The 72,089-nt window shown below is 38.5% G+C and overlaps 1 long non-coding RNA gene across 1 annotated transcript; it reads left to right on the top strand.

Annotated features, from left to right (window-relative positions):
- Positions 1-20,100: 20,100 nt before the first annotated feature.
- LOC132346856 (uncharacterized) lies at positions 20,101-33,399 on the top strand. Its single transcript, XR_009496821.1, has 3 exons — positions 20,101-20,222; positions 31,186-31,251; positions 33,014-33,399. It is a non-coding gene; the product is annotated as an uncharacterized lncRNA (long non-coding RNA).
- The last annotated feature ends 38,690 nt before the right edge of the window (positions 33,400-72,089 follow it).

Here is a 72,089-nt window from a genome sequence, read left to right as displayed (position 1 = left end):
ATAATATATTTCATTTAAGACAGTATGTAAAATATATTTTTCAGTATGTAATATAGACATAAAATTTTTTAAATAAATATTTTGCATTTCTTTCTTTATACTAAGCTTTTGAGATTTGGTTTGTATTATATATATATATGTGTGTGTGTGTGTGTGTGTGTGTGTGTGTGTGTATAACATATATCAATTTGAGCAGCTGTGTTTCAATAACTGCAAGTTGCTTATAGTTAACATACCGGACAAGCCAGAGCTTATCTTTTTATTCAATAAAGTATGTGTTGAACATCTTTATTTTTCTATACCTACAGTGCTGTAAAGAAGTCTGCTTTTAAAATGCTTGTTGTTAAAATCTAGGCATGATAGGATACAATATAAACTAAAAAGGAAAATCAAAAGTTCACATTCAATTAAGTTGAAAACTCTAACTTCTGGGATTTCTCGAGCAGGGATTAGAGGGAGATCCCTAATTTCTAAAGCTACTTATCAGCTGTTTGATCAACTATCTGAGTAGCAGGTGATTATGTTAGTGAGAGCCTTTTTATCCCTGTTGAGCTTAGGATAGAGATAAAATATCCAACAGCGTCGAGCAAGCATTTCTGAAATTCCAATTTACCTCTCATAATCTGACAGGAGAAAACTTGTCCTTCAGTGCTCAGATCAAGGTATGAAAGCTAATCAACTAATATAACCCAGTTAGGAAAAGAAATAGTGTGTACAACAATCATAATTTTGCAGCAAAAATAAAGACTATTAAAATTAGTGATCAGAAGTTTGAAGAACAGGATATTGGCAAGCTCTCAATATTCCTTCAATATATTTATCGATTACAAATGGAAAAATAGTAACTGCACAGAGAAACTATCATGTAATCAAGGCTGTTATGATTAGTAATGACACATCTCAACTTCATGTATGCTGCTGCTGCTGCTGCTAAGTTGCTTCAGTCCTGTCTGACTCTGTGCGACCCCATAGACGGCAGCCCACCAGGCAGCCCCGTCCCTGGGATTCTCCAGGCAAGAACACTGGAGTGGGTTGCCATTTCCTTCTCCAGTGCATGAAAGTGAAAAGTGAAAGTGAAGTCGCTCAGTCCAGTCTGACTCTTAGCGACCCCATGGACTGCAGCCCACCAGGCTCCTCCGTCCATGGGATTTTCCAGGAAGGAGTACTGGAGTGGGGTGCCAGTGCCTTCTCCAACTTCATGTATAAGTTCAACCTAATCAGGAAAACACTTAAGACAAATTTCATCAAGAGTCATAGGACCAAATAACTAATAACTGCTCTTCAAAAGTATCAAGGTCATGAGAGCCAAGGAAAAACTATGGAATTGCCACAGATGGAAGAGACTACAGAAATATGAAAACTAAATGCAATGTGGTATCCTAAACCAGGAAAAGCATATTAATGGGAAAACTAGTGAAATGAAGTCTGATATTTTATCTATTTTTGTTACACCAATGTTATTTTAAATTAATCTCTATTGTATTATAGTTAATGCAAGGTGCTAAATTAGAAAAATTTGGATGGCCAGGAGAATATGTGAACTCTGTATTATTTTTGCAACTTTTCTGTAAATACAAAACAATATCAAAATTAAAAAAAATAAGGCAAAGATTTGAACAACTCATTGTTTGGTGCTCTTTCCATACAATTGTTCTACTCTTTGTCAATGCTTACCTACCACTGGAATAAATTATTCAGCTGTATTTTAAAAGCACAGTTAATTATGCTATATTGTACAGGCAAAATAATCCACTAACTGAACCTTTCACTTTTCAACTAATTATTTACGGTTGCTTAGCCTCAATCCAAGAGAGTATTCTTAGAAAGTTGATGATAATTCTACTTTCAAATATTTGTAGACTCATACAACTGTTATCAACCAAATTCTCTTTGTTATGCCATACATCATACATGATGATGATATTTGGAGTTTAAAATATGTCATCACGTCATCATAATATTTATTACATTTTCTTGAGCTTCCCATGGAGGAAGGACTTTTCTAAATATATCATAAAACATTATGCATTCCAAGTAAAGAGCAATTTCTACAATGTATTAGAAAAAATGAATACTGTTCAATACAGGTAGAAGTTAGGACAAAAATTTACTTAATGCTTTCTTCTTACTTTGTATACTAGATAAACCGTTCTCCAATTTAAAAGGAAGAATTATATTTTCACACAATGTTATTCCTGTTCCTGTAAGCATTTTAGTACCCTAGAAGAGGCAGATTTCAAAGACCTATTAACAATATCAGTGTTGCTCACTGATAAATGAGTATGAAGCACAAAAATCCACCAAAGGAGTAGAGGCAGCTTAGCTTTTCTCTCAAAAGGACTTTTAAGAATGAGCAGAAGGCTAAAACAGGTGTTTCTCCAAAAAAGAAATACAGATGACCAATAAGGACACAAATAGGTGCTCAACATCCCTAATTATTAGAGAAATGCAAATCAAGACTACAGTGAGATACCATACCAGGCAGAATCACTATCTTTAAAAAGTTTACAAATAACAAATGCTAGAGACAAAGTGGAGAAAAGGGAACCTTCCTACACTGTTGGTGGGAAAGTATATGGAGAAGAGCATGGAGGTTCATCAAAAAAGTAAAAATAGAGTTGCCATATTATCCTGCAATCTCAGTCCTGGGCATATATCTGGACAAAATTATAATTCCAAAAGATATGTGCACCCCTGTGTTCATAGCAACACTATTCAGAATAGCCAAGACATGGAAACATCATAAACATCCATTGACAGGTGAATGAATAGACAAGAGGTGGTGCATGTATGCAGTGGAGTATTACTCAGCCATAAAATAGAATGAATAATGCCATTTGTAGCTGCATGAGTGGACCTAGAGATTATCATACTAAGCAAAGTAGGTCAGAAAAAGACCAATACCATGTGATATAACTTATTTGTGGAATCTAAAATATATCACAAATAAACCTGTCTACGAAAAAGAAACAAACTGAGAGACATAGAGAACAGATTTGTGATAGCTAGTGGTGAGTGGATTGGGGAGGGAAGGAGTGGAAAGGTGGGATTAGCAGATATAAGCCTTTAAATATAGAATGGATATACAACAAAGTCCTACTATATAGCATGGAGAACTGTGTTCAATATCCTACTATAAACTATAATGGAAAAGACCACACACACACACATATATATGTATATAAAACTGAATCACTTTGCTGTACAGCATAAATTAATACATTATTGTAAATCAACTATTCAGTTCAGTTCAGTTCAGTTCAGTCACTCAGTCGTGTCCAACTCTTTGCGACCCCATGAATCGCAGCACGCTATACTTCAGTGAAAAAGAAGGAAGAAAAGAGCTTCTCAGGATGAAATTGTGCTGCTTAGTTCTACAAATGCTTATCTTTCTGCAGTACCAGGAATGTTTTCAGTAGGCTATGTGGTGTGAACAGTGGGAAATATAAATCAACTCCATCTTGGGTGTGTTTAGTATCCAAAAGGATTCCCAGCACATTCTGGAAATCCTTTGTAATTTACTACAAGCTTAACAGTCTCACCTCAATTTATAATCTACCCACAAAATACCTGATCAGAAAGGGAGTATCTGGGGTTTGAACCTGGAGATTGAATTTGAGTGAAAATAAAGTTTAAATGGTCCTTTGTTCTATTTGATTTTTCCATATACATGTAAATGAGTCTTTTATAGAAGTCATGGTAAATGCAGCATTTTAGAATTTATAGAGAATGCTTATTTAAAATATTTAACCTGGTCCACAGGGTTGGCCTTCCCTCACAAAATAAACAGCCACCCATCAGATAATCCTTAGCACATGCAGGGAATTAAAGAGCAAGGATTCCCACTGAGTAGATTGAAACACATATTTTTATTTTATTTTATTTTTAAACTTTACAATATTGTATTAGTTTTTCCAAATATCGAAATGAATCCGCCACAAGTATACCCACATTCCCCATCCTGAACCCTCCTCCCTCCTCCCTCCCCATACCCTCCCTCTGGGTCGTCCCAGTGCACCAGCCCCAAGCATCCAGTACAGTGCATCGAACCTGGACTGGCGACTCGTTTCATACATGATATTATACATGTTTCAATGCTATTCTCCCAAATCTCCCCACCTTCTCCCTCTCCCACAGAGTCCATAAGACTGATCTATACATCGGTGTCTGTTTTGCTGTCTCGTACACAGGGTTATTGTTACCATCTTTCTGAATTCCATATATATGCGTTAGTATACTGTATTGGTGTTTTTCTTTCTGGCTTACTTCACTCTGTATAATAGGTTCCAGTTTCACCCATCTCATTACGACTGATTCAAATGTAGTCTTTTTAATGGCTGAGTAATACTCCATTGTGTATATGTACCACAGCTTTCTTATCCATTCATCTGCTGATGGGCATCTAGGTTGCTTCCATGTCCTGGCTATTATAAACAGTGTTGTGATGAACATTGGTGTACACGTGTCTCTTTCCCTTCTGGTTTCCTCAGTGTGTATGCCCAGCAGTGGGATTGCTGGATCATAAGGCAGTTCTAGTTTCAGTTTTTTAAGGAATCTCCACACTGTTCTCCATAGTGGCTGTACTAGTTTGCATTCCCACCAACAGTGTAAGAGAGTTCCCTTTTCTCCATAACCTCTCCAGCATTTATTGCTTGTAGACTTATGGATCGCAGCCATTCTGACTGGTGTGAAATGGTACCTCATAGTGGTTTTGATTTGCATTTCTCTGATAATGAGTGATGTTGAGCATCTTTTCATGTGTGAAACACATATTTTTGATTATGAAGTCTGAATGATGAAGTGGGTGGAATTCAGTATTTAATCATTAAGACTGTCTTGTGCCCTTTTTAAAAAATTGTTTGAATGAGTAAATATGATGCCTCTAAATTGTTGATTTTTTTTTGTTTTGATAAATTAGTTTTAAGGATATAAGAGATATAGGTTCCTCCCCCCCCATTATGGTTTATTGAAGGATATTTAATATAGTTTCCTATGCTATACAATATGATCTTGTTGCTTATCCATTTTATGTATGATCGTTTGCACCTGCTAGTCCCACACTCCCAATTCATCCCTTCCCCAGCCCCATACTTGGCAATGATAAGTCTGTTCTTAATATCTGTGAGATTGTTTCATAGATAAGTTCATCTCTGTCATATTTTATATTTCACATAAAAGTGATAAATGGTATATGTCTTTCTCTTTCTGGCTTACTTTGCTTAGTCTGATAACCGCTAGGTCCATTCATTTAGCTGTGGATAGCATTATTTGTCTTTTTAAAAGGATGAGTAATATCCCATTTTATACACATACAATATTTTCTTTATCCATTCATCTGTTGCTGGACACTTAAGTTGTTTTTATATCTTGGCTACTGTCAATATTGCTGCTATGAACATAGGGGTGCGTGTTACTTTTTGAATTATAGTTTTGCCCAGGATCCCTCTTCATGGATCACAGCCTTGTCATGGTAAAGGGGCTCGCATAAGTCAATTAAGCTATGAGCCATGCTGTGCAGGGCCACCTAAGATGGATGGTCCTAGTGGAGAGTTCTGAAAAAAAATGTGGATCATTGGAGGAGGGAATAGCAAACTACTCCTGTATTCTTGCCACAAGAACCTCATGAATAGTATGAAAAGACAAAAAGATATGACGCTGGAAAATGAGCCCCACCCCACCCCCAGGTCAGAAGATGTCCAATATACTACCAGGGGAGAGAGGAGGGCAATTACTAATAGCATTAGAGATAATGAAGCAAGTGGACCAGAGCAGAAATGAGGCTCAGTTGTGGATGTGTCTGGTGATGGAAGTAAAGTCTGATGCTGTGAGTAATATTGCTTAGGAACCTGGAGTGTTAGGCCCATGAATCAAGGTAAATTGGATGTGGTTAAGCAGAATATTTCAAGTGAACATCAACATCTTAGGAATTAGTGAACTAAAATGGATGAAAATCGGTGAATTTAATTCAGATGACCATAATATCATGGGCTTCCCTGATACCTCAGTTGGTAAAAATCTGCCTGTAATTCAGGAGACCCAAGTTTGATTCCTGGGTTGGAAAGATCCCTTGGAGAAGGGAAAGGCTACCCACTCCAGTATTCTGACCTGGAAAATTCCATGGACTCTATAGCTCATGGGGTTGCAAAGAGTTGGACACGGCTGAGTGATTTTACTTTCATGATGTGTCCCAATCTGTGGAAGAGCCCAAAATGCAGTAATTGGAGGCAATCTCAAAAAGGAGAGAATGACCTCAGTTCATTTCCACAGCAAACCATTCAATATCATAGTAATCCAAGTCTATGCCCCAACTACTGATGCCAAAGAAGCTGAAGTTGAATGGTTCTATGAAGACCTACAAGACCTTCTAGAACTCATCCCCCCCCCCAAAAAAAAAATACTTTCTTTGCATCATAGGGTATTAGAATGCAAAAGTAGAAAGTCAGGAGGAACCTGGAGTAATAGGCGAGTTTGGCCTTGAAGTACAAAATGAAGTAGGGCAAAGTCTAATAGAGTTTTGTCACTGGTCATAGCAAGCATCCTTTTCCAACAGCACAAGAGGTGACTCTACACATGGACATCATCAAATGGTCAATACTAAAATCAGATTGATTATATTCTTTGCAGCTGAAATGGAGAAGATTTGTGTGTGTGTGTGTGTGTGTGTGTGTGTGTGTGTGCTAGTAACTTCAGTCGTATCTGACTCTTTGTGATTCTACAGACTGCAGCCTGCCAGGCTCCTCTGTCCATGGTACTCTTCAGGCAAGAAAATTGGAGTGGGTTGACATGCCTTCCTCCAGGGTAATTTCTTGACCTAGGGATCAAATTCACATCTCTTATGTCATCTGCATTGTCAGGTGGGTTCTTTACCACTAGCACCACCTGGGAACCTCAGAGAAAATCTACGCAGTCAGTAAAAGCCAGATGATTGTGGATAAGACAGTTAGCTCCTTATTGCAAAATTCAGTCTAGGAAAAGAAGGGAAAACCACTAGGCCATTCAGGTATGACCTAAGTCGAATCCCTTATGATTATACAGTTCAGTTCAGATGGTCAGTTGTGTCCAACTCTTTGTGACCCCATGAACCGCAGCATGCCAGGCCTCCCTGTCCATCACCAGCTCCTGGAGTTTACCCAAAATCATGTCCATTGAGTCGGTGATGCCATCTAACCATCTCATCCTCTGTTGTCCCATTCTCCTCCTGCGCTCAATCTATCCCAACACCAGGGTCTTTTCAAATGAGTCAGCTCTTCATCTCAGGTGGCCAAAGTATTGGAGTTTTAGCTTGAACATCAGTCCTCCCAATGAACACCCAGGACTGATCTCCTTGCAGTCCAAGGGACTCTCAAGAGTCTTCTCCAACACCACAATTCAAAAGCATCAATTCTTTGGTGCTCAGCTTTCTTTATAGACCAACTCTCACATCCATACATGACTACTGGAAAAACTATAGCCTTGACTAGACAGACCTTTGTTGACAAAGTAATGTCTCTGCTTTTCAACATGCTATCTAGGTTGGTCATAACTTTCCTTCCAAGGAGTAAGCGTCTTTTAATTTCATGGCTGCAATCATCAACTGCAGTGATTTTGGAGCCCAGAAAAATAAAGTCAGCCACTGTCTCCACTGTTTCCCTATCTACTTGCCATAAAGTGATGGGACTGGATACCATGATCTTAGTTTTTTGAATGTTGAGCTTTAAGCCAAATTTCAGAATTTTCCAGTTTATTGTGATCCACACAGTCAAAGGCTTTGTCATAGTCAATAAACCAGAAATAGATGTTTTTCTGGAACTCTCTTGCTTTTTCAATGATCCAGCAAATGTTGGCAATTTGATCTCTGCCTTTTCTAAAACCAGCTTGAACATCTGGAGGTCAGGAAGGAACAGTTAGAACTGGATATGGAACAACAGACTGGTTCCAAATAGGAAAAGGAGTACGTCAAGGCTGTATATTGTCACCCTGCTTATTTAACTTATATGCAGAGCACATCATGAGAAACACTCGGCTGGAAGAAGCACAAGCTGGAATCAAGATTGCTGGGAGAAATATCAATAACTTCAGATATGCAGATGACACCACCTTTATGGCAGAAAGTGAAGAGGAACTAAAAAGCCTCTTGATGAAAGTGAAAAAGGAGAGTGAAAAAGTTGGCTTAAAGCTCAACATTCAGAAAACGAAGATCATGGCATCTGGTCTCATCACTTCATGGGAAATAGATGGGGAAACAGTGGAAACAGTGTCAGACTTTATTTTTGGGGGCTCCAAAATCACTGCAGGTGGTGATTGCAGTCCTGAAATTAAAAGATGCTTACACCTTGGAAGGAAAGTTATGACCAACCAAGATCGCATATTGAAAAGCAGAGATATTACTTTGCCAACAAAGGTTCATCTAGTCAAGTTTTTCCTGTGGTCATACATGGATGTGAGAATTGAACTGTGAAGAAAGCTGAGAGCTGAAGAATTGATGCTTTTGAACTGTGATGTTGGAGAAGACTCTTGAGAGTCCCTTGGACTGCAAGGAGATCCAACCAGTCCATTCTAAAGGAGATCAGTCCTGGGTGTTCATTGGAAAGACTGATGCTGAAGTTGAAACTCCAATATTTGGCCACCTCATGTGAGGAGTTGACTCATTGGAAAAGACCCTGATGCTGGGAGGGATTGGGGGAAGGAGGAGAAGGGGATGGCAGAGGATGATATGGCTGGATGACATCACCGACTTGATGGGCATGAGTTTGAGTGAACTCTGGGAGTTGGTGATGGACAGGGAGGCCTGGTGTGCTGTGATTCATGGGGTTGCAAAGAGTTGGACACAACTGAGTGACAACTGAACTGAACTGAAGCCAAATTTTTCACTCTTCTCTTTCACTTTCGTCAAGTGGCTCTTTAGTTCTTCCTCACTTTCTGCCATAAGGGTGGTATCATCTGCATATCTGAGGTCCACTGGAGAAGGGAATGGCAAACACTTCAGTATTCTTGCCTTGAGACCCCCATAAACAGTATAATTATACAATGGAAGTAACTAATACAGTCAAGAGAGTAGATCTGATAGGCAGATTGCCTGAAGAACTATGGGTGGGGTTTTGTAACATTGTACATGAGGTGGAGATAAAAATCATTCCCAAGAAAAAGAAATGCAAAATGGTAGTCTCAGGAGGCCTTACAAATAGCTGAGAAAAAGAGAAAAGCGAAAAGCACAGGAGTATAGAAAAGATAAATCTGAATGCAGAGTTCCAAAGAACATCAAGGAGAGATAAGAAAGCCTTCTTAAGTGAACAATGCAAAGACATAGAGAAAAACAATAGAATGGGAACAACTAGAGATCTCTTCAAGAAAATTAGAGATACCAAGGGAATATTTCATGCAAAGATGGGTATAAGAAAGGACAGAAGTGATATGGACTTAACAGAAGCAAAAGATATTAAGAAGAGGTGGCAAGAATACACAGAACAACTATACAAAAAGGAACTTAATGACCCAGATAATCAGGATGGTGTGGTCACTCAACTAGAGCCAGACATCATGGAGTGTGAAGTCAAGTGGCCCTCAGGAAGCATCACTATGAACAAAGCTAGTAGAGGTGATGTAATTCCAGTTGAGCTATTTCAAATCCTAAAAGATGATGCTGTGAGAGTGCTTCACTCAATATGTTAGTAAATTTGGAAAACTCAACAGTGACCACAGGACTGGAAAAGTCAGTTTTCATTCCAAATCAAAGAAGGATAATGCCAAAGAAGGTTCAAACTACTGCACAATTGCACTCATTTCGATTGCCAGCAAAGTAATGCTCAAAATCCTCCAAGATAGGCTTCAACAGTATATGAATCAAGAACTTCCAGATGTACAAGATGGATTTGGAAAAGGCAGAAGAATCAGAGATCAAATTGCCAACAAAAGTTGGATCATAGAAAAAGCAAGAGAATTACAGATAAACATCTAATTCTGCTTCATTAACCACACCAAAGCCTTTGACTGTGTGGATCACAATAAACTGGAAAATTTTCAAAGAGATGAAAATACCATACCATCTTATCAGGCTTCTGAGAAACCTGTATGCAAGTCCAAAGCCACAGTTAGAACTAGACATGGAACAACAGACTGGTTCCAAACTGGGAAAGGAATACGTCAAGGCTGTATATTGTTTATTTAAGTTATATGCAATGTATGTTATGTGAAAAGCCAGTTTGGATGAAGCACAAGCTCGAATCAAGATTGCAGGGAGAAATAATAATCTCAGATATGCAGATGACACCATCCTCATGGCAGAAAGCAAAGAGGAACTAAAGAGCCTCTTAAAGGTGAAAGAGGGGTGTGAAAAAGCTGGCTTACAACTCAACTTTCCAAAAACCAACATCATAGCATCCAGTCCCATCACTTCATGGCAAATAGGTGGGGAAACAATGGGAATAGTGATAAACTTTGTTTTCTTGGGCTCCAAAATCCCTGCAGATTGTGACTGAAGCCATGAAATTAAAAGATACTTGCTCCTTGGAACAAAGCTATGACAAACCTAGACAGCATATTAAAAAGCAGAGGGAGGAGCTAAGATGGTGGGGGAGTAGGATGGGGAGAACACTTTCTCCCAGACAAATTCATCAAAAGAACATTTAAACTCCGAGTAAATTCCACAAAACAACTTCTGAATGCTGGCAGAGGACATCAGGCACCCAGAAAAGGGACCAAATTTTCGAAAGGAGGTAGGAAAAAATATAAAAGACAAAAAAAGAGACAAAAGAGGGAGGGACAGAGTTCCATCCCAGGAAGGGAGTCTTAAAAAGAGAGACATTTCCAAACACCAGGAAACCTTCTCACTGCCGAATCTGTGCTGAGCCTTTGAAGCACAGAGGGCAACATAACAGGGAGGAAAAAATAAATAAACAATTAAAACCTGCAGATTGCAAGCCCTATGGTAACTCCCCCAGTGGAGAAGCAGTGCAGACGCCTGCACACGCCACTAGCAAGCGGGGGCTAGGCAGGGAGGCACGGTGCGGGCTGCACTGCTTAGAGTAAGGATCTGGCCTGAATACCCCAAGCGCTATCTGAGCAAAATAATTTGGGCTAGCAAGCCAGACTGTGGGATATCTACCACGCGAAAAGCCAGCCCTAACCTAAGACACCGCCAGGCCTGTGCACAGAACAAAGGACTAAACAGAGATAGCTGGTTGCAGACCATTCCCCTCCGGTGACAGGCAGCCAGAGCTGGAAGGGGGCAATCGCAGCCCCAGAGAGACATTATCTATAAAACTGTAAGCAGGCTTTTTTGCTAACTAAAACTTCTTGGGGGTCTGGACCGTCAACATCCGCCTGAGAAGGTGTGCTGGTTGTACACCTAGATAACCAAGCCGCAGGGAGGCGATAAGTCGCAGCAATCGCGCTCGCCAAACACCTCATCACCTGAGTTGCTCGGACCTGGGAAGGGCACAAAACGCAGGCCCAACTGATCCTGCGCCTCTGAGGACTACCCGAGTGCCGGAACCTGAGCGGCTTGGACCCGGGAGGTGCAAGCAGCCCAGGGCCGGCCACTGATGGTTCCCTGCGGAGCAACCTAGAGCCTGAGCAGTGTGGGCAGGAAGGCTACATGCGCCGTGAGCAGAGGCAGACCCAGTGTGGCTGAGGCACTGCGAGCACACGCCAGTGTTATTTGTTTGCAGCGTCCCTCCCTCCCCACAGCACAACTGAACAAGTGAGCCTAAAAAAAAAAAAAAAAAAAAAGTGTCCCCTTTGTGTCAGGGCAGAAACCAGACACTGAAGAGACCAGCAAACAGAAGAAGTTATAACAGAGGGAACCGCCTTGGAAGCTACAGGCAATAGATTAAACCCTGTGGTTAGTACCGACTACATAGGAAGGGGCCTATAGATCTTGAGAAATGTAAGTCGGACCAAAGAACTAGCCAAAAATGAACTGACCCCACAATACTCACAACAAAACCAGAGAAAGTCCTAGATATAATTTTACTATTTTTACGATCATTCTTTCTTTCTTTTTTTTTTTAATTTTTAAAAAAATTTAAGTCCTCTATTATTCCTTTAATTTTCACTTTTATAACCCACTATTACTTTGCAAAAAAAAAAAAAAAAAAAAGACCCTACTTTTTTAAAACAAACTTCATATATATATATATTTTATAATTTTTGTGACCTTTTTTTTTCTTCTTCTTCTTTTCTTTAACATTGTATTTTTAAAATTCCAAGCTCTACTCTAGATTTTTAATTTTAGCTTTTTGGTATTTGTTATCAATTTTGTACCTATATTTTCTTTTATAATTTTTGTGACTTTTTTTCTCTTCTTCTTTTATATAACATTGTATATTTGAAATTCCAAACTCTACTCTAGATTTTTAATTTATGCTTTTTGGTATTTGTTATCAATTTTGTACCTATATTTTCTTTAAAATTTTTGCGACTTTGTTTTTTTCTCTCTCTCTCTCTCTCTTTCTTTTTCTTCTTCTTTTTTTTAACATTGTATTTTTGAAATTCCAAACTCTACTTTAGATGTTTAACTTTTGCTTTTTGGCATTTGTTATCACTTTTGTACCTATATTTTCTTTATAATTTTTGCGACTTTGTTTGTTTGTTTGTTTTCTTTCTCTTTCCCTTTTCTTTTCCTTCTCTTTTCTGTAACATTGTATTTTTGAAATTCCAAACTCTACTCTAGATTTTTAACTTTTGCTTTTATGTATTTGTTACCAATTTTGTACCTTTAAAAACCCAATCATCAGTACCCATTTTTCACTAGGGAGCGAGATTACTGGCTTGACTGCTCTCTCTCCCTTTGGACTGTCCTTTTTCTCCACCGGGTGGCCTCTGTCTCGTCCCTAACCCCTCTGTACTCTACCCAACTCTGTGAATTTCTGTGTGTTCCAGATGGTGGAAAACACTTAGGGAACTGATTACTGGCTGGATCTGTCTCCCTCCTTTTCATTCCCCCCTTTTATCCTCCTGGCCACTTCCATCTCCTTTCTCCTTCTTCTCTTCTCTGTATAACTCCGTGAACATCTCTGAGCAGTCCAGTTGTGGAGTGCACATAAGGAAGTAATTACTGGCTAGCCCACTCTCTCCTCTATTGATTCCACCTCATCTCATTCGGGTCATCTCTAACTCCCTCCTCCCTCTTCTCTTCATGTAACGCTGTGAACCTCTCTGGGTGACCCTCACGGTAGAGAAACTCTTCATCTTTAATGTAGATGTTTTATCAGTGGTGCTGTATAGAAGGAGAAGTTTTGAAACTACTGTAAAAATAAGACCGATAACTGGATGCAGGAGGCTTAAATCCAAACCCTGACTCCAGGGAACTCCTGACTCCAAGGAACATTAATTGACAGGAGCTCATCAAATGCCTCCATACATACACTGAAACCAAGCACCACACAAGAGCCAACAAGTTCCAGGGCAAGACATACCAAGCAAATTCTCCAGCAACAGAGGAACACAGCCCTGAGCTTCAAGATACAGGCTGCCCCAAATCACCCCAAAACCATAGACATCCCATAACTCATTACTGGATACTTCATTGCACTCCAGAGAGAAGAAATCCAGCTCCACCCACCAGAACACGGACACAAGCTTCCCTAAACAAGAAACTTTGACAAGCCACCTGTACAAACCCACACACAGCGAGGAAACGCCACAATAAAGAGAACTCCACAAACTGCCAGAATACAGAAAGGACACCCCAAACTCAGCAATTTAAACAAGATGAAGAGACAGAGGAATATCCAGCAGATAAAGGAACAGGATAAATGCCCACCAAACCAAACAAAAGAGGAAGAGATAGGGAATCTATCTGATAAAGAATTACAAATAATGATAGTGAAATTGATCAAAAATCTTGAAATCAAAATGGAATCACAGATAAATAGCCTGGAGACAAGGATTGAGAAGATGCAAGAAGGGTTTAACAAGGACATAGAAAATAAAAGAGAGTCAATATATAATGAATAATGCAATAAATGAAATAAAAAACACTCTGGAGGCAACAAATAGTGGAATAACAGAGGCAGAAGATAGGATTAGTGAATTAGAAGATAGAATGGTAGAAATAAATGAATCAGAGAGGAAAAAAGAAAAATGAATTAAAAGAAATAAGGGCAATCTCAGAGACCTCCAGGACAATATTAAATGCTACAACTTTCGAATCATAGGGGTCCCAGAAGAAGAAGACAAAAAGAAAGACCATGAGAAAATACTTGAGGAGATAATGGTTGAAAAATTCCATAAAATGGGGAAGGAAATAATCACTCAAGTCCAAGAAACCCAGAGAGTCCCAAACAGGATAAACCCAAGGCGAAGCACCCCAAGACACATATTAATCAAATTAACAAAGATCAAACACAAAGAACAAATATTAAAAGCAGCATGGGAAAAACAACAAATAACACACAATGGAATTCCCATAAGGATAACAGCTGATCTTTCAATAGAAACTCTTCAAGCCAGGAAGGAATGGCAAGACATACTTAAGATGATGAAAGAAAATAACCTACAGCCCAGATTATTGTACCCAGCAAGGATCTCATTCAAATATGAAGGAGAAATCAAAAGCTTTTCAGACAAGCAAAAGCTGAGAGAATTCAGCACCACCAAACCAGCTCTCCAACAAATACTAAAGGATATTCTCTAGACAGGAAACACAAAAACGGGGTATAAATTTGAACCCAAAACAATAAAGTAAATGGCAACGGGATCATACTTAACAATAATTACCTTAAACGTAAATGGGTTGAATGCCCCAACCAAAAGACAAAGACTGGGTGAATGGATACAAAAACAAGACCCCTACATATGCTGTCTACAAGAGACCCACCTCAAAACAGGGGACACGTACAGACTGAAAGTGAAGGGCTGAAAAAAGATTTTCCATGCAAATAGGGACCAAAAGAAATCAGGAGTAGCAATACTCGTATCAGATAAAATAGACTTTAAAACAAAGGCTGTGAAAAGAGACAAAGATGGTCACTACATAATGATCAAATGATCAATCCAAGAAGAAGGTATAACAATTATAAATATATATGCACCCAACACGGGAGCACCACAATATGTAAGACAAATGCTAACAAGTATGAAAGGAGAAATTAACAATAACACAATAATAGTGGGAGACTTTAATACCCCACTCACACCTATGGATAGATCAATTAAATAGAAAATTAACAGGGAAACACAAACTTTAAACGATACAATAGATCAGTTAGACCTAATTGATATCTATAGGACATTTCATCCCCAAACAATGAATTTCACCTTTTTCTCAAGCGCACATGGAACCTTCTCCAGGATAGATCACATCCTGGGCCATAAATCTAGCCTTGGTAAATTCAAAAAAATAGAAATCATTCCAAGCATCTTTTCTGACCACAATGCAGTAAGATTAGATCTCAATTACAGGAGAAAAACTATTAAAAATTCCAACATATGGAGACTGAACAACACGCTGCTGAATAACCAACAAATCACAGAAGAAATCAAAAAAAGAAGTCAAAATTTGCATAGAAATGAATGAAAATGAAAACACAACAACCCGAAACCTGTGGGACACTATAAAAGCAGTCCTAAGGGGAAAGTTCATAGCAATCCAGGCATACCTCAAGAAACAAGAAAAAAGTCAAATAAATAACCTAACCCTACACCTAAAGCAACTAGAAAAGGAAGAAATGAAGAACCCCAGGGTTAGTAGAAGGAAAGAAATCTTAAAAATTGGGGCAGAAATAAATGCAAAAGAAACAAAAGAGACCATAGCAAAAATCAACAAAGCCAAAAGCTGGTTCTTTGAAAGGATAAATAAAATTGACAAACCATTAGCCAGACTTACCAAGAAACAAAGGGAGAAAAATCAAATCAATAAAATTAGAAATGAAAATGGAGAGATCACAACAGACAACACAGAAATACAAAGGATCATAGGAGACTACTATCAACAATTATATGCCAATAAAATGGACAACGTGGAAGAAATGGACAAATTCTTAGAAAAGTACAACTTTCCAAAACTCGACCAGGAAGAAATAGAAAATCTTAATAGACCCATCACAAGCACGGAAATTGAAACTGTAATCAAAAATCTTCCAGCAAACAAAAGCCCAGGTCCAGACGGCTTCACAGCTGAATTCTACCAAAAATTTAGAGAAGAGCTAACACCTATCCTGCTCAAACTCTTCCAGAAAATTGCAGAGGAAGGTGAACTTCCAAACTCATTCTATGAGGCCAACATCACCCTAATACCAAAACCTGACAAAGATCCCACAAAAAAAGAAAACTACAGGCCAATATCACTGATGAACATAGATGCAAAAATCCTTAACAAAATTCTAGCAATCCGAATCCAACACCACATTAAAAAGATCATACACCATGATCAAGTGGGTTTTAACCCAAGGATGCAAGGATTCTTCAAAATCCGCAAATCAATCAATGTAATACACCACATTAACAAATTGAAAAATAAAATCCATATGATTATTTCAATAGATGCAGAGAAAGCCTTTGACAAAATTCAACATCCATTTATGATAAAAATTCTGCAGAAAGCAGGAATAGAAGGAACATACCTCAACATAATAAAAGCTATATATGACAAACCCATAGCAAACATTATCCTCAGTGGTGAAAAATTGAAAGCATTTCCTCTAAAGTCAGGAACAAGACAAGGGTGCTCACTTTCACCATTACTATTCAACATAGTTTTGGAAGTTTTGGCCACAGCAATAAGAGCAGAAAAAGAAATAAAAGGAATCCAAATTGAAAAAGAAGAAGTAAAACTCTCACTGTTTGCAGATGACATGATCCTCTACATAGAAAACCCTAAAGACTCCACCAGAAAATTACTAGAACTAATTAATGATTATAGTAAAGTTGCAGGATATAAAATCAACACACAGAAATCCCTTGCATTCCTATACACTAATAATGAGAAATTAAGACAGAGAGATTAAGGAAACAATTCCATTCACAATTATAATGGAAAGAATAAAATACTTAGGAATATATCTACCTAAAGAAACTAAAGACCTATATATAGAAAACTATAAAACACTGGTGAAAGAAATCAAAGAGGACACTAATAGATGGAGAACTATACCATGTTCATGGATTGGAAGAATCAATATAGTGAAAATGAGTATACTACCCAAAGCAATTTATAGATTCAATGAAATCCCTATCAAACTACCAACGATATTCTTCACAGAGCTAGAACAAATAATTCCACAATTTGTATGGAAATACAAAAAACCTCGAATAGCCAAAGCTATTATGAGAAAGAAGAATGGAACAGGAGGAATCAACCTACCCGACTTCAGCCTCTACTACAAAGCCACAGTTATCAAGACAGTATGGTACTGGCACAAAGACAGAAATATAGATCAATGGAACAAAATAGAAAGCCCAGAGATAAATCCACGCACCTATGGACACCTTATCTTTGACAAAGGAGGCAAGACAATCTCTTTAACAAGTGGTGCTGGGAAATCTGGTCAACCACTTGTAAAAGAATGAAACTAGAACACTTTCTAACACCATACACAAAAATAAACTCAAAATGGATTAAAGATCTAAATGTAAGACCAGAAACTATAAACCTCCTAGAGGAGAACATAGGCAAAACACTCTCCGACATACATCACAGCAGGATCCTCTATGACCCACCTCCCAGAATATTGGAAATAAAAGCAAAAATAAACAAATGGGACCTAATTAAACTTAAAAGCTTCTGCAAAACAAAGGAAACTATAAGCAAGGTGAAAAGACAGCCTTTCGAATGGGAGAAAATAATAGCAAATGAAGCAACTGACAAACAACTAATCTCAAAAATATACAAGCAACTCCTTCTGGCTTACTTCACTCTGTATAATAGGCTCCAGTTTCATCCACCTCATTATAACTGATTCAAATGTATTCTTTTTAATGGCTGAGTAATACTCCATTGTGTATATGTACCACAGCTTTCTTCAGCTCAAGTCCAGAAAAATAAATGACCCAATCAAAAAAATGGGCTAAAGAACTAAATAGACATTTCTCGTAAGAAGACATACAGATGGCTAACAAACACATGAAAAGATGCTCAACATCACTCATTATCAGAGAAATGCAAATCAAAACCACTATGAGGTATGATTTCACGCCAGTCAGAATGGCTGCGATACAAAAGTCTACAAGCAATAAATGCTGGAGAGGGTGTGGAGAAAAGGGAACCCTCTTACGCTGAAAGGGAACCCTCTTACACTGTTGGTGGGAATGCAAACTAGTACAGCCACTATGGAGAACAGTGTGGAGATTCCTTAAAAAACTGGAACTAGAACTGCCTTATGATCCAGCAATCCCACTGCTGGGCATACATACTGAGGAAACCAGAAGGGAAAGAGACACGTGTACCCCAATGTTCATCGCAACACTGTTTATAATAGCCAGGACATGGAAGCAACCTAGATGTCCATCAGCAGGTGAGTGGATAAGAAAGCAGTGGTACATATACACAATGGAGTATTACTCAGCCATTAAAAAGAATACACTTGAATCAGTCGTAATGAGGTGGATGAAACTGGAGCCTATTATACAGAGTGAAGTAAGCCAGAAAGAAAAACACCAATACAGTATACTAACGCATATATATGGAATTTAGAAAGATGGTAACAATAACCCTGTATACAAGACAGCAAAAGAGACACTGATGTATAGAACAGTCTTTTGGACTCTGTGGGAGAGGGAGAGGGTGGGATGATTTGGGAGAATGGCACTGAAATATGTATAATATCATATATGGAACGAGTCGCCAGTCCAGGTTCGATGCTCGATACTGGATGCTTGGGCTGGTGCACTGGGACGACCCAGAGGGATGGTATGGGGAGGGAGGAGGGAGGAGGGTTCAGGATGGGGACCACATGTATACCTGTGGTGGATTCTTTTTGATATTTGGCAAAACCAATACAATATTGTAAAGTTTAAAGGTAAAATAAAATTAAAAAAAAAAAAAGCAGAGGTTTTACTTTGTTGATAAAGGGCCTTATAGTCCAACCTATGGTTTTTCCAGTATTCATGTATGGATGTGAGAATTTGACCATAAAGAATGCTGAGTGCAGAAGAATTGATGCTTTCAAACTTCAGTATTAGAGAAGACTCTTGAGAGTCCCTTGGACAGCAAGGAGATCAAACCAGTCAATCCTAAAGGAAATCAGTCTTGAATATTCATTGGAAGGACTAATGCTGAAGCTTCAGTACTTTGGCCACGTTATGGGAAGAGCCGACTCACTGGAAAAGACCCTGATGCTGGAAAGGCAGAAGGTATGAAGAGAAGGGGACGATAGAGGATGAGATGGTTGGATGGAATCACTGATTCAATGGACATGAGTTTGAGTAAGCTCTGGGAGATGGTAAGAACAGGGATTCCTGGTATGCTGCAGTCCATGGGGTCACAAAGAGTTGGACACGACTGAGCAATTGAACAATGAACTTACTCCATTATTCTTGCCTGGATAATTCCATGGATAGAGGATCTGGCAGTCTACAGTCCATGGGGTTATGCAGAGTGTGACATGACTGTGTGACTAACACTAGTACTATACAGTAGAGATGACAAAAGGATTCAAGGACTTAAATCTGATAGACACAGTACCTGAAGAACTAAGGACAGAGGTGCATAACATTTTACAGGAAGAGGGACCAAAACCATCCCACCAAAAATAGAAGTGCAAGAAGACAAAGTGTTTGTCTGAGGAGTCTTTCCCAATAGCTGATGAATGAAGAGAAGTGAGAAGCAAGGGAGAAAGGGAAAGATATACCCAACTGAATGCAGAGTTCCACAGAATAGCAATAGAGATAAGAAGGGCTTCTTTAATAAATAATGCAAAGAAATAGAGGAAAACAACAGAATGAGTAAAGCTAGAGATCTTGTCAAGAAAATTGGAGAATTTAAGGGAACATTTCATGCAAGGGAGGAATGATAAAGAACAGAAATGGTAAGAACCTAACAGAGGCAGATGAGATTAAGAAGCATGCTTGTTTGCTAAGTCTCTTCAGTGGTGTCTGATTCTTTGTGATGCTATAAACTGTAGCTCACCAGGCTCCTCTTCTCATGGAATTCTCTAGGCAAGAATATTGGAGTAGGTTGCCATGGCATCCTCTAGGGGGTCTTTCCAACCCAGGGGTTGAACCGCTGTCTCTTACATCTCTTCCATTGGCAGTTGGTTTCTTTTCCCACTAGTGCTATCTGGGAAGCCCAAGATTAAGAAGAGGTGGTAAGTAGAACTATACAAAAAAGGTCTTAATGACCCAGATAACCATGACGCTGTGGCCACTCACCTAGAGCCAGATACTCTGGGGTGTGAAGCCTTACTAAGAACAAAGCTAGTGGAGGTGATGAAATTCCAGATGAGGTATTTCAAATCCTAAAAGATGATGCTGTTAAAATGTCACACTTAATATGTTAGCAAATTTGGAAAACTCAGTAGTGGCCACAAGACTGGAAAATGTCAGTTTTTAATTCCAGTCCCAAAGAAGGACAATGCCAAAGAACGTTCCTTCCTAGGAAGCAGTGACAGACTTTATTTTCTTGGTCTCCAAAATCACTGTGGATAGTGACTGAAGTCTTGAACTTAGACACTTTCTCCTAGGAAAGAAAATTATGATAAACCTGCTTTTGTTCAGTCACCAAAACATGTCCAAGTTTTTATGACTCCATGGACTGAAGCACACCAGGCTTCCCTGTCTTTCACTATCTCTTGGAGTTTGCCAAAGTTCATGTCTATTGTATCAGTAAAGCCATACAGTCATCTCATTCAAAACTACACAGCTTATTATAAAGCAAAGACATCGCTTTGCTGACAAGGCCTGTATATTCAAAGCTGTGTTTTTTCCAGTCACAAATGACTATGACAGTTGGACCATAAAGAAGACTAAGTGCCAGAGAATTGATGCTTTTGCATTCTGGTGCTGGAGCATGCTCTTGAGATTCTCTTGGACTTTAAGAAGATCAAACCAATCAATCCTAAAGGAAATCAGTCCTGAATATTCATTGGAAGGACTGATGCTGAAGCTGAAGCTCCAATACTTTGGCCACCTACTGTGAAGAACCGACTCCTTGGAAAAGATCCTGATGCTGGGAAACATTGAAGGCAAGAGGAGAAGAAGAAGGCAGAAGATAAGATGGCTAGATAGCATCACTGACTCAGTGAACACAAATTTAAGAAAACTCCAGGAGATAGTGAAGGACAGGGACATCTTGTGTGCTATTGTCTCTGTGGTTGCTAAGAGTCGGACACCACTTAGCAAGTGAACAATAATGCTTAGGAATGAGATGGCAGGATCATATAACAACTCCATTTTGACTTTTCTGAGGAAGCTCCATGCTGTTCTCCCTAGTGGCTGCACACATATACATTCCCACCAACAGTGTAGGATGGTTCCCTTTTTTCCACACCCTCTCTAGTATTTATTTGTATACTCTTTAAACACAGCTATTCTGACCAGTGTGAAGTGGTACTTCATTATAGTTTTGATTTGTTTTCTCCAATAATTAGCAATGTTAGGCATCTTTTCATGTACCTATTGGCCATCTGTATGTCTTCTTTGGGGAAATTCAGCTGTCTCCTCCTCATATATAGTATTTCTTTTAAGTATTATTTCCCACTCAGTTATCTTCTTCTCTGGACAATCATCTCAGTGTCAGCTGCTTCAGAGTTGGTAGGTTCCTTATTTTTAGAGCTGAATAATATTCCATTTTCTGACTGTGCCATAGTTTATTCATTCACCTACTGAAAGACATTTTGGTTTGTTTCAAATTTTGGCAATTATAAATAAAGCTGCTATAACAATGTATATGCAATTTTTTGTGTGAACTCCTTTAGGTAAATACCAAGGAGCACAATTGATGGATCACATAGAAAGAGCAAGCTTAGTTTTGTAAGAAATTACCAAACTGTTTTCCAAAGTGGCTGTACCATTTTGATTGTCCATCAGAAATGAATGAACATTCTTGTTCATATCTTTTTTAAAATATAAATTTATTTATTTTAATTGGAGGCTAATTACTTTACAATATTGTAGTGGTTTTGCCATACAGTCACATGATCCACCAGGGGTGTACATGTGTTCCCCATCCTGAACCCCCCTCCCACCTCCCTCCCCATCCCACCCCTCTGGGTCATCCCAGTGCACCAGCCCTGAGCACCCTGTCTCATGCATCAAACCTGGGCTGGCGATCCTTTTCACATATGATAATATACATGTTTCAATGCCATTTGATGTTCTTGGTGTTCTGGATTTTAGCCATAGAAATAGGTGTGTAGTAGTATCTCATTGTTTTGTTTGTTTGTTTGTTTCTCCTGAAGGTGCTTGATGTGAAGTGTCTCTTCATATGCTTATTAACTATCTGCATATCTTCTTTGGTGAGAGGTCTGTTCTGATAAAGTGTCTTTTAAGGTCTTTGGTCCATTTTAAAATTAGGTTTTATTTTAGAAATATATTGGCCTTGCATGTTTTATTTGGGTATTAAAATATTGAATTATTAAACGTGGGCTATGAGCTACCTGTGTTTCTTTGAGCTTCTACCTCCTTAAAAGCAGGGTTCCACATATATAAAGCTAATACTTCAGGTACCAGTTTCATGTTCTTCTCAACAGACATTGTTAAATAATAATAACAAAAATTCTGGTGTTTTCTGGTGTTTTTTTTTTTTTAACAATATGTACTTAAATTCACCTTCTAAATTTTAAGATGAATTCATTTTAAATCATTTTGTTAGTATACTATTAATTCACCATTTCCTGGGATTGCTTGTTTATAACCCTTGGGTCACTAGAGAAACAACTTTTGGCATACATTTTTTCATCTTTCACACATGACAACAAGAATTGTCATTCATTCTGAGTGGCAAATTAGTTCTAGTTAATCGTCCTCTCATGGTTATGGCCATATTTTAGGACCAAAATGATCTTACTTGGTACTGAATATAATTAATAGAATTTCAGTTTCTCTACCCAGACAGAAAAGGATGTTCACCTCATTAGGATCATCATCTGGACATAATATCAATCAGAAAACAAGAGAAGCAGAAGAATCATTTTTTACTGTATAACCAAGGATATACCTTCTCTCAATACAGACTGACTTCACTAACAATTACTCAGGTAATCACTTTTCACCATCAGTTCAGTTCAGTTGCTCAGTCACATCTGACTCTTTGCTACCCCATGAATCACAGCACGCCAGGCCTCCCTGTCCATCACCAACTCCCGGAGTTCACTCAGACTCATGTCCATCAAGACAGTGAAGCCATCCAGCCATCTCATCCTCTGTCGTCCCCTTCTCATCCTGCCCCCAATCCCTCCCAGCATCAGGGTATTTTCCAATGAGTCAACTCTTCGCATGAGGTAGCCAAAGTATTGGAGTTTCAGCTTCAGCATCAGTCCTTCCAATGAACACCCAGGACTGATCTCCTTTAGAATGGACTGGTTGGATCTCCTTGCAGTTCAAGGGACTCTCAACAGTCTTCTGCAACACCACAGTTCAAAAGCATCAATTCTTCGGCACTCATCTTTCTTCACAGTCCAACTCTCACATCCATACATGACCACTGGAAAAACCATAGCCTTGACTAGACGGACCTTTGTTGGCAAAGTAGTATCTCTGCTTTTCAATATGCTATCTAGATTGGTCATAACTTTCCTTCCAAGGAGTAAGCGTCTTTTAATTTCATGACTGCAATCACCATCTACAGTGATTTTGCAGCCCCCCAAAATAAAGTCTGACACTGTTTCCCCATGTATTTCCCATGAAGTGATGGGACCAGATGCCATGATCTTCGTTTTCTGAATGTTGAGCTTTAAGCTAAACTTTTCACTCTCCTCTTTCATTTTCATAGAGGCTTTTTAGTTCCTCTTCACTTTCTGCCATAAGGGTGGTGTCATCTGCATATCTGAGTTTATTGATATTTCTCCTAGCAATCTTGATTCAATCTTGTGCTTCTTCCAGCCCAGTGTTTCTCATGATGTACTCTGCATATAAGTTAAATAAGCAGGGTGACAATATACAGCCTTGACGTATTCCTTTTCCTATTTGGAACCAGTCTGTTGTTCCATGTCCAGTTCTAACTGTCACAGAAACGCTCCAGCTTTGATGGACCACGCAGAAGCATGCTGGCTGCAACAGACCACACAGAAGCACGGCCAAAAGGAGCTACCCCATGTCCGAGGTCAGGGCGGCTACCGAGAGAAGCAATCCGACGTCCAAGGAGCGGCGGCTGCGTGGGCACAGAAAGGCCGAGAGGAGCTACTCCATGTTCAAGGTCAGGAGGGGTGGCCATGAGGAGATACCCCTCGTCCAAGGTAAAAGATATCCAAGTAAGATGGTAGGTGTTGCGAGAGGGCAGACACACTGAAACCATAATCACAGAAAACTAGCCAATCTGATCACATGGACCACAGCCTTGTCTAACTCAATGAAACTAAGCATGCCGTGTGGGGCCACCAAAGATGGATGGGTCATGGTGGAGAGGTCTGACAGAATGCGGTCCACTGGAGAAGGGAATGGCTAACCACTTCAGTATTCTTGCCTTGAGAACCCCATGAACAGTGTGAAAAGGCAAAATGATAGGTTACTGAAAGGGGAACTTCCTGGGTCGGTAGGTGCCCAATATGCTACTGGAGATCAGTGGAGAAATAACTCCAGAACGAATGAAGGGATGGAGCCAAAGCAAAAACAATACACAGTTGTGGATGCAACTGGTGATAGAAGCAAGGTCCAATGCTTTAAAGAGCAAAATTCATAGGAACCTGGAATGTCAGGTCCATGAATCAAGGAGAATTGGAAGTGGTCAAACAGGAGATGGTAAGAGTGAACATTGACATTCTAGGAATCAGTGAATTAAGATAGCCTGGAATGGGTGAATTTAACTCAGATGACCATTATATCTACTACTGTGGGCAGAAATCCCTTAGAAGAAATGGAGTAGCCATCATGGTCAGTAAAATAGTCCGAAATGCAGTACTTGGATGCAATCTAAAAAATGACAGAATGATATCTGTTCATTTCCAAGGCAAACCATTCAATATCATGGTAATCCAAGCCTATGCCCCAACCAGTAATGCTGAAGAAGCTGAATGGTTCTATGAAGACCTACAAGACCTTTTAGAACTAACACCCAAAAAAGATGTCCTTTTCATTACAGGGAACTGGAATGCAAAAGTAGGAAGTCAAGAAACACCTGGAGTAACAGGCAAATTTGGCCTTGGAGTACGGAATGAAGCAGTGAAAAGGCTAATAGAGTTTTGCCAAGAGAACACACTGGTCATAGCAAACACTCTCTTCCAACAACACAAGAGAAAACTCTACACATGGACATCACCAGATGGTCAATACTGAAATCAGATTGATTACAATGTTTGCAGCCAAAGATGGAGAACTCTATACAGTCAGCAAAAACAAGACTGGAATCTGACTGTGGCTCAGATCATGAACTCCTTATTGCCATATTCAGACTTAAATTGAAGAAAGTGGGGAAAACCACTAGACCATTCAGGTATGACCTAAATCAAATCCTTTATGATTATACTGTGGAAGTGAGAAATAGATTTAAGGGATTAGATGTGATAGACAGAGTGCCTGATGAACTATGGACTGAGGTTCCTGACATTGTACAGGAGACAGGGATCAAGACCATCCCCATGGAAAAGAAATGCAAAAAAGCAAAATGGCTGTCTGGGGAGGCCTTACAAATAGCTGTGAAAAGAAGGGAAGTGAAAAGCAAAGGAGAAAAGGAAAGATATAAGCATCTGAATGCAGAGTTTCAAAGAATAGCAAGGAGAGATAAGAAAGATTTCCTCAGTGATCAATGCACAGAAATAGAGGAAAACAACAGAATGGGGAAGACTAGAGATCTCTTCAAGAAAATTAAAGATACCAAGGGAACATTTCATGCAAAGATGGGTTCGATAAAGGACAGAAATGATATGGACCTAAAAGAAGCAGAAGATATTAAAAAGAGGTGACAAGAATACACAGAAGAACTGTACAAAAAAGATCTTCATGACTAAGATAATCACGATGGTATGATCACTCACTTAGAGCCAGACATCCTGGAATGTGAAGTCAAGTAGGCCTTTTCACCATAATGGCTCTTTAAAAATGATATGTTGATGTTACAATTTCAGGCAAAATTACTTTCACTTATTTGACACAATGAGTTTCCCAGTTGGCACAGTGGTAAAGAATCCACCTTCCGATGCAGGAGATGCAAGAGATGAGTGTTTGACTCTTAGGTCGGAAAGATCCCTTGGATAAGGAAATGGCAACCCACTCCAATATTCTTGTCTGGAAAATTCCATGGACAGAGGAGCCTGATGGATTATATAGTCCATGGAGTCTCAAAGAGTCAGAAATGACTGAGCATGCATTCATGGTTTGACACAATAAATAGAGTATATCACATGGAATACATTAGATAAATATGCTGTATTTAGATCAACACCAAGAGTAGTGTTTTGCATACATACATTAACAACAACAACAAAAAAAAACAATGAAGAGGAATCATCCTCTACAACTTTTCAGAAGGTTGTGTGTGTGTCCTATTTCTATATGTTTTGAGCCCTTTGATGAAAGTTTTAGCACTTCATTAAATCAAGTTAAACCGAAAATCTTCTGTGCTTCAATTATATTTAAATATGTTTCAAATTGATCCTCTCAATTTGTGAGAAGAATATGAGATTTGGAAAGATTCAAATATAGTGAAAATAATGGTACAGAAAGAATGGGCCTTCCAAATGGTTGCTCCCCGGAACTCACTTGCAACTGTTAACATCCATGCTCAAATCTTCATTTCATATTTTAACAAGTACAATAAATCTTTATTTCATTAAATTTTATGTATGTACTATTTGTGTACTTTCAAATTGTTGTTTATTACTTTTGTCATTCATTTTTATTGGTCATTTGATATATTTTTATCTGTGATATACTTAAGCATATTTTTGGCTGGGATTTTATTGATCCTAAAAAATCACTGAAAAAGTACTGTTTCCATTTTCTTATTTGTACTTAATATTGGGGTCAGGAAGAGACAAAATTCAGTGAAAAGAGGATTGGTAAACTAAGCAGGAGAGAAAGATAGGAAAAATATACGTGAAATACCATCCCATTTCCTATAAATGGCTCCTACTTTCCTTAGGGTCTCAGTACCTCTCATTCTGCTGAATGCTAAAAAATTAAGTTTGAGTTGTGGAAAACCCAACTTTTAATGTTTGTGTGGTGCCTGCATTCTGGAAGTGTATTATTGATGCCCCTAGAAAGCACAACCACCTGACGTTAAATATAGCATAGAGGTGATGAAGATTAAATTTGTGCAGAAGCTGATGATTTTGTCGATAGGTTCCTGAGTCTCAAACCCATGTTGTATGCCTAAAATTACATTTGTTGTAGGTGATATTACTACTAAGTTGTTCTGAGAGGTGTCACTTACTCCATATAATTGAAACAGAGTGTATTTCTACAAACATTAGCATGTCATAAATCATATGGGTTTTGGAAAACTACTGGCTTTCAACAGTTTTACTTAATGAAAATTAACACAATAAAATGTCTTCATTGCAGGAATCATGCTGCAATGGAATCCATTTAAAACAGATGGCTTTCTTTTTTTTTTTTTTTCTTGAAAGACTAAAATATCTTGCCAAAATAAGATAGGCAAAAAGAAAAAAAAGTTTGATTATTTAACAGCGCATGATTTGTAATGGATGGGGTATTAGAGAATAACAGTGATGAATACCAGAATTGATCTCATGTCACCAACTTAAGATTTTATTTTTGGTAGCATTTTACAGTGACATATGGTAAAGGTAGCTAAAGTGTTAGACCAGAAATGAGGGTTGTGGGAAAAAAATCCGATTTTGTTCCATAAAAATTGTGAATTGGAGCAGTCTTTTAAAATATTAGTTCAGCTGAGACTTTCTGATGAGTAGGAAGGTCTGAGTAATTTGCTTTGGAAAGTAGTCATTTGAAATTGCTGGCTGTTTGTTTGAGAGCTAATGAGAGTGGGTAATGTGTAGCATACTTTTAAAAGAATCACTTAAAGCTAAATGTTCCTTTTAAAATGACATCTTTGCTCAACCAAACTCCCAGCAGAGAATTACTACAATTGTGTACATTTATATTAGACAAGTTTAGGCTAAAAGCGTATTAAATGAGACATTTGCAAGATCTTCAGAAAATTAATTTATACTAAATTTGGCAAAATAACAAGAGAGGGGATATTCTCATAGATTTTTGGCATGCTCAAACATTAGGCATAACATTTGTGGAAATGTAATTAAGTGCATAAAATATACTTCATAATAGTGCAGTTGGCCATAAAAGGGAGAAAAGCCTCTATTATAAAAATGAAAACATCTAAGGCAAGAGTAGCTATCCAATGTGAGCATCTGGAGCTTTACTGTTGATTATTATCGATGGGATATTTTCTTTCTAACGTGGGGAAGGTAAGGAAGAATTTTAGAACCTAACAATGCATATATTCTTTAGCTTGTGACAATACATTTTTTTTTTGCTTTGAAATGTTTAATAAGTACTTAAATACAAGAATTATATGTGCAAGAAATAAGACTTCTCATTACCATTTCCTCTATGAATACTTTTGGTATTTGTGATTTTTTCACTTTATATAAAATTACTTTACATTTTATGCATTATATAATATAAGAACAATGGGAGAGTTTGACAAAGACTATTACTATAACAAGAATTTTTAAAATTAGCTGACCAAAAACTGGTCTATATTTAAATGCTATCCATACTATTTGATAGGCAGACACTAGATTAGAAACTATACCTTCTAGACTCAATTATCCATCTCCCTCAGCTACTTATCACAGTTGTCTTCTAGAATCCCAGATGGATTTAATGTGTGTAGAGGGAACAAACACTTTCCATTACTCCCAATTCCAAAATCTAACTCCAGTCTAAGAAGATGGAAGTCCAAATGGGGAAACCTTTATCAGTCTAGAGCAGCCGCCATGGATCCAGGGAAGAAGAAAACTGTGCCTACTTTAAAATCCAGAGTTCAACTTGCCTTAGAGAAAGAGTTTAATTGTACCTGGGTAAAGGATAGATCATCCATCTTTGAGATGGGATTATCACTGGAAACTATTAAGTAAGCTTATATTTACTGCAAACTTCTTATTTGGCTTAATTTTGAGTTCCTGTAGTTATGTGAATCAAATTCTTGGAATAGAGTGTTTGCCTGACAATTTTGATCCCAGTTTTGAAGATGTGTTACTTCTGTCATTGTTTGGGACAGTCTAGCATCACACTTGAAATTGAGGAGGGATAAAGCTTCAATGAGAGGTATCGTTGGAGGAATCTCTCTTAGCCTGTTCCCTAAATGTTCCCTAAATGTCTCTCTATCTTGTAGCTTACAGACTCAGCTTTAAGAACAAATGGGACTGTAAAATCTGTAATCCAACACTAGAAAACAGATTTATTGTCATGCTTATGGTCAAACTAAGGCCTTATTCTCTAATTTGAATTACCAGGTTGTTATCTTGCTATTGAGATGTTTTATATAATAGCCCTCGTGGGTCAGATGGTAACGCGTCTGCCTGCAGTGCTGGAGACCTGGGTTCAGTCCCTGGGTCAGGAAGATCTGCTGGAGAAGGAAATGGCAACCCACTCCAGTACTCTTGCCTGGAAAATTCCATGGATGGAGGAGCCTGGTGGGCTACAGTCCATGGGGTCGCAAAGAGTCGGACATGACTGAGCGACTTTACTTTCACTTTCATATAATAGCCCACATGTATTATTTTGATATTGTAAACTGCATTACTTCAAAATTCAGTGATGTTAAAAACAAAATTCAACTAAGTAAATTTTAAAGATCTTATTGGCTTTGTTCATAAATTAGCATGCAATCTAGTAGACAGAAGGAGCTCTCAGGTGCTGTACAAAAATGAAAGACTTATAGATGGAAGGGAGTAGGAATAAGGAAGTTACACTAGACAGAAAAGCAAATTGGTTATGGTAAGGTCACTTTCCTTTAGATTGCATGGATATAACAGGCAGAGTAGATAACTCGTGCTGATTAAGCAATTCTTGATTGATTGACTTAAAATTCTATTTTTGGGTGAGTGGTGACTGTAAGTCTTGGTTTGATGACATGGAGTTTACAATAAACAACTCCATTTTGGGCCTGTTGTCTTATTTTTAACAGTGACTTAAGCATTTTTGGTGATTCCAGAGTGTTTGTGTCAGCCAGCTGGCTCTTCTGGTACAGGCTGAGTCGTGTCTGAGGAAGGCTGCAGTATTGGTTGGTCTAGGCTGTCCTCAGCCAAGATGGCTCATGCCCCATGTTACCCCTTACCTTCCAACAAGTCATGTGGAAATGAAATTTTTATAGGCTTTTGCATCAGCAACCTAGCAATTTCTATTAAAATTAAATATGTACAAACACTTAAAATGAGCAATGGCATTATTAGAATATTGTCATGTAGAAATAAGAGAAATGCGAGGACACCAAGCTATGAAGAAAAATTAAGAACTTTCTGAAAGCAAAAAAGTTGAGTTTACCATTCACACTTTCAATAAAGAAACTACTAAAGGATATGCTCAGGAAAGAAGAAACTGGAAATAGAGGGGGAAAGGAGAGCAGAGGAAAGAATTGTGATAAAAGACATTTATTAAATGAATTTAAAAATTGGCTATTAGAAAGCAGCATGAAGTAATGACATATTTGATGAGTATCAAAACAAGATGGAGCTAAAATACTAGAAGAACATGTTCTCAAACAATTTATTTTAAAGTATTCTTTAAAAAATGCTGCAGTGTGCCCCAACACAAAAAGACCTTAGATTGTATTTTTAAAGAAAGGCATGGTATTCAAGAAAGATGAGATGCAACCACAAAGCTGAAAGAAATTTTTGGTAATAAGAAGGGATCTTAGGGTGACAGCTTTATATATGTACAACATGTTCACAATACCATGTAAAACATAAGGGTGATAGGAATTAAATAATTGTAGAATTTTGACAATATTGAGAAGACAGAGACTTATTATTTTGAAATTTAGAAAAAATTGTGTTAAGAATTAAGGTGAGTTAAGGGTGAATGATGTCAGTGAAAATGGCAAATTAAGGACCTCCCGAAATTCCACCCTTCATAAAAGCAATGATACACTGGCAAAGTTGTCAAAATCTTTTTCTTTTCTTTTTTTTTTAGAACTTTGGAAATTAACTAAAGACCTGTATCATCCAGAGAGCCTTTAAGAAAAACAACTGAATCTAGGTAAGAACAGAGAGTTCTGTGGTATTCTCACTTACCCCAGTTCCATTTCACACTCTTCAACTTAACAGTAACCTTGAAAATACAAGTTAACATTTCCAATATTGAAGGGAAAGAGCTGTTGTCCTTCAGTCACTAAGTTGTGTCTGACTCTTTACAACCGCATGGACTGTAGCATGCCAGGCTTCCCTGTCCTTGGCTATCTCCCAGAGTTTGCTCATACTCCTTGTTGTCCAAGGGAACCTTCAAGGGTCTTTTTCAGTATCACAATTCGAAAGCATCAATTCTTTAGCAGTCGGCCTTCTTTACGGTCCAAATCTCACATCTGTACATGACCATTGGAAAAACCATAGCTCTGACTATACAGACCTTTGTTAAAGTGGTGTCTTTGCTTTTTAATATGCTGTCCAGGTTTGTCATAGATTTTCTTCCAAGGAGCAAGTGTCTTTTAATTTTGTGGCTACAGTCACCATCCACAATTATTTTAGAGCCCAATAAAATTTCTAAGGAATTATCATTATTTTGATCCATCTACTGGTCTCCTGAAATACTTCACTTGAAAAGATCATCTTTAACCTAAGTGTTCACCTCATGCTAAAAGCCTCTTTGGAAGACATTTATCAAAAATATTTATAAATAAATATTCCCAAGGCAATAGATAACATTTGGGGTAAACCATAGACTAATGAAAAGCTTAAAAGGGAAAACTGTGGAATGACATGTCCATAGGGTTTTGAAATGCTTTGACATACTTCTGGGAATCTAGAAAGCTATGCATATGTGTAAGGTCATGTATGAGCTTGTTACTGAATCCATGCACCATTTGCTCACTACATGACAGGCCAATAATCAGGAGATGAGGTGTTGAGGCAAGCAATAGAGATTTTATACAGAAAACAGTGGGTCCTAGAAGATGGCAGACTAGTGTCCTGGAGTACCATTGTATCAGGATCTCGATGCCAGTTTATTTTATAGACAGGGAGAAGAGGTGAGGAAATAAAGTAAAAAGGTCTTAAATCTTACAAAATATCTTCTGGGTTGGCCAGCATGGGGGAAGAGATGTGTTAATTTCTTCTATCCTGCAGCCATTTACTAGTGGGAAGCATCAGAATGTCTCCCTGTGAGCTGGACAAAGGCACTTTCAGATCAGATCAGATCAGATCAGATCAGTCGCTCAGTCGTGTCCGACTCTTTGCGACCCCATGAATCGCAGCATGCCAGGCCTCCGTGTCCATCACCAACTCCTGGAGTTCACTCAGACTCACATCCATCGAGTTGGTGATGCCATCCAGCCATCTCATCCTCTGTCGTCCCCTTCTCCTCCTGCCCTCAATCCCTCCCAGCATCAGAGTCTTTTCCAATGAGTCAACTCTTCGCATGAGGTGGCCAAAGTACTGGAGTTTCAGCTTTAGCATCATTCCTTCCAAGGAAATCCCAAGGCTTTAGTTTAACATTAAAGCAGAGGGGCAGGGTTCCCAGAGGCAGGCCATTATGTATGCTTACATCTATAAACAGCATCCTGTTAGTGATTATAGTAACAAAAACAACAAAATGCAAAGGTTAAAGTAAAAGAAACAGATTCAACATGGAGTCAGATTCTGTTCTTCCCTGTTACATGCTCAGGTAAGACATTAAAGACACAAAGAAATGGAAAGATGTCCTAAGTTCATGTACTGAAAAGCAATATTAAGATGGCAAGACTCCCCAGATTGAGCTATCAATTCAATGCAATCTCTACCAAAGTATCTGTTTACTTTTTTTGCAGAAATGAAGAGCTGATACTGAAAATAATCTGGAAATACAAGGGACACAGAATAGTGTCTTGAAAAAGAACAAAGTTGGAAGACTCAGCCCTTTTCTATTTCAAAAGTTATTACACAGCTATAGTAATCAAGGGTATGTGGTATTGGTATTAGAATAGATATATAAATTAGTGGGATAAAACTAAGAGTCCAGAAATAAACCCATGCATCTCCTGTCAGCTGGCTTCGACAATAGTGCCAAGATTATACTCTGGGGAATTTATAGTCTTTTTAACAAACAGTGCTGAGACATGTGGTTATCCACATGTAAAAATGAATTTGGAGCCCTACTCATACCATGTACAAAACAACTCAAAATAGATCAAAGACTTAAATGTAAGAGCTGATATCGTGAAACTTCTGAAAGAAAATAGAGATGTATATACTCATGACTTTAGTTAGACAAAGCTTTCTTTTAAGACCACCAAGCCACAAGCAACCTTCCTTAATCTGTTCAGGCTGCCATAGAAAAATGCTACAAATTGGGTAGCTTATAAACAATAGAAATTTATTTTTCACAGTTTTGGATGCTGATAAGTCCAAGATCATGGCTCTGGCAGATTCAGTGTGGTGGCTGGTGAGGGCTTACTTTCTCATTCATATGTGGTGCCTTCTTGTTATGTCCTCACATGGTGAAAATGGCTAGGAACCTCTGTGGGGTCTCTTTTCCAAGGTTTGTATTGCTGTTCATGAGGGCTCCACTCTCATAACTAAAGTATTTTACAAACCATCTAAAACCATCATCTCTGGGGTGTTAGGATTTCAATGTGTTAGTATGACCAGGAGCAGGGGTACACACATTCAAACTACAATACAACCAAAAGTGATAAATTGGACCTTATCAATATTAAAAACTCTTGAATACCAAAAAACACTATCAAGAAAGTAAAATAATCCTCAAAATCAGAGAAAATATTTGCAAATTGTATACCTGATAAGGTTCTAAGATTCAGAATATATAATGAAGATGTATAATTCAACAATAAAAATGCAAATTGCTCAATTAAAAGTGAGCAAAGGACTTGAATAGACATTTTCTCCAAAGAAGATACACAAATGGCCAATAAGTACATAAAAAGATGGTCAATGTCATAAGTCAATAGGTAAATGCAAAGCAAACCACAATGGCATACCACTTTGCAAACTGTAGGATGACTATAATAAAAGACACAGACAATAAGAAGTGTTAGTGAAGATGTGAAGAAATTGAAATTCTCATACATTACTGATGGGAATGTCACATGGTTTGGCTGTGGAAAATAATTTGGCAGCTTCTCAACAAGTTAAACCATGCAACTAGGCAATTTTACTCCTAGGTGTATACTAAGGAAACTAAAAACATATGTTCACATAAAAATCTGTACACCAATCTTCACAATAGCCTCATTCATTATAGCCAAAAGGGAAAAACAACCCAAAAGCTCATCAACTGATGAATGGGTAATATAGTATACCCACACAATAGAATATGGTTCAGACACAAAAAGGAATAGAGTACTGTTGCAAGCTACAATATGAATGAAACGTGAAAACATTATAGCAAGCTAGATCCAAAAAAGATATAAATTATATGATTTCATGTATATGAAATGTCCAGAACCAGCCAATCCGTAGAGACAGATAGTAGATTAGTGGCTGCCAGGAGCTCCAGGAAGAGGAATGGAGAGTTGGGGAGCAAATGTAGCAGATGGAAGGTTTCTTTAGGGATGATGAAAATGTTTTGGATTCGGTAGTTGCAATGACTATACAGCCTTGTGACTATATGAAAAGCCACTGAACTGTACATTTTAAAATAAGGAATTTTGTATGTGAATTATATCTCAATTAAAAAATTAAGGCCACAACTAAAATAGTAGAAATAGGATTTACAACTTTCAAACCAACTAAAGATAGAATGTAATAAAACATGACCCACCTGGAATCAGTAAAGACAAAGAAAGAAAGAAAAAGAAAAATTTCTAAGGAGAAAGAACAACAACAACAACAACAGCAAAAAACATGTAGAATGAATCTATATGTATAGGCAATGATATCAGGTATACAGATTGGAAAATTATGGCCTGGATCAAAGCCCTGCAGTCTGATTTTGTACAGACTAAGAAGGAATTGGCTTTGCATTTTAGAATTCTAGAAAAGCATGATGAAAGAGATGGGGAATAGTAGCCACTGAAACCACAGCTCTCAAAGCCTAAAATATTCACTGAGGGGCCCAGTACAGAACAAGTTTGTCAACCTTTGATAGTCTAAACTTTCAAAGATTACCTTTAAAGTTAAACACAAAATCTAATAATAAAACAGTTTGGTTTCCTTCATAGCTCAGTTTGTAAAGGATCTGCCTCCAATGCAGAAAACCCAGGTTCAGTCCCTGGGTCAGAAAGATCTCCTGGGGAAGGAAATGGCAACCCACTCCAACATTCTTGCCTGGAGAATCTCATGGACAGAGAAGCCTTGGAAGCTACCATCCATGGGGTCTCAAGAATCCGACACGACTCAGTGACTCAACTACCTCAATAAAACAATAAAATAAAAATTCTCCTTTTTAAGTACCACCTGCCAATTTCAGAAGAGTTGTTTGGAACTACCTTTCTGGGTGTGTTCTTCCTGTCTATTTCCACTTTGAAGGTTGTCATAGGTGGAACTAGCTTGGCAATTAGAAGGCAGAAAGAAAGGTTACATCTTCTTCAGATTCAGTTTTTTCAGGAACAGGCTTAGAGAGTAGGCAGCAGCTGCAGCCAGCATTGGTCAACAGAAAGGGGTCAGTTCACATGACAACACCTGATCCCATGTGGCACAACCAACAATTCAAAAGTTGAACATATTGGACTATGAAATTTTGCCTCATCTGCCATATCCACCAGACAAATCAGCTACTATTTCTTCAAGTATCTCAATAACTTCTTGCAGGGAAAACGCTTCCACAACCTGCAGGAAGCAGAAAATGCTTTCCAAGAGTTTGTCGAATCTCAAAGCATGGATTTTTATGCTACAGGACTAAACAAACTTATTTCTTGTTGGCAAAAATATGTTGATTGTAATAGTTCTTATTTTGACTAATAAAGATGTGTTTGAGCCTGTGCTGTGCTGTGCTTAGTCACTCAATCATGTCTGACTCTTTGCAACCCCATGGACTATAGCCCTCCAGGCTCCTCTATCCATGGGATTCTCCAGATAAGAATACTGGAGTGGGTTGCTATGCCCTTTTCCAGGGGATCTTCCTGATCCAGGGATTGAATCCAGGTCTCCCACATTGCAGGCAGACACTTACTGTTTGTGCCAGTGGGGAAGCCCAAGAATACTGGAGTGGGTAGCCTATCCCTTTTCCAGGGAATGTTCCCGACTCAGGAATCAGACTGGGATCTCCTTTGCAGGCAGATTTTTTACCAACTGAGCTATTAATTATGATGATTTAAGGGGGTTTCTCTGGTGGCTCAGTGGTAAAGAATCTGCTTGCAATGTAGGAGACGCAGGTTTGATTCCTGGTCTGGGGACATCCCCCTGGAGGAAGGCATGGGAACCCACTCCAGTGTTCTTGCCTGGAAAATCCCATAGACAGTGGACCCTGGTGGACTATGGTCCATAGGGTTGCAGAGTCAGACATGACTGAAGCAACTGAGCATACACACATAATGATTTAAAATTAATGGTCCAAAACCACAATTACAGTTGTACCAACCTAATAAGAAAGTTGATGATCCACCCATCATATGACCCAGCAGTTCTAATATTGGGCATCAGTTATGGAGAGATGTTAACATATGTGCAGAGGAACATATGTATGATTGTTCAATGTTTGCAATACAAAAAGAAAAAAAAAAGGCCTCACATTTAACAATCCCTTTGAAGGGGATTAGAGGAATAAACTGATTGAAAATAAAATATTTAAAAGATGGAATGTCTTAGATATATAATGATTAATCTTTCAAAAACATCATGTTACATAAAGAAAACAAGATGTCAAGTAATTAGCAATAAATAAGATAAAATGTGGGGCTTCCCAGGTGGTGGTAGTGGTAAATAACCCACTTGTCAGTGCAGGAGACATGAGATGTAGGTTGGATCCCTGGGTCAGGAAGATCCCCTGGAGGAGGGCATGGCAACCCACTCTAGTACTCTTGCCAGCAGAATCCTATGGACAGAGGAGTCTGACAGGCTATAGTCCATAGGGTCACAAAGTGTCAGACATGACTGAAGTGACTTAGAATGCACAAGATAAAATGTATACTGTCTCTCTTTCTCTCTCTCTCTCTCTCTCTCTCTCTCTATATATATATATATATATATATATATAATATAAATTTAGATAGCACATCTTCTTGGGAGAGATCCTGTAAAAGCAGAGCCTAGGACAAGGATTGTGGTGTATGTGACCTACTGTAGGATGGCTCATAGAAGGACAGGAAGGGAAGCAGGGCAGAACTGAGGAAAGAATAAAGCAAGGTTACAGGTTTGGTTGGAGTCTCATCTCAGTCTGATCCCAAGAGCAGCTTTGGAAAATAAAGTAAACAATAGCACTGGTCTCACCTTGAGGCAAGAGGGTGACTGCTTCTCTTTCTCATCCCTGTGCCCGAGACACACATACTTACCAATCACTGGCTGTGGGTTGACCTGTGGAAGGCATCTTCCAATGGAACACCTTCTATGTAGCCAAGCACAATCCTGGGAACAGAACAAGAAAGCTGAGACCCATTAGCAGCTCACACTCCCCATACTCACTGCACCTGAATGTGAGGGCACCAACAGAGAAAGAGTTCTGAAAGGGGTATAACAGTGTCTACTGCACATATAAAACAATGGTGTATGGTTTTTGGCATTATGTGTTGTATAATTTCAAATGTTTGCATGGGGATGAAAAACAGCACTCATTTCAAAATACCGGTTTCCTCTAACAAGGGAGAGAAGAAGGCAAAGAAAATGACTCAAATGCTGGCCTTATGCTATGCTTCCATCATTTTGTTGTTACTGTTGTTTAGTCATTAAATTGTGTCTGACTCTTTTGTGACTTTATGGACTGTAGCCCACAGGTTCCTCTGTTTATGGGATTTCCCAGGCAAGATTATTGGAGTGGGTTGCAATTTCCTTCTGCAGGGGATCTTCCTGACCTAAGGACTGAACCTGCATCTCCTGCATTGGCAGGTAGATTCTTTACCACTGAGCCACCAATGAAGCTCTTAAATTATTTTACTTCTTTATAAAAAGTGGTCTGAAGTTAAAAAAAAAAAGTTAATATTTAAATCTTGGTGTAAGTACATGGATATTTGCAAACTTTAAAATAATATATAAAGACAAACTGATGAGTAAAATACATAGATTTTAAAATAATAATAATGGTTCTCCTAATATTTTGATTTAATTTACACCAACAGTGAAAAATATCTTTTCTAAATTAAAGATAAAACTAGAAGTTACTCAGTTTTGTTTAATTTTCATCCTGTCAATTCCATTCATCAAAAAGTTATATGTTTACTTATAAAAGGTAGTTATAAGATTACTTAGTTCATATAATAGCTCTCTTTATATTTTAATCTAACATTTTATGTGAAGATATGAGAATTCTAACTTCTGGGGTAATATTTACCAAATTTTGAAATGGAATATATCTGGATTTGGAAATAGTGTATTAATATAGTGGGATTTGGAATAGTGTATTAATTTCTTCTTTTTAAATTTATTAATTGCTTTTATTTTTATAATGACCATTGTAGCATCTTTACAGAAACAAGTCACTCTCAAAAATTAAGAAAAATATGTATCTTCCTTAGTAATAAAACCATTAGAAATTCAGTAACTCCATGATATAATTTTATATCTGATATATTTGCCAAAATTGAATAAAAGAAATATTCAAAATTGGCAGCATTTTTAAAACTTGGTATAATGATATATTGCTAATGCCAGTATAAACAATTATAATTCTATTTATTAAAAAATGGAATTTGGCAAAATTTCTTGAGTAGCAAACAGATGTTTATGTCCTTGTATCCATAAACTCATTTCTTAGAATTTATTCCATGGGAACTTTACAATAAGGGATTATCTTCCATGTAAATGATGGCTATTTCAGCAAACAATTTGAAACAATCTACCTTAGCTAAGAAAATCTTGACATACCAACTGAATGGGGTTTTATGCTGTAATTATAGTATGAAAAATGTGAATAAGGAAATAATGTTGATAGTTCCTGGACATCTAATTAGGGAGTTAATTTGTGAATTTCTTCTCAAAATTCATGGATTCACTGTTATTAAAATACCACTACATGGGGAAGCAACTTTTTGCACATAGTCACATGGCATGTTAATAAGTGGCAGTATTAAGATTCCCTCCAAGTTCTAACTCCAGATCCTCAACTCTTTCTACTGAAAAATTTTTCCTAGCTGTAGAATTCATTTCATAAAAACAAAAAGTGTAAGCAGAACCCTTTTATCTCCAAATTAAAAAATAATAATAATAAAAAAGGCTGAGCTTATTTAGATGGATATGCTGGGAATGTGGGATTTCCCAGGTGGTGCTAGCAGTAAAGAACCTGCCTGCCAATGCAAGAGAAGCAAGAGACATAGGTTCCATCTCTAGGTTGGGAAGATCCCCTGGAGGAGGGTATAGTAACCCACTCCAATACTCTTGCCTGGAGAATCCCATGGACAGAGAAGCCTGATCAGTTACAGTTCATAGGATTGCAAAGAGTTGGATACAACTGAAGTGACTAAGCATGCACACACATTGGGAGTGTTGGCTAGTCAAACCCACCCCACCCACTTGGCTTTAACAAAATCCTAGATAGCCACAGATACTATTTTAAAAGTTGCTCTACTATGCCACATTTCATCTGGAAAATATAAAAATGACTTTGTTTAATAATATGTTTTAAAAGATAGTAATATAAAATATTGCCATTTGCAACTTTCAATTGAGTAGAAGAATACATAGAAATGGATCAAAACATTTCTGTGCAAAGACAAGACTTGCCTCACAGGTGGCATCACATACAGCTCAGCCATGGGGACTGAGGAGGACATTTTTAATTGCTTTATCCACAGCTTTGAAGTTGGTCCTAAAAGCTTTATTAAGCTTAAATAGATCCACTTATCTTTGTGCCCATTCAGGCATAGTAATCCATAAAATATTATAAAGAGTATGCATTGTTTGTGAATGTGGACATAATCCGTGATGGGAGAGGAACAAGAAAACTAATACATACATGTTTCAGATTAAAATACGCTTCCCACCAAGCTTTTTGAAGTAGACGGCATGAGTCATCTCCTTCCTTCTTGCCAGTTAAGAAGATCGAGACCCTGCCATCTGTTTCCCCGATGCCTTACCAGTAAAAGCTGAAGATAGCTGTACCTTGCTTTACCAACCTTCTTTGAAGCAATAGCATGAACATGTGTACCACTCTTCGTCCATGAGCTTCAAGAGAAAAATCTAGTGACTCAGGGAAAGATTGCTTTTTCTGAGATGTGTAGAAAGCAGATCTACTTCCTTTCCTGCCTGTGACCTTCTCTCATAAAGTTGTGAGGCTTAAAGTTACTGCAGCTATCTTGCAAGTCAAGAAAGGAGCCAAAGTTCCAGGAAATCTGACAAATACCTTCCCATATAGATTTTGATACATGGTGGAAAGGACCTACTGTTTAAGCTCCTTTGTATTTGGACATTCTATTATGTGTAGAAAATATCCTAATGTACACTGCAGAAATCGATAGGACAGCCAAAGTTCCCAACTAGAATGTACAATTTTACATTATTAAGGCCATCTTCTCTCTCTCTCTCTTTTTTTTTTTTTTTGCTAATATAAATCAAATGTAGCTACTCTCAATATGGACATTTTTATTATGAATAATTTCTGATAATTTCCTTCTTTTTACAGTGGTTATATCATAATCCATGAATTTTGTCTGAAGTGATTGTTTCCGATTGTTGTGGCTTTCTTCTGGTTTTCACAAGGGAAGTTGCTGACTTCAAATTGCTAGAAAAAATGCTGGCAGTTTTTCAAGGAGCAGGGCTATTAGGTCCTCAGAAGATGAAGAATGAATTCTTTCTTTGCCTTTCCCTCAGCTTCCCCTTCTGTTCTTTCTACTCTAGGGCCAATATTTTTGAAATAGCCTTCAAATACTACTGATGTAAATCTCTGCATACTCCACTACATGGATTAAATAAAACATGGGAAAAGTGCTTTAGAGGTAGGAGGGCATTCTGTAAAGCTGTGGGGCTGACATTATTTGTTACATCTTAACAACATTGCCCTGTATTAAAAACAGCAAACTAAAAATAGGCAAGTGATATTAAGGTCTGCCCAAATTATTTATTTTCAAAACTAGATTTGCTCTAAAATCGGGATAGTGTTGGGCTTCCCAGGCCAATGCTCAGGAGATGTGGGTTCAATCCCTGGGTCAGAAAGATTCCCTGGAGGAGGGCATGGCAACCCAATTTTCTTGCCTAAAGAATCCCATGGACAGAAAAGCCTGGCAGGCTATAGTCCACAGGTTTGCAAAGAGTTGGACACGACTGAAGCAACTTGATATTGTAGGGAAGGAAAAAAGTTTCTTCAAAACTTGTTAGGGTCCCTGACTGGGTCTGAAATTTTAACTGACAAAGATAGATTAATAGGTATAAAGTGTACAGTTAGACCTGCATATTTTAAAGCTGAATTTGATGGACAGTGGGAGTTGTGTAGAAATAGGATAGTCAAGGAGTATAAGGTAAGCGTAATAATCCAGGGGGAGACTTAGCGAGACCTTTTTATTAGAATTCTTCTTGGGAGTCCCCTTGTCTTTGGAGATAATATTTCTTGCCTCCAAGTATGGAAGATATCTCCCACATGAGAGTTTTATGGTTTGTTTCAGAGAAAAAGGGCAGAGGGGAGGTCAGAGAAACCTACTTTCCTGCATCTTCTGTTTTCTCAAACTTTTAAAACTTAAGATATTCAATATGTCAAGGTGTAATATTTTGTGGGTAGTGTGTCCTAACTCCACCAACATATAGAAATAAATGTATGAAGTCATTCACTAGAAGTGAGAAAGTGTGAGCAGGTTCACCACATGCTTCATTTTTGCTTTATGGGCAAGTCTGAAAAAGAAAGAAAATAAAAGGAGAAAAAAATCTAGTTGGTTTTTTTCCCCATTCTTTCATCCTTATTTTTTAAATCTTCATGTGTGTGATACTGATGGTGGGGTGGGGGAGGATAATGAGTCTCTGTCTGAAAACAGCCATAGCTTCATCAATCTGTACATATTGTGAGAAGGAAATTTCAGAGAAAAACCATACTGTAAAAAGCCCCCAAATTTCTCCAAACATTAACTGAAAGATTCTGGTGATGACAATAATAAACCAAAATAGACATGGAAGCCATGTCTCCAACTAGTATTATCTTCCAGCACTTCTTTTGGATCTGAGCGCATTTATGGTGGAACATATTTGATTTTATTTCCATTTTTTACCTTATATGGTCAGTTGCAAAACTGGCCACAAATTCTTTCTCTTCCTGTTTCATGACTTTTGCAGTGAGACTTTGCAGCTTCTTCCATCAAAGTAGAGAGTTTATTTCTCTCTCTCCCTCTCTCTCTCTCTCTCTTTTTTAAATTTGAATTTAGGTGTGTGACAGACTTTGACCAGCAGGGGCTTAGCAAGTACTTGAGCACTAGGCTTTTCCTCTCTTGCTATTCTTAGGAATTAGTACAGCAACCCTATGAATGATCCTCAGCTAGCCTTCTAGAGAACGAGTGGCACATGATCCAGTTACTTACATTGATCCTGAAGCCAGGTATCACCATCAGGCATGTGAACAAGGTCATCAACCACCCACTGACTAGAGCAGATACAAGCAATCCAGGTTGAGCTCATCCCAAAGTGCCAATTCACATTGCTATGAGAAAAGAGAAATTGTTAGGTTTAGCCACTACTTTGGGGATCATTTTTTACATAGCAAAACTAACTGTTCTTCCTTGAAAATGAATTGTATTTGATTTACCTTCACAGAGGAAAAAAAAGCTTTAGGTACCAAGGTACTAAAGAAGAAGATGCATTATTAGTGGCCCTGGGAGAAGTCAAAGTTCTGATGAAGATGCTGAAAACTGAAGAAATTTGATTCCCATCCTTCTCTAAGTCTCCATAGTATGCTCACTAACCCTGGGGGAAGAACCATCCAGGGAAAGGTTGCTTGAAGTTTACAGCAGGGACAAGACCCATTGTAGGAAAATGTATTTTATTTTTCTTCATTCAGCCTTACTTTAGGCTTTTCTATGCTTAACAGCCCTTGGTGGCAGAGCAGGTAATGACTCTGTGCATTTCAGTGCGATGGATTGGTCTTAATTATCTTAAAATATGTCTAACTTCATTGCAAAAGCAATATGTTGGGCTAATGAGACTTAGGCTCCGTGGCTGTGTTTCCTTTCCTTCCCACCCTAGAGCTCTTGCCACTATACAGCACTTTCATTTCCAAAGGATGTCTGAGCACTTCATAAACTTAGCCAGTGGACTTATAAACTTTATGGCCAAGGAGTCAGTCCACCTCTGAAAAGTAACCTGCTTCTGGTGTGAAAAGTAGCAATTGTTTACATATGGTTAACCTGAAGGCATAAGGAGGCCCAGCATTAGGTTTAAAACCTTGAGATCCCTTGGAGCTGGTCCTGGTAGGATTTCCTTTCCTTTATTAAGTTCTCTTCTGCAGTGGGTTTAGTTGACTGAACCCAAAGGAAGTGTATCCAGTGAGTGAACTGAACCTATGACCCTAAGCACCTGGTTAGAATTGGCCTTTGTGTAATAACCTGGGACAGCTCCTCCCTCCTGTAGGGCAGGTCAGCCAGAATAAAATCACATTTTAAAGCTGTTTAAATTCAAATTTTTTTTCAAGGAAACCTATTCATATATTATCACTTTCTTATTTTTTCTGTACGTTTTACATTGAATTTCATACTTTAAAAAGTATTTATTTTAATTGGAGGCTAATTACTTTACAATATTATGGTGGTTTTTGCCATATACTGACATGAATCAGCCACTGGTACACATGTGTCCCCCCATCCTGAATCCCCTCTTACCTTCCTCCTCACCCTATCCTTCTGGGTTGTCTCAGAGCACCAGCTTTGAGTGTCCTGCTTCATGCATCAAACTTTCACTGCTCATCCATTTTACATATGGTAATATACATGTTTCAATGCTATTCTCTCAAATCTTCCCACCCTCACCTTCTCCCACTAAGTCCAAGAGTCTGTTCTTTACACCTGTGTCTCTTTTGCTGTCTTTCATATAGGGTTGTCATTATTATCTTTCTAAATTCCATATATGCATTAATATACTGTATTGGTGCTTATCTTTCTGACTTACTTCACTCTGTATAATAGGCTCCCGTTTCATCCACCTCATTAGAACTGACTCAAATGTATTCCTTTTTATAGCTGAGTAATATTCCACTTGGAGAAGGAAATGGCAACCCACTCCAGTGTTCTTGCCTGGAGAATCCCAGGGACGGGGGAGTCTGGTGGGCTGTTGTCTATGGGGTCGCACAGAGTCAGACACAACTGAAGCGACATAGCAGCAGTAGCAGCAGCAATATTCCACTGTGTGTATGTACCACAACTTCCTTATCCATTCATCTGCTGATGGGCATCTAGGTTGCTTCTATGTCCTAGCTATTGTAAATGGTGCTGGAATGAACATTGGAGTACATGTGTCTCTTTCAGTTCTGGTTTCCTCAGTGTGTATGCCCAGCAGTGGGATTGCTGGGTTATACGGCAGTTCTATTTTCAGTTTTTTAAGGAATCTCCACACTGTTCTTCATAGTGACTGTACTAGTTTGTATTTCCATCAACAGTGTAAGAGGATTCCCTTTTCTCTACACCCTCACCAGCATTTATTGTTTGTAGACTTTTTGGTGGCAACCATTTGAACTGGCATGAAATGGTACTTCATTGCGGTTTGATTTACATTTCTCTGATAATGAATGATGTTGAACATCTTTTCATGTGTTTGTTAGCCATCTGCATGACTTTGGAGAAATGTCTGTTTAGTTCTTTGGCCCACTTTTTGATTGGGCCATTTATTTTTCTGGTATTGAGCTGCTTGTATATTTTGAAGATTAATTATTTGTCAGTTATTTCATTTGTTATTATTTTCTCCCATTCTGAAGGCTGCCTTTTCACCTTGCTTGTAGTTTCCTTCATTGTGCAGATACTTTTAAGTTTAATTAGGTACGATTTGTTTTTGTTTTTATTTCCATTACTCTGGGATGTGGGTCATAGAGGATCTTGCTGTGATTTATGTCAGAGAGTGTTCTGCCTATGTTTTCCTCTAAGAGTTTTATAGTTTCTATTTAGATCTTTAATCCATTTTGAGTTTATTTTTGTGTATGGTGTAAGAAAGTGTTCTGGTTTTATTCTTTTACAGGTGGTTGATCAGTTTTCCCAGCACCACTTGTTAAAGAGATTCTTTTCTCCATTGTATATTTTGGTCTACCTTGTCAAAGATAAGATGTCCATATTTGTGTGGATTTATCTCTGGGCTTTCTATTTTGTTCCATTGATCTGTATTTCTGTTTTTGTGCCAGTACCATACTGTCTTGATGACTGTAGCTTTGTAATATAGTCTGAAGTTACGCAGGTTGATTCCTTAAGTTCCATTCTTCTTTCTCAAGATTGATTTAGCTATTCAAAGTTTTTTATGTTTCTATACAAATTGTAAAATTGTTTGTTCTAGTTCTGTGAAAAATAGCATTGGTAGCTTGATAGGGATTGCATTGAATCTGTAGATTGCTTTGTGTAGTATACTCATTTTCACTATATTGATTCTTCGGATCCATGAACATGGTATATATCTCCATCTATTTGTGTCATCTTTCATTTCTTTCATCAGTGTTTTATGGTTTTTGTATATAGGTCCTTTGTTTCTTTAGGTAAATTTATCTCTAAGTATTTTATTCTTTTCTTTGAAATGTTGAATGGGATTGTTTCCTTAATTTCTCTTTCTGTTTTCTCATTGTTAGTGTATAGGAATGCAAGGAATTTCTGTGTATTAATTTTATATCCTCCGACTTTACTATATTCACTGATTAGCTCTAATAATTTTCTGCTGCTATCGTTAGGGTTTTCTATGTAGAGGATCATGTCATCTGCAGACAGTGACAGTTTTACTCCTTCTTATCCAATCTGTATTCCTTTTCTTTCTTTTTCTTCTCTGATTGCCGTGGCTAGGACTTCCAAATCTAGGTTGCATAGTAGTGGTGAGAATGGGCACCCTTGTCTTGCTCCTTATTTTAGAGGAAATTCTTTCAATTTTTCACCATTGAAGATAATATTTGCTGTGAGTTTGTCATATATGGCTTTTATTATGTTTAGGTATGTTCCTTCTATGCCTGCTTTTGAGAGAGTTTGATGTTGAATTTTGTCAAAGGATTTCTATGCATCTATTGAGATAATCATACAGTTTTTATCTTTCAATTTGTTTATATGGTGTATCACATTGATTGATTTGTGAATACTGAAGACTCCTTGAATCCCTGGGTTAAAGCCCACTTGCTCATGATGTATGATCTTTTAAATATGTTTTTGGATTCTGTTTGCTAGAATTTTGTTGAGGATTTTTACATCTATGTTCATCAGTGATATTGGCCTGTGGTTTTCTTTTTTGGTGTGGCATCTTTGTCTGGTTTTGGTATTATGGTGATGGTGGCCTCATAAATTCAGTTTGAAAGTTTACCTTCCTCTGCAATTTTCTGGAAGAGTTTTAATAGGATAGGTGTTAGCTCTTCTTTAAATTTTTGGTAGAATTCACCTGTGAAGCCATCTGGTCCTGGGCTTCAACAAATGCTTTGCTGAAAGATTTTTTATTACAGTTTTGTTTTCCATGCTTGTGATGGGTCTGTTAAGATTTTCTGATTCTTCCTGGTTCAGTTTTGGAAGGTTATACTTTTCTAAGAATTTGTCTATTTCTTCCAAGTTGTCCATTTTATTGGCATATAATTTCTCATAGTAGTCTTATTACCTTTTGTATTTCTGTGTTGCCTGTCATGATTTCTCCATTTTCATTTCTAATTTTATTGAGTCTATTCTCCGTTTTTTTCTTGATGAGCATGGCTAATGGTTTGTCTATTTTATTTATCTTCTCAAAGAACCAGCTTTTAGTTTTGTTGATTTTTACTATAGTCTCCCTTTTCCTTTTTCTTTTTCATTTATTTCTTCTCTGACTTTTATGATTTCTTTGCTTCTACTAACTTTGGGCTTCTTTTCTTCTTCTTCTTCTTCTAGCTGCTTTAGGTGGAAAGTTAGGTTGTTTATTTGATGCTTCTCTTGTTTCTTGAAGTAGGCTTGGGACCCCCCTCTTAGCACTGCTTCTACTGAATCCCATAGGTTTGGGGTTGTCATGTTTTCATTTTCATTTGTTTCTATGCATATTTTGCTTTCCTTTTTGATTTCTTCCATGATCTGTTGGTTACTCAGAAGTGTGTTGTTTAGCCTCCATATGTTTATATTTTTAATAGTGTTTTTTTTTTTCCTGTAGTTGACAGCTAATCTTACTGCATTATAAACAGAAAATATGCTTGAACTGATTTCAGTTTTTAAAAATTTATCAGGGCTAGATTTATGGCCCTAGATGTGATATATCTTGAAGAATGTTCCATGTCCACTTGAGTGAAAGGTGAAATCCATCATTTTTGTGTGAAATGCCCTATAGATATCAATTAGGTCTAACTAGCCCATTGTAGAATTTAAAGGTTGTGTTTCCTTGCTAATTTTGTTTGGTTATTTTATCCATAGGTGTGAGTGGAATATTAAAGTCCCCCACTATTATTGTTTTACTGTTAATTTCCCCTTTCATACTTGTTAGCATTTGCCTTACATATTGAGGTGCTCCTGTGTTGGGTGCATATATATTTAAAATTGTTACATCTTCTTCTTGGATTGATCCTTTGATCATTATGTAGTGTCCTTCTTTGTCTCTCATCATAGTCTTTATTTCAAAGTCTATTTTATCTGATATGAGTATGGATAGTCTTGATTTCTTTTGGTGTCCTTTTGCATGAAATATCTTTTTCCAGCCCTTCACTTTCAGTGTGTATGTGTCCCTAGGTTTGAGGTGAGTCTCTTGTAGACAGCATATATTGGGGTCTTATTTTTGTATCCATTTGGCCAGTCTTTGTATTTTGGTTGGAGCATTTAAACCATTTATATTTAAGGTAATTATTGATAAGTATAATAACCTCAGATATGCAGATGACACCACCTTTATGGCAGAAAGTGAAGAGGAACTAAAAAGCCTCTTGAGGAAAGTAAAAGTGGAGAGTGAAAAAGTTGGCTTAAAGTTCAACATTCAGAAAACTAAGATCATGGCATCTGGTCCCATCACTTCATGGGAAATAGATGGGGAAACAATGGAAACAGTGTCAGACTTTATTTTTCTGGGCTCCAAAATCACTGCAGATGGTGATTGCAGCCATAAAACTAAAAGACACTTACTCCTTGAAAGGAAACTTATGACCAACCTAGATAGTATATTCAAAAGCATAGACAATACTTTGCCAACAAAGGTCCGTCTAGTCAAGGCTATGGTTTCTCCTGTGGTCACGTAAAGATGTGAGAGTTGGACTGTGAAGAAGGCTGAGCGCCGAAGAATTGATGCTTTTGAACTGTGGTGTTGGAGAAGACTCTTGAGAGTCCCTTGGACTGCAAGGAGATCCAACCAGTCCATTCTAAAGGAGATAAGCCCTGAGTGTCCTTTGGAAGGAATGACGCTAAAGCTGAGACTCCAGTACTTTGGCCACCTCATGCGAAGAGTTGACTCATTGGAAAAGACTCTGATGCTGGGAGGGATTGTGGGCAGGAGGAGAAGGGGACGACAGAGGATGAGATGGCTGGATGGCATCACTGACTTGATGGATGTGAGTCTGAGTGAACTCTGGGAGTTGGTGATGGATACGGAGGCCTGGCATGCTGCTATTCATGGGGTCGCAAAGAGTCAGACACGACTGAGCGACTGATCTGATCTGAATCCTTGTCTCTTGTCTATTTATTTGTAACTCCATTATGTTTTCAAGATTTTGGATCATCTTTACTATCATTATTCTGAATTCTTTTCCAGGTAGACTCCCTACTTCATCTTTTTCTTTGTTTGTGGGTTTTTATCATGTTCCTTCACCTGCTGAATATTTGTCTGCATTTTCACTTAGATTGCTGTGTTTGGGGTGCCTTTTCTGCAGGCTGGAAGTTCATGGTTCTTCTTAATTGTTGAGTCTGCTCCCTGTGGGTGTAGTTGGACTAGTGGCTTGTCAAGGTTTCCTGGTTGGAGGAGCTTGTGTCTGTGTTCTGGTGGGTGGAACTGGATCTCTTCTCTCTAGAGTGCAATGACGTGTCTACTAGTCAATTTGGGGGTATCTATAGGGGTATCTGGAGAAGTCAATGACACCCCACTCCAGTACTCTTTCCTGGAAAATCCCATGGACGGAGGAGCCTGGAAGGCTGCAGTCCATGGGGTTACTGAGGGTCAGACATGACTGAGTGACTTCACTTTCACTTTTCACTTTCATGCATTGGAGAAGGAAATGGCAACCCACTCCAGTGTTCTTGCCTGGAGAATCCCAGGGATGGGGGAGCCTGGTGGGCTGCCGTCTATGGGGTCGCAGAGAGTCGGACATGACTGAAGCAACTTAGCAACAGCAGCAGCATAGGGGTATCTACAGGTTTGGCATGACTTTGGGTAGCCTGTCTTTTAATGTTCAGGGTTGTATTCCTGTTTTGCTGGAGAATTAGCATGGTGTGTCTTGCACTGGAACTTATTAGCTTTTGGGTGAAGCTTGGTTGCAGGGCAGGTATGGAGATTTTTGGATGAGCTCTTGTCTATTAAAGTTTCTGGAGTCAGGAGTTCTCTGATGTTCTAAAGGTTTAGAGTTAAGCCTCCTGCCTCTGGCTTTTAGTTCTTCTCTTACAGTAGCCTCAAGACTTCTCCATCTATACAGCACAGAAGGTAAAACCCCTAGGTTAATGGTGAAACAACTGTCCACAGTCAGGAACACCCAGAGAAATTCATATATAAAGAAGAGAAGAGGGAGGAGGGGAGATAGAGGTGACCAGGAGAATAATAGGGGGAGTCAAAAGGGGAGACAGCACTCAAACCAGTAATCAAATCTCTAAGTGTAAATGAATACTGAAGATTAGATTCTTAAAGGTACAAAATTGATAACAAATATAAAAAAGCAAAGATTAAAATCCTAGAATAGAGATTAGATTCTCAAAAATGCAATATAAAAAATACAAAACAAAATCAAAAAAGTTAAAATACATATATATTTGATATATATATTGTTGTGGGAAATGTGGACCAGTTCAGTATTAGATAGTCGCTTGTTCCAGCTTGTACTTTTTCTCAAGGTCTATAGATGTCTCTCAAATGCACAGTCTCAGTATTAACTGCAGGGTTTTAATCTGCTGCACTTGCCACTTCCAGAGCAGTTCCTCCTTCTTTGTTTATTTTGGCTTCTTCTGTTTGCAAGTCTCTTCAGGGTCTAATATTCACCCTGAAACGAGGTTGTGAAGGCGGCCACTTATTCAGGCTCACTTGTTCAGTTGTGTTGTGGGGAGGGAGGGACACTGCAAAATAATACCACTGGCATGTATTAGGAGTGCTCATAGTGGATGGACCACACTCTGTTTGCCACAGCCGAAGGTGGCATGTACTTTCCGGGCCCACACTGCTTAGGCCCCAGGGTGCTCTGCAAGGGTACTGTCCCAGGTGGGTCCTGTGTTTTTTGCACTTCCCAGGTCTAAGCCACTCAGGTTCTTGGGTGGTCCTCAGGGGCACAGATCCAGATTAGCTGTGTGTTTCGTGCCCTTCCCAGGTCCGAGCAGCTCAGGTGACTAGGTGCTTGGTGAGCACACTGTCCCAGGTGGGCTTTGTATCTTATTCACTTCCCCTGTCCTGGCTGCTTGGTTTCCCGGGTGTGCTGTAAGAGCACAGTCTAGAGTGTGCTGTGTGTCTCCTCTGGGGAGCTGACCTCAGGCTGTGACACTCCTGGCAGATGTCAACTGTCCAGGATCCCAGGAAGACGTAGTTAGCAACTGGAAGCCTCCTTACAGTTTGGTGGAAGATGCAGTCTCTGGGGCTGAGACTGAAGCAGCTCCTTGCCTTCTGTATCTGTTGCATGCCTGCCTCTCTGCCTCTGGGAAGGAAGGGCCCTATATGGCAGGGACTTGCTCTCCTTTGGTATTCACTCTTTTGTTCTGTGAGCATGCCAAGGGGCACTGAGGGGCATTAGAGCCTTTTGCAGGAAAGTTTTTTTTTTTTTTTTCCTGTCTCTCTGATCATCCTACAGTTTGGGTTGCTATCTCACATTAGCTCCCTCAGATTGTCCTCAGGGCATTCAGGTCCAGTCCTTAGCCTAAGGACTGTTGATGCAGCCCATATCTCCCTGCCTAGCTCCTACTCACTGGCGGCGGAAGGAAGTGTCTGTGCCACTTCTCCACCTCTGCTTGTTGTTGCAGTTAGGCACATATTCTGTGTTTTTTTGTTTTCCCTCCTGGTTATGTTGCCCTTTGAGATTCCAAAACTTCCTGCAGACATGACTGTGAGAGGATTTCCTATTGTGTGGAAACTTCTCCTCCTTCACGAGTCCCTCCCCAGGAAGGATCTCCATCCCTAAATCTTCTGTCTCTGCTTTTGTCTTTTATATTTTGTCCTACCTCCTTTTGAAGAGATTGAGCTGCTTTTCTCAGTGCCTGGTGTCCTTCACCAGCTTTCAGAAGTTGTTTTTTGGAAGTTGCTCAAAATGCAAATGATCTTTTAATGAATTTGTGGTGGAGAAAGTGGTCTCCCCATCCTATACCTCCTCCATCTTGGAAGAATCCCAACATACTTTTCATCTTGTGTGCTTCCCTGGTGGCTCAGACAGTAAAGAATCTGCCTGGAATGCAGGAGAACTTGGTTCTATCTCTGGGTTGAGAAGATCCCCTGGAGGTGGGCATGGCAATCCACTCCAGTATTATTGCCTGGAGAATCTGCAGGGACAGAAGAACCTTGGCGGGCTATAGTTTTTGGGATCACAAAAAGTCGGACATGACTGAGCAACTAAGCACAACACATCTTGTGTTTTAATTGTTTAACTCATTGTTTGTTTCATTTAAGGCAAGCTCTTTGAATGAGCCTGCTGACAACCTCCTTAAACTGAGCCACATTGACTATACAGGAAAAGAAGCACTTCTCTCCACCTCTCAGTTTAGCACTACATTCCACCTCTTCCTAAAAAAATGGGAAACTTGTTAATCATGATACTAATTTCAGGATGTTTGTTTACTGGACCACAGTTATGAGTAACAGTGCGACTAGGGATTACATAGGGCCTCTGTTTCTCTCTTCATTCACTCCATGCAGGTAAACAATAACTCTCAAAGCCCAAACATCTTGTTTTCTTCACTTGCACTCTTCAAAATACACTGGTCATTGCTTCCTATCAGTTCAGTTCAGTTCAGTCATTCAGTCATGTCCGACTCTTTGAGACGCCATGGACTAAAGCACACCAAGCCTCCCTGTCCATCACCAACTCCTGGAGCTGCTCAAATTCATGTCCATCAAGTCGGTGATGCCATCCAACTATCTCATCCTCTGTTGTCCCCTTCTCCTCCTGCCTTCTATCTTTCCAGAATTTCTAATGTCAGTCTTCACATCAGGTGGCCAAAGTATTGGAGTTTCAGATTCTGCATCAGTCCTTCCAATGAACACCTAGGACTGATCTCCTTTAAGATGGACTGGTTGGATCTCCTTGCAGTCCAAGGGACTCTCAAAAGTCTTATCCAACACCACAGTTCAAAAGCTTCAGTTCTTTGGCACTCAGCTTTCTTTATAGTCCAATTCTCACATCCATACATGACAATTGGAAAAACCATAGCTTTGACTATACACACCTTTGTCAGCAAAGTAAATTGCTTTATATAGCTTATACCATTTTGAGCAGCTAGTACTTTTATTGAATTGGCATAAGAGTTGGAAGACAGGAGGCTCAGTTTTCTAAGACCTCTTTGCTAATAAGTCAGAGGCATTGGCTGATTAAATGTGTTATTTTCTATTGGCTAATGACCAATGTGTGTTTACTTCTCGGTTACCTCAAGATCGAAAGGAAAAGAAATTATTGGCAGAGATAGGACATCTCTTGTGCTGCTAGTCCAAATACCTTTTCTTGGCAGAATGTTTTGAAAAAAAAAAAAAAACCTCCAATTAAAATAAATACATTTATATTTAAAAATTAGCTGTTATTTAATTAATTTATTGATGAAGTAGTCTTCATTCTTCCAGAATTAATTTTGTATTAAAAATATTCTATGACATCAACATGCATCTGCCACGGGTGTACACATGTTCCCTATCCTGAACCCCTCTCCCACCTCCCTCCCCATACTATCCCTCTGGGTCATCCCAGTGCACCAGCCCCAAGCTTCCTGTATCCTGCATTGAATCTGGACTGGCGATTCATTTCTTATATAATATTATACATGTTTTAATGCCATTCTCCCAAATCATCCCCCCTCCCCTTCCTACAGAGTCCAAAAGACTGTTCTATACATCTGTGTCTCTTTTGCTGTCTTGCATACAGGGTTGTCATTACCATCTTTCTAAATTCCATATATATGCGCTAGTATACTATATTGGTGTTTTTCTTTCTGGCTTACTTCACTCTGTATAATAGGCTCCAGTTTGATCCACCTCATTAGAACTGATTCAAAACCAATACAATATTGTAAAGTAAAAATAATAATAATAAATTAAAAAACAAAAAAAATACAAATATTCTATTACAATCCAAAACATAATTTACTACCTATAACTATAATCTTTTGAGATCCTTGATTTAAAGCAGTCAATACAAATTCTGCATCATGTATAATTCCAGCAATATTAGAATCAATTAACTCAAGACATTTCACATAGGAGATTTCTTTTTTTTTGTTTTTTTAAAAACATAATAAGGCCTTTTCAAGTGGATATATATGATTACTTTTTACAGAAGCCACCTCATGTCTCAATCAAACGTCTTATGCTATGGATCTTGATTTTCTTCTGTTTGTTGGTTTCTTCTTTGTAGTAGTGAAGATATGCTGAGTTATTCTTCTAATTTTCCTTAATGGAATACCATTTGTTGGTTCAAATATCTCACCATTGATTGGGATGCTCAATTTTAAAAATTTTCCTAGGAAGATGGGGTCAAGCTGAAAAGACAAACAAGTCAGCTGTCAGGGTCCCCTCCTGGCCAAATCTTGGACAATTTCAATATCAGAATATGTAGGATAGTAAAAATTATGATCCAATATTTAAATAAGAATGTATGAGAATATCCTGGTATATATAAATATATAAATCAATAAATAATTGAAAGTTTGATGAGTAGTGGGATATTTACAAGTTAAAAGTACCTCTTCTCAAAATAGTTCTTAATTTTAAAATGTGAAATTTACAATGGAGAATGCTAAAGACACCACTTTAACCCAGTGATCACCAGTTGTTGTTCAGTCTCGAAATCGTGTCCAACTCTGTGACCTCATGGACTCCAGCATGCCAGGCTTCCCTGTCCTTCACTATCTTCTGGAGTTTGTGCAAATTCATGTCCACTGAATCAGTGATACCATCCAACCATCTCATCCTCTGTTGCCCCCTTCTCCTCCTGTCCTCAATCTTTCTCAACATCAGGTTTTTTTTTTTTTTTTCTTTTTCTCAATGAGTTGTCTCATCCCATCAGGTGGCCAAACTATTGAAGCTTCAGCTCCAACATCAGTCTTTACAATGAATATTCAGTTTGATTTCCTTTAGGATTGACTGGTTTGATCTGTCTGGAGTCCAAGGAACTCTCAAGAGTCTTCTTCAGCACCACAATTCACCATAACTCAAAGCATGAATTCTTTGGCAATCAGACTTCTTTATGGTTCAACTCTCACATCCTTACATGACTCCTGGAAAAAACATACATAATATTGGCTACAAGCACCTTTTATGGCAAAGTGATGTCTCTGTTTTTTAATATGCTGTCTATATTTGTCATAGCTTTTCTTCCAAGGAGCAAGCGTCCTTTAATTTCATGACTGCAGTCATCACCCACATCACCCACCATCCATTTTGGAGTCTAAGAAAATAAAATCTGACACTAATTTCACTTTCCCCCCTTCTATTTGCTATGAAATGATGGGACTGGATCACCAGTAAAGGGACTCATCAAAAGCATGTGTCACACATGTGAAACAATGAAATGAATGCAGCATTAGTTTTGTGATTTTTTCTTTTTCTATCAGTGAAGCATGACAAAGTTAATCATAGAACAAAGATAAGATGAGTCCAGATTCAAGGTGAGAAGCATTCTACAAAACAGATGACTTGTAATCTTTAAAATTTTCAAGGCTAAAAATGTCAAGAAATGACCAAGAATTTGCACAGATTGAAAAAAACTAAAGAGACATGACAACTACAATGCAGCATGATTCTTATCATTTTTAATTCTTATAATTAATCTACTGAAGTGTTCTATTTTTCCAGCTTATTGGGGAATAACTGACAAATAAAATTATATATAAACTATATGATTTGGTATACATGTACATTGTGAAATCATATAGTTCTGAAATAAATCCCTTTACTGAAGCAAATATTGAAACTTGGATGGGACTTGAGGATTATATAGTAAAAATGCATTAATGTTAATTTCCTGATTTTGTTAGATACATTGTAATTAAGGCTTTCCAAGTGGTGCAGTGGTAAAGAATCCCCTTGTCAATGCAAGAAGTGAAGAAGACATGGGCTTGATCCTTGTGTTGGGAAGATCCCCTAATGTAGGAAATGGCAACCCCCTACAATATTCTTGCCTAGAAAATTCCATGGACAGAGGAGCCTGGTGGGCTGTAGCCCATGGGGTCACAAAGAGTCAGACAGAGAATGTCCTTGTTCACATAAAATACACTAAAATATTCATGGGTATTGGGGCATCGGGTTAATACATTATTCTCAAATGGCTCAGGGGAGAAATATTTTTGTACTGTTCTTGCAAAGATAAATAGATTCTCCTAGAGTTGTAGCCTCTAATTAACCATGTGGCTGGTCTAGTTAATCACAGAAATGTTGATGAAACAAAATGAAGAATAAGGCACACCTTACATTTAAAAGTCAGGGGTTTCCATAAATTTTAAAGTAATGCAAGTTTTCAATTAGCTTAAAGTAAGTGATCATTCCTGTCAAAGTTTCCAAAAGTGCAATGATGGAGCAGACACTCTGGGCCCTACCATTCTTATGGTCCCTAGCAGCCCTTCAGTAAACACATCTCCGTCTATTTCCTGAAGATTATTTGGTGATCAAATCTATTTTGCCTGGCTACACAGGTTTAATTAAGTCTCTCAGGAGCAGCCTAGGAGCACTGACTAATGGATTAGTCTATTAATACTCCAGCTTCATTGCTCCATAAATGGGAGAAATCTTGAGGTGGATGTTCTATGAGGCTCCTAGAGTTCCCTACTGGGACTAAGCTCAAGCTGCCCATGTTGGTAACTTGCTTGATAACACACCCTTTACTGGTGGCTTTCTCTTCCATAAATCATTCTAACTTCACTCTCTGCAATCACCTCCCAAATAAACTACATGCATTCATTTCCTAGTTTCAATGTCTTGTTTCAGGGAACTCAAGCTAAAACCTATGATTAGCTTAATTATTTTCAGTAGAGCCCATCCTAACTCTAGGCATAGATCCATATAAAGTTAAAATATTGTGCTATCAATTTCTTATTTCACTTTAAAACAGAAGCTTTTTGCCAATCTGTGAAATCTAAAAACTGCATTTGATGATAACACATTGTTAGCTGTTTTAAATATGATTGAAAGCATACAGATAGCAGGATAGGATGCTCTTTTTATTCCAGAACATGCATTATTATATATTCAACTATTACAATGGATGAATAACACCATTTGCTACAAGTAAAGACATGAAGAAAACAGCTCAGAAAAAAAGCAAGAGTTCAAAGCTGTAGTAAAAATCATCAAGTTAACCCAATAGCTTAACGGCGTAAAAATCTTTCTCCATAGATTTACTCTGAAGCTACATTTCCTAGAAGAAAACATACACACACACACACAAACACACTTTTACTTAGTGCCCTAAGGAAATAAGACTTTGGGTCTTCATGCATTTTCAATTTGGCTGTCTCTGTTATTGGAATAAGAACAAATGAGAAACAGTAGAGGAGAAAATACAGAGCTGAGGCAAGTAGAAGTCATTCTATTATGTGCAGTCAGACTCGAGTGTGAATAGGGCTGCACCTGGAGGAAGAGAAAAAAGGAAGCATTCATCCATCTTTCCTCACGTGGGAAGCCAGATAGGGCAAAGGGCTACCCTGTCAAGAGAATGATTCAGGAGTCCTTTCTCACTGAAGATTAATCATACCAAAGGGCAGGGGTAAAGAATACCCTGCTCTATTTGCTCCCCAATCTCTCCCCTCTGCCTGGGTCCCTAATGACTCTATTTTCATATGTCGAGATATTGGTAGAGCAGAGCCGCTGAAAGGTCTGGGACATCTGGGAGATGAATCACTCCTTGCAGAAATGGAACAATTAGTTACGTTTAGTCCAACACAAAGGCCTTGAGAGGTGTCTAATTGAGTGGCCTGCAACAGAACCAGAAGGCAATGTGGATTTTAAGAGAATCCACAATTAATTTCTGCATTGACCTAATGGGACATAATTTGTTAATGTGTTCAAAGCCCAGAGTGGGTCTTTTCCGTGATGTTCATGGATTTAAAGTGCATGGCATTCCCCTCTGTTTGTGCATGCTTGGATGAGTGCATGAACAGTAAAGGACATAGTTAAATGCAAGAATCTTTTGCAGTCCATTATTAAATCTGTGACCATTTAAACATAAAACGAAACATTCTGGCACACATTTCTGCCAGAACATCAGGTTTGGAGTTAGAAACATTGGCAGTGAAATGGTTTTGAAACTTTCAGATGTTTTATAAAAATTATATTGCCTTCGGACAATTTTAGAAATAGAAGGTAAAAGTGTTTTATTCAAAAAGTGGAAACACATTATATTGTACAAGCCCCTTTGTCCAAGAGCTAAACTTTACTTTCTTATAGATGCTAAAAATATATTAACTACACAAGCTAATGTGTGAGTGTACTTCAGACTCCTGGTTCCCAGAGAATTAGTAGCATGTTTGTTAGTTTTAGTATCTTAAAGAAGAAATTATAGTTATTACCTAAGTGCAGTAATGGAAGGAATCTAGAGACTTGACCCTTTAGAATAATAATAATTTATCACTATAATTAAACTTGCATTTTCATAATAATGAAATTTTGTATGAATTATTCCTAGATTTTATCTCTACTTTTTTCACTGATTTTTTTTTAATTCCCAAACAAGCATACAGTTTGAAGACAAACAGTCACTTTTACTGGAGTTCTTTGTGTGAAAAAGTGAGGGAGTATAAGGAGTTGATTCACAGGAGCCCTTCCTGGCCTGAATTCAATGATGCCATAACTTCTATAGTAGTCACAAAGATAACAACTAATTATCAACCTGAAAAGATCAAATTCACTAAACTAATCACAAATCTCCCCTTCTTTCTCATGCCTACCAGTGAAGTAGCTCTGCTTTAGAACTGTATTCTTGTGGCTCCCCATCACTAGGCTCCAGGGCACAGCATGCAGCAAAGGGGAGAATGATGTGGGACGTTATAATGTTGAAGATCATATCACTTCAGTGGGGTCTGATTTTGCAGGGGAACAGCCTGACTGAAGAAAACCAGAGTTGAAAATTCTTAAAGAGATGGGACTACCAGACCACCTTACCTTCCTCCTGAGAAATCTATATGCAGGTCAAGAAGCAATGGTTAGAACTACAAGGCTGTATATTGTCACTTTGCCTATTTAACTTATATGCAGAGCACATCATGTGAAATGCTGGGCTGGATGAAGCACAAGCTGGAATCAAGATTGCTGGGAAAAATATCAATAACCTCGGATATGCAGATGATACCACCCTTATGGTAGGAAGTGAAGAAGAACTAAAGAGCCTCTTGACAAGAGTGAAAGAGGAGAGTGAAAAAGCTGGCTTAAAACTCAACATTCAAAAAACGAAGATCATGGCATCCAATCCCATCACTTCATGGCAAATAGATGGTGAAACGATGGAAATGGTGACAGACTTTATTTTATTGGGCTCCTAAATCACTGGAGATATTGACTGCAGCCATGAAATTAAAAATATCTGCTCCTTGGAAGAAAAGCTATGACCAACCTAGATAGCATATTAAAAAGCAGAGACATTATTTTGCCAACAAAGGCCCATCTAGTCATAGCTATGGTTTTTCTACTAGTCATGTATGGATGTGAGAGTTGGACCATGAAGAAAGCTGAGCACCAAAGAACTGATGCTTTTGAACTGTAGTATTGGAGAAGACTCTTGAGAGTTCCTTGGACTGCAAGGAGATCCAACCATTCAGTCCTAAAGGAGATCAGTCCTGAATATTCATTGGAAGGACTGATGCTGAAACTGAAGCTCCAATACTTTGGCCACCTGATGCAAAGAACTGACTCATTGGAAAAGACCCTCATGCTGGGAAAGATTGAAGGAAGGAGAAAAGGGGATGACAGAGGGTAAGATGGTTGGATGGCATCACTGACTTGATGGAAATGAATTTGAGCAAGCTTCAGGAATTGGTGATGGACAGGGAAGCCTGATGTGCTGCAGTCTGTGGGGCTGCAAAGAATTAGACATGACTGAGCGACTGAATTGAAATGATGCTTCAGTGAATAGGATGATTTCTCTGTCAGGAAACAAAGCATTACAAAAAGACGGGAATAAGCAAGACAGAAAAAGACTTAGGAATGGACCATGTGTGTCTTGTGGTTCACCACTGTACCTTGATTGTTACAGCAAAGTGTCTTGAACATGATAGGCACTCAGTAAATGTCTAATAAATGAATGTAGGCTTATGTGTCAACACAGCCCTTTAACCTAAAGAAGACTTGAAGTTAAAATAATGCAGGGCAATGAAGATATCATATGGTAAGGGAGAGTTGTTTGTGAGTTTCCACTGCAAATCCAGAATCTGCATTTATATGTATAGTCTTTCAACATCACCTCAGTTCAGTCCCTCAGTCGTGTCTAACTCTTTGTGACCCTATTTTTGCCATAAGTGTGGTGTCATCTGAATATCTGAGGTTATTGTTATTTCTCCCTGCAATCTTGATCCCAGCTTGTGCTTCATCCAGCCCAGAATTTTGCATGATGCACTCTGCATATAAGTTAAATAAGCAGGGTGACAATATACATCTACCTCAGTTTCCAACAATCTTATACAAATATCTGCTCAATTCAGGCAACCACACAAGTCAATTGACTGGTTTATTGCATCAGCTGGTCAACTCAGTTTTGGTCACTGGTCACTAGGCTGGTTTTGAATGCTTCCAAGGCTGGAAATCTGAAAAGATTTCCTGGGGTAGTTACCCAAAAGTAGTGAAAGTAGAGCATTAGATAAATAATTTTCACTACACTTTTGATCAACTATATATACCTTGTGATGCTGATGGGTGAAAAACATTAAATTACTAGTAAACAGAATAACTGCTTCTACAAGTAGAATAACAGTTCTATGAATGTTTTTTTTTTTTTTTTATTTTTTAGTGAAAAAGTGTGAAAACTCTTTTCCTTGAACATCTTAGTTGCTCAGTTAGTGCTGAAGAATTGATGCTTTTGAACTGTGGTGTTGGAGAAGACTCTTGCAAGTCCCTTGGACTGCAAGGAGATCCAACCAGTCCATTCTGAAGAAGACCAGCCCTGGGTATTCTTTGGAAGGAATGATGCTAAAGCTGAAACTCCAGTACTTTGGCCACCTCATTCGAAGAGTTGACTCATTGGAAAAGACTCTGATGCTAGGAGGGATTGGGGGCAGGAGGAAAAGGGGACGACAGAGGATGAGATGGCTAGATGGCATCACTGACTCGATGCTCATGAGTTTGGGTGAACTCCGGGAGTTGGTGAAGGACAGGGAGGCCTGGTGTGCTGTGATTCATGGGGTCGCAAAGAGTCAGATACGACTGAGTGACTGAACTGAACTGAACTGAACTGAAGGAAAAATCCAGAGAAGGCAATGGCACCCCACTCCAGTCCTCTTGCCTGGAAAATCCCATGGACAGAGAGCCTGGTGGGCCGCAGCCCATGGGGTCGCTAAAGGTCGGACACGACTGAGGGACTTCACTTTCACTTTTCACTTTCATGTATTGGAGAAGGAAATGGGAACCCACTCCAGTGTTCTTGCCTGGAGAATCCCAGGGACGGGGGAGCCTGGTGGGCTGCCGTCTATGGGGTCGCACAGAGTCGGACATGACTGAAGCGACTTAGCAGCAGCAGCAAGCAAAAATCACTAGAAGAACTCTGCCAAGCCAAAACTTGTGCAAAGAAATGCATATTCTAAAAAATTATTTCATTTATAATGAAACAGAGGGAAAATGTCATCCTTGATGGAAAACTTTTGGAATTCGCAGACCAACAGATATCATATGGAAATGCTTATGTTAAGAGTTAGAAATACATTCAAACAGGCATACCCTTACTATTTTCATGATCTTCATGTGATGGCATAAAGAAGCTTCCAACATTTACTTTTGATACTAGGAGTGCATCCTTAGTCCCTTGACCCTGGTTAGAAGATTTCCTTCCTGGATCATCTGTGAACTTTGAAATTGAAGCTAAACAACTAGCCTTGATGGCTGCAGGGCAACACAGGATGTTTTTCCTTATTATTATAGCATCTTATAATGTATAATGTTTCTAAAAGTCCAATGGTACATTTATCTCAGCATTCTCTGACCCTGGGGGGTAATTTCTCTGTTTGAAATATGAGTACATTCTGTTTCTGAAATGTCCCAGAATATAAGAATATTGGTGTGTGGTTTGCTCACCATGAGGCTTGGTTGTGACTGTGTTGCTGAAGCAAGGCTACTTCTACAAGACAGGATGTAAAATTCAACAGGCTAACTGTTACATCACATTATGGACCAGGAAATCAGAGACATGCAGATGTTTGATTTACTAATCACACAAAAGTGCTTTATACCAAGGTTGCCTAATACAGTTATTTTGAAGAAGTCACTTCATGTGTTAAACTATCTTAGATACAGAAATACATATTCTTACTTTATTCAACAATGATTTGATGTATGACGTGAGTCAGTCCACCTTGGGGAGTGTGATCCATGTGAAATGTTGATGTAAAGCAAGGGAAGAAGGAAGGTAGAATCCTTCAGCTAGTTCAGTTTAGTCACTCAGCTGTATTTGACTCTTTACCACCCCAGGGACTGCAGCATTCCAGGCTTCCCTGTCCATCACCAGCAAAGCTTACTCAAACTCACATCCATTGAGTTGGTGATGCCATCCAACCATCTCATCCTCTGTTGCAAACTTCTCCTCCTTCCTTCAATCTTTCTTAGTATCAAGGTCTTTTCCAAGGAGTCAGTTTTTTGTATCAGGTGGCCAAAGTATTGGAGCTTCAGCATCAGCCCTTCCAATGAATATTCAGGACTCATTTCCTTTTTTTTTTTCTCTCTCTCTCTTTTTTTTTAAATTTTATTTTATTTTTAAACTTTACAATATTGTATTAGTTTTGCCAAATATCGAAATGAATTTGCCACAGGTACACCTGTGTTCCCCATCCTGAACCCTCCTCCCTCCTCCCTCCCCATAGCCTCCCTCTGGGTCATCCCAGTGCACCAGCCCCAAGCATCCAGTATCGTGCATCGAACCTGGACTGGTGACTCGTTTCATACATGATATTATACATGTTTCAATGCTATTCTCCCAAATCTCCCCACCCTCTCCCTCTCCCACAGAGTCCATAAGACTGATCTATATATCAGTGTCTCTTTTGCTTTCTCGTACATTGGGTTATTGTCACCATCTTTCTAAATTCCATATATATGCGTTAGTATACTGTATTGGTGTTTTTCTTTCTGGCTTACTTCACTCTGTATAATAGGTTCCAGTTTCATCCATCTCATTAGAACTGATTCAAATGTATTCTTTTTAATGGCTGAGTAATACTCCATTGTGTATATGTACCATAGCTTTCTTATCCATTCATCTGCTGATGGGCATCTAGGTTGCTTCCATGTCCTGGCTATTATAAACAGTGCTGCGATGAACATTGGGGTACAGTGTCTCTTTCTCTTCTGGTTTCCTCAGTGTGTATGCTCAGCAGTGGGATTGCTGCATCATAAGGCAGTTCTATTTCCAGTTTTTTAAGGAATCTCCACACTGTTCTCCATAGTGGTTATACTAGTTTGCATTCCCACCAACAGTATAAGAGAGTTCCGTTTTCTCCACACGCTCTCCAGCATTTATTGCTTGTAGACTTATGGATTGCAGCCATTCTGACTGGCATGAAACGGTACCTCATAGTGGTTTTGATTTGCATTTCTCTGATAATGAGTGATGTTGAGCATCTTTTCATGTGTTTGTTAGCCATCTGTATGTCTTCTTTGGAGAAATGTCTATTTAGTTCTTTGGCCCATTTTTTGATTGGGTCATTTATTTTTCTGGAGTTGAGCTGTAGGAGTTGCTTGTGTATTTTTGAGATTAGTTGTTTGTCCATTGCTTCATTTGCTATTATTTTCTCCCATTCTGAAGGCTGCCTTTTCACCTTGCTAATAGTTTCCTTTGTTGTGCAGAAGCTTTTAAATTTAATTAGGTCCAATTTGTTTATTTTTGCTTTTATTTCCAATATTCTGGGAGGTGGGTCATAGAGGATCCTGCTGTGATGTACATCGGAGAGGGTTTTGCCTAAGTTCTCCTCTAGGAGTTTTATAGTTTCTGGTCTTACGTTGAGATCTTTAATCCATTTTGAGTTTATTTTTGTGTATGGTGTTAGAAAGTGTTCTAGTTTCATTCTTTTACAAGTGGTTGACCAGTTTTCCCAGCACCACTTGTTAAAGAGATTGTCTTTAATCCACTGTATATTCTTGCCTCCTTTGTCAAAGATAAGGTGTCCATATGTGCGTGGATTTATCTCTGGACTTTCTATTTTGTTCCATTATTCTATATTTCTGACTTTGTGCTAGTACCATACTGTCTTGATAACTGTGGCTTTGTAGTAGAGCCTGAAGTCAGGTAGGTTGATTCCTCCAGTTCCATTCTTCTTTCTCAAGATAGCTTTGGCTATTCGAGGTTTTTTGTATTTCCATTCAAATTGTGAAATTATTTGTTCTAGCTCTGTGAAGAATACCGTTGGTAGCTTGATAGGTATTGCATTGAATCTAGGCCACCATCACCCTAATACCAAAACCTGACAAAGATCCCACAAAAAAAGAAAACTACAGGCCAATATCACTGATGAACATAGATGCAAATATCCTTAACAAAATTCTAGCAATCAGAATCCAACAACACATTAAAAAGATCATACACTATGACCAAGTGGGCTTTATCCCAGGGATGCAAGGATTCTTCAATATCCGCAAATCAATCCATGTTATACACCACATTAACAAATTGAAAAATAAAAACCATATGATTATCTCAATAGATGCAGAGAAAGCCTTTGACAAAATTCAACATCCATTTATGACACGAACTCTCCAGAAAGCAGGAATAGAAGGAACACACCTCAACATAATAAAAGCGATATATGACAAACCCACAGCAAACATTATCCTCAATGGTGAAAAATTGAAAGCATTTCCTCTAAAGTCAGGAACAAGACAAGGGTGCCCACTTTCACCATTACTATTCAACATAGTTTTGGAAGTTTTGGCCACAGCAATCAGAGCAGAAAAAGAAATAAAAGGAATCCAAATTGAAAAAGAAGAAGTAAAACTCTCACTGTTTGCAGATGACATGATCCTCTACATAGAAAACCCTAAAGACTTCACCAGAAAATTACTAGAACTAATTAATGATTATAGTAAAGTTGCAGGATATAAAATCAACACACATAAATCCCTTGCATTCCTATACACTAATAATGAGAAAACTAAAAGAGAAATTAAGGAAACAATTCCATTCACCATTGCAACGGAAAGAATAAAATACTTAGGAATATATCTACCTAAAGAAACTAAAGACCTATATATAGAAAACTATAAAACACTGGTGAAAGAAATCAAAGAGGACACTAATAGATGGAGAACTATACCATGTTCATGGATTGGAAGAATCAATATAGTGAAAATGAGTATACTACCCAAAGCAATTTATAGATTCTATGCAAATTTTGATTTATTTTTTTATTTCTTCTGTGATTTGTTGCTTATTCAGCAGCGTGTTGTTCAGCCTTCGTATGTTGGAATTTTTAATAGTTTTTCTCCTGTAATTGAGATCTAATCTTACTGCATTGTGGTCAGAAAAGATGCTTGGAATGATTTCTATTTTTTTGAATTTACCAAGGCTAGATTTATGGCCCAGGATGTGATCTATCCTGGAGAAGGTTCCATGTGCACTTGAGAAAAAGGTGAAATTCATTGTTTTGGGATGAAATGTCCTATAGATATCAATTAAGTCTAACTGGTCTATTGTATCATTTAAAGTTTGTGTTTCCTTGTTAATTTTCTGTTGATCTATCTATAGATGTGAGTGGGGTATTAAAGTCTCCCACTATTATTGTGTTATTGTTAATTTCTCCTTTCATACTTGTTAACATTTTTCTTACATATTGCGGCGCTCCCATGTTGGGTGCATATATATTTATAATTGTTATATCTTCTTCTTGGATTGATCCTTTGATCATTATGTAGTGACCATCTTTGTCTCTTTTCACAGCCTTTGTTTTAAAGTCTATTTTATCTGATGTAAGTATTGCTACTCCTGCTTTCTTTTGGTCCCTATTTGCATGGAAAATCTTTTTTCAGCCCTTCACTTTCAGTCTGTACGTGTCCACTGTTTTGAGGTGGGTCTCTTGTAGACAACATATGTAGGGATCTTATTTTTGTATCCATTCAGCCAGTGTTTGTCTTTTGGTTGGGGCATTCAACCCATTTACGTTTAAGGTAATTACTGATAAGTATGATCCCGTTGCCATTTACTTTATTGTTTTGGGTTCGAATTTATACACCGTTTTTGTGTTTCCTGTCTAGAGAATATCCTTTAGTATTTGTTGGAGAGCTGGTTTGGTGGTGCTGAATTCTCTCAGCTTTTGCTTGTCTGAAAAGCTTTTGATTTCTCCTTCATATTTGAATGAGATCCTTGCTGGGTACAATAATCTGGGCTGTAGGTTATTTTCTTTCATCATCTTAAGTATGTCTTGCCATTCCTTCCTGGCTTGAAGAGTTTCTATTGAAAGATAAGCTGTTATCCTTATGGGAATTCCCTTGTGTGTTATTTGTTGCTTTTCCCTTGCTGCTTTTAATATTTGTTCTTTGTGTTTGATCTTTGTTAATTTGATTAATATGTGTCTTGGGGTGTTTTGCCCTGGGTTTATCCTGTTTGGGACTCTCTGGATTTCTTGGACTTGGGTGATTATTTCCTTCCCCATTTTAGGGAAGTTTTCAACTATTATCTCCTCAAGTATTTTCTCATGGTCTTTCTTTTTGTCTTCTTCTTCTGGGACCCCTATGATTCGAAAGTTGTAGCATTTAATATTGTCCTGGAGGTCTCTGAGCTTGTCCTCATTTCTTTTAATTCGTTTTTCTTTTTTTCTCTCTGATTCATTTATTTCTACCATTCTATCTTCTAATTCACCAATCCTATCTTCTGCCTCTGTTATTCTACTACTTGTTGCCTCCAGAGTGTTTTTGATTTCATTTATTGCATTATTCATTATATATTGACTCTCTTTTATTTCTTCTAGGTCCTTGTTAAACCTTTCTTGCATCTTCTCAATCCTTGTCTCCAGGCTATTTATCTGTGATTCCATTTTGATTTCAGGATTTTGGATCAATTTCACTATCATTATTCATAATTCTTTATCAGGTAGATTCCTATCTCTTCCTCTTTGGTTTGGTTTGGTGGGCATTTATCCTGTTCCTTTATCTGCTGGGTATTCTTCTGTCTCTTCATCATCTTGTTTAAATTGCTGAGTTTGGGGTGTCCTTTCTGTATTCTGGCAGTTTGTGGAGTTCTCTTTATTGTGGTGTTTCCTCGCTGTGTGTGGGTTTGCACAGGTGGCTTGTCAAGGTTTCTTGGTTAGGGAAGCTTGTGTCAGTGTTCTGGTGGGTGGAGTTGTATTTCTTCTCTTTGGAGTGCAATGAAGTGGCCAGTAATGAATTATGAGATGTCTATGGTTTTAGGGTGACTTTGGGCAGCCTGTATCTTGATGATCAGGGCTGCGTTCCTTTGTTGCTGGAGAATTTGCTTGGTATGTCTCGCCCTGGAACTTGTTGGCCCTTGTGTGGTGCTTGGTTTCAGTGTAGGTATGGAGGCATTTGATGAGCTACTGTCAATTAATGTTCCTTGGAGTCAGGAGTTCCCTGGAGTCAGGGTTTGGACTTAAGCCTCCTGCTTCCAGTTATTGGTCTTATTTTTACAGTAGTTTCAAAGCTTCTCCTTCTATACAGCACCATTGATAAAGCATCTACATTAAAGATGAAAAGTTTCTCTACCGTGAGGGTCACCCAGAGAGGTTCACAGCGTTACATGGAGAAGAGAAGAGGCAGGAGGGAGTTAGAGGTGACCCGAATGAGATGAGGTGGAATCAATAGAGGAGAGAGTGGGCTAACCAGTATTCTCTTCCTTATGTACACTCCACAACTGAACCACTCAGAGATGGTTCACGGAGTTATACAGAGAAGAGAAGAAGGAGGAAGGTGACAGAGGTGGCTAGGAGGATAAAAGGGGGGAATGAAAAGGAGGGAGACAGATCCAGCCAGTAATCAGTTCCCTAAGTGTTCTCCACCGTCTGGAACACACAGAAATTTACAGAGTTGGGTAGAGTAAAGAGGGGTTAGGGAGGAGACACAGGTGACCTGGTGGAGAAAAAGGAGAGTCCAAAGGGAGAGAGAGCAGTCAAGCCAGTAATCTCGCTCCCTAGTGAAAAATGGGTACTGAAGATTGGGTTCTTACAGGTACAAAATTGGTAACAAATACATAAAAGCAAAAGTTAACAATTTAGAGTAGAGTTTGGAATTTCAAAAATACAATGTTAAAGAAAAGAAGAAGGAAAAGAAAGAGAGAAAAAATGAACAAACAAAAACAAACAAGGTAGTGAAAATTATAAAGAAAATATAGGTACAAAATTGATAACTAATACCAAAAAGCAAAAGTTAAAAATCTAGAGTAGAGTTTGGAATTTCAAAAATACAATGTTAAAAAAGAAGAAGAAGAAAAAGAAAGAGAGAGAGAGAAAAAAAAAAAAACCAAAACAAAGTCACAAAAATTATAAAGAAAATACAGGTACAAAATTGATAACAAATACCAAAAAGCATAAAATAAAAATCTATAGTAGAGTTTGGAATTTCAGATATACAATGTTATTTAAAAGAAGAAGAGAAAGAAACAGAGAAAAAGAAAAAAAGAAAAAAAAAAGGGTCACAGAAATTAGAAAAAAAAAAACTATAGGTACAAAATTGATAACAAATATCAAAAAGCTAAAATTAATAATTTAGAGTAGAGTTTGGAATTTCAAAAATACAATGTTAAAGAAAAGAAGGAAAAAACAATGTCAAAAAAATTATGAAAAAAAATATATATATGAAGTTTGCTTTAAAAAACATAGGGTCTTCTTTTTTTTTTGCAAAGTAATAGGTTATAAAAGTGAAAATTAAAGGAATAATAGAGGACTTAAAATTTTTTTAAAAATTAAAAAAAAAAGAAAGAATGATCGTAAAAATAGTAAAAATATATCTAGGACTTTCTCTGGTTTTGTTGCGAGTATTGTGGGTTCAGTTCATTTTTGGCCAGTTCCTTGATCCGACTTATATTTCTCAAGATCCATAGGCCCCTTCCTATGTAGTTGGTACTAACCACAGGGTTTTAATCTATTGCCTGTAGCTTCCAAGGTGGTTCCCTCTGTTATAGCTTCTTCTGTTTGCTGGTCTCTTCAGTGTCTGGTTTCCGCCCTGACACAAAAGGGACGGTGGAGGACACTTTATTTATTTATTTATTTTAGGCTCACTTGTTCAGTCACGCTGTGGGGAGGGAAGGAGGGATGCTGCAAACAAATAACACTGGCGTGTGCTCCCAGTGCCTCAGCCACACTGGGTCTGCCTCCGCTCCTGGCGAGTGTAGCCTCCCTGCCCACGCTGCTGAGGCTCTAGGTTGCTCTGCTGGGAACCATCCGTGGCCAGCCCTGGGCTGCCTGCACCTCCCAGGTCCAAGCTGCTCAGGTTCAGGCACTCCGGTAGTCCTCAGAGGCGCAGAATTTGTTGGGCCTGCGTTTTGTGCCCTTCCCAGATCCAAGCAGCTCAGGTGATGAGGTGTTTGGCACGTGCGATTGCTGCGACTTATCACCTCCCCACCGCTCGGTTATCTAGGTGTACAACCGGCACACCTTCTCAGGCAGATGTTGACCGTCCAGACCCCCAAGAAGTTTTAGTTAGCAAAGAAGCCTGCTTATAGTTTTATAGATAATGTCTCTCTGGGGCTGCGATTGTCCCCTTCTGGCTCTGGCTGCCTGTCACTGGAGGGGGATGGTCTGCCGCCGGCTAACTCTGTTCAGTCCTTTGTTCCGTGCGCGGGTCTGGCAGTGTCTTAGGTTAGGGCTGGCTTTTCGCATGGTAGATATTCCACAGTCTGGTTTGCCAGCCCAAATTATTTTGCTTAGATAGCGCTCAGGGTATTCAGGCCAGATCTTTACTCTAAGCGATGCAGCCCACGCCGCGCCTCCCTGCCCAGCCCCCACTTGCTAGTGGTGTGTGCAGGCGTCTCTGCTGCTTCTCCGCTGGGGGAGTTACTGTAGGGCTCCCAATCTGCGGGTTTTAATTGTTTATTTATTTTTCCTCCCTGTTATGTTGCCCTCTGTGCTTCCAAGTCTCGGCACAGATTCGGCAGTGAGAAGTGTCTCTTTTCCTGGTGTTTGGAAACTTCTCTCTTTTTAAGACTCCCTTCCCGGGATGGAACTCCGTCCCTCCCTCTTTTGTCTGTTTTTTTTTTTTTTTTTTTTTTGTCTTTTACATTTTTTCCTACCTCCTTTCGAAGACTTGGGTTGCTTTTCTGGGTGCCTGATGTCCTCTGCCGGCATTCAGAAGTTTTGTGGAATTTACTCGGCGTTTAAATGTTCTTTTGATGAATTTGTGGGGGAGAAAGTGTTCTCCCTGTCCTACGCCTCCGCCATCTTAGCTCCTCCTCCCACTCATTTCCTTTAGGATGGACTGGTTTGGTCTCCTTGCAGTCCAAGGGGCTCACAAGAGTCTTATCCAACACCACAGTTCAAAAGCATACATTCTTTGGCACTCAGCTTTCTTTACAGTCCACTGTCACATCCATACATGACTACTGGAAAAACCAGAGCTTTTACTAGACTTTGCTGGCAAAGTAATGTCTCTGTTTTTTAATATGCCATCTAGGTTGATCAAAGCTTTTCTTCCAAGGAGCAAGTGTCTTAATTTCATGGCTGCAGTCACCATCTGCAGTGATTTTGGAGCCCCCTAATTTAAAGTTTCCATTTTTCCCCATCTTTTTGCCATAATTTCATGGGACTGGATGCCATGATCTTAGTTTTCTGAATGTTGAGTTTTAAGCCAACTTTTTCACTCTCCTCTTTCACTTTCATCAAGAGGTTCTTTAGTTCTTTTTCACTTTCTGCCATAAGGGTGGTGTCATCTGTGTATCTGAGGTTACTGATATCTCTCCTGGCAATCTTGATTCCAGCTTGTCCTTCATCCAGACCAGCATCTCACATGATGTACTCTGCATAGAAGTTAACTAATCAGGGTGACAATATACAGTCTTGATGTACTCCTTTCGCAATTTTGAACCAGTCCATTGTTATGTGTCTGTTTCTAACTGTTGCTTCTTGACCTGCATACAGATTTCTCAGGAGGCAGGTAAGGTGGACTGGTATTCCCATCTCCTGAAGAATTTTTCACAGTCTGTTGTGATCTACGCAGTCAAAGGCTTTGGTGTAGTCAATAAAGCAGAAGTAGATGTTTTTTGGGAACTCTCTTGCTTTCTCAATGATCCAGCGGATGTTAGCAGTTTGATCTCTAGTTCCTCTGCCTTTTCTAAATCCAGCTTGAACATCTGGCATCTGGAAGTTCACATACTGTTGAAGCCTGGCTTAGAGAATTTTGAGCATTAATTTGCTAGCGTGTGAGATGAATGCAATTGTGTGGTAAGTCCGAACATTCTTTGGTATTGCCTTTCTTTAGGATTGAAATGAAAAATCACATTTTCCTGTCCCATGGCCACTGCTGAGTTTTCCAAATTTGCTGGCATATTGAGTGCAGCACTCTAAGAGCATCATCTTTTAGGATTTGAAATGGCTCACCTGGAATGCCAGCACCTCTACTAGCTTTGTTTGTAGTGATACTTCCTAAAGTCCATTTGTCTTCGCATTCCAATGAGTGATCACACCATTGTGATTATCAGGGTCATTAAGATCTTTTTTTGTATAGTTCTGTGTATTCTTGCCACCTCTTCTTAATATTTTCTACTTCTGTTAGGTATATACCATTTCTGTCCTTTATTATGCCCATCTTTGCATGAAATGTTCCCTTGGTATGTTTAACTTTCTTGAAAAGATCTCTAGTCTTTCCCATTCTATTGTTTCTATTTCTTTTGACTGATCACTGAGGAAGGCTTTCTTATCTCTCCTTGCTAGTCTCTGGAACTCTGTATTCACATGGATATATCTTTCATTTTCTCCTTTGTCTTTTATTTGTCTTCTTTTCTCAGCTGCTTATAAGGCTTACTCAGACAACCATTTTGCCTTTTTGCATTTCATTTTCTTGGGGATGGTTTTGATCACTGCCTCCTGTATATTGTCACAAACCTCCATGCATAGTACTTTAGGTACTTTGTTTATCAGATTGAATCCCTTGAATATATTTCTCACTTCCACTGTATAATCGTAAGCAATATGATTTAGGTCATACCTGAATGGTGTAGTGGTTTTCCCTATTTTCTTCAGTTTACACCTGTATTTGGCAATAAGGATTTCATGATCTGAGCCA

This window comes from Bos taurus, chromosome 13 (genome assembly GCF_002263795.3).
Source record: "Bos taurus isolate L1 Dominette 01449 registration number 42190680 breed Hereford chromosome 13, ARS-UCD2.0, whole genome shotgun sequence".
In the NCBI taxonomy this organism is placed as follows: domain Eukaryota; kingdom Metazoa; phylum Chordata; class Mammalia; order Artiodactyla; family Bovidae; genus Bos; species Bos taurus.
The sequence above is the reverse complement of the archived record's forward strand: the minus strand, read 5'-3'. Positions and strand labels throughout refer to the sequence as shown.